Raw genomic sequence first — 71,469 nt, forward strand, 5'->3', positions numbered from 1 at the left:
TGCTCAGGTTGTATTTGCTGTGACTCTGGGAACTCAGAGGAGGTCCTCTGCCCAGCCTGGGGGTAAGAGGGGCCCTACCTGCTGTTTTTACAGGATTGCAATTACATGAACGTCTCGATGGTTGAATTTAGGATTTCCTGCTAATAAAAGGGTGGTGGTGCTGAGGGTCTGTGATTGGGAGATGGGGTCTGATTTGCTGTATAATTCCCAGTTCTTTTTGCAACTTCTGGGAAGACAGCCCCAGGCTGGTGGTGCCGTGGGACAGTCACTGCCAGTGCTGGCAGTGCTGCAGGGGCATCATGTTTTGTCCTGTGTCACACAGGCAGGGAAGGGCTCATCCTTCATGAGCATCCCTTCATCCTCTGGCCACACCAGCCAGGAGGGAGATTTCCTTTGCAATGGGATGGGGCTGAGAAGCAAGTGAGACTTTCAAGAACATAATCATTTTAGACTTACCTTTGGCTTTGGGTTACAGTGAGGTGTGTGCTGGAGGCAGGGCAGCTGGGCTGGGCTGGCTCCTTACATGGCTGCTTTTATCCTGGGGTCAGGAGAACCTTGGATCCACTTTGATTCAATCCACTGAACCCTGTTGCAGGATCAATGTCAAAGAGCAGGGCTGAGGTTGCCACGCTAACAGCCACTGCCATCTGCTCAGGGAAAAGTGCTTGACCACAGAATACATGGGTTTTATGTGTGTGCATGGAATTACTGAAAACAAAACCATCAGTTTTTGCTTTTTTTAACGTTTCCAAGCATTTTTGCTGTCTAATCTGCTGCAAAGTGCTGGTGCTGCAGGTTTGGTCTCTCCTGGGTTAGAAGGAATGAGTGCCTCGCACGGGCTTTCCGAGGCTCCTTCGCTCAGTTTGTGGTTGTTGAGTTCAGCATTTTTGGTTGTGAGTGTTTTAAGGGGTGATTCACTTATTTTTGCTCAGGGCTAGCTCAGTTTGAGCCAGGAGCAGGCCAAGGAGGATATGGGTTTGGTTTTGCAAAACCTCATCTGTGACTTTCAATTTGCTAATCCAAAGCCAGAACTAAAGGGTGGCTGGGGTCCAGCTTCCAATTTATCTAAAATGATTGAAAACCAAAGCTGAGGTTTGGGAACGTGGATCTCCTTTTAACCCTCTCTTGCTCCATCTTTTTATCTTCTCTTTGAAGAAAGAATGAGCAAGAGACTTTCTAAATGAGCATCAAATGCCAGAAAGCTTTTGACAGCATCTTTTTTGATGACATGCCCTTTTCCTGGTTGTGACTTATTTCCAGCTGGTTTTGCTCTTTGCACATCTTAGGGACACTCTGCTCTGGAGATGTAGCTGCCTGGGGGTCTCAGTGTGGAGCAGATTTGCATCCAGAGCAACACAGGGGTGGTGGGTCTGTGGAGGTGGTACCTGTTTGTTCCCACCCCAGGAACAGCCTGGGCTGTCCCAGGGGACAGGAGGGAGCCCTCAAAGGCCCAGCCCAGCCCAGCCCTGCCCCTGAAAAACCCAGGATGTAACTGGGCAAAGGGACATTGTCCTGTTTTATGGCTGGGGAACAAGGCGGAGAGGCAGGAACATCGTGCCCGAGGGGATGTGGCAGGGCCAAATCCTGAATTCAGGGTTCTTGGCTTTTTTTCTGGTCTCAGGGTCACATTTTGAGGGAGGGGATGAGAGGCTGAGCTGTACTTTCAGCCCTGTTGAGTGGCAGGGGAGCAGCACTGTATCCTTTACACTCCCAGGCAGGCAGGCAATGCACAATATAACCCTTCTGGCCCTTTTTCCCCTCTCTCCTGGGTACAATCCCACATAAGCTGAGCAGAGTCGTCCACACAGCCCATCCCCATGGAGGGGAGCAGCTCAAACAAAAGAGTTTGTGTCAGAGGGTTTTCTTTCCACTTCAGCATTTCAGATTTCCAAAAGAGAGCCTCCAAAACACAGCAGTGCAGTGTCTGTGAGGGAGCATGAATTGAACATCTGGTAAAGGTTAGGGTCAAACCTATAAATGGGGGAAGCACAGCACATTTCATTAAAATACTCACTCTGTGACGTCAGTTGAACTGATCAAGCCCTTCTGCGTTGCAGTTTAGGGAACCATTAACTTTATCCAGTGGAGAGTGTTTATATGGAAAATATGAGGCCAGGAAGTCTCTCCTGATTGTGATGTCGAGGCTATCAAAGGAGCTCGCTCTCGCTCTCCCCTTTTTTTTGTCAATCTCTACGTGTTGCTTTTCCACCCTGTTATGGCAACACCTCTTCCCTGGCCCCCCTGGGGTGACACTTGCCATCTCCTTGCCAGCCAAGCTGCTGTACCTGCCTTCCCCTTCTCCTGGATTGGATGCCACGGGAGCCTGTGGAGCTGCTCTCAGCTGTCCTGTCCTGCTCAGAGTTGTGTGAGGAGGCTTCCTACCACACGTGCACGGATTGGCCACAGCCCAAAGTACACTCGGAAGTATTAAGATGAAGTTTAGGAGTATTAAAAAAAAAAAAAAAATTAGCTTCCATGGGAACAAAATTTCTGCTCTTGCAGTTTGTTTAAAATGCAAGACAGTGTGTCTGCATGGACATAAAATATCAGGGATTGGTGGATGATACTCCAGTGTGCTCAAAGGGCACTTGGACTTGTGGGTCTTCTGCATGAAACATTGAAGACTTGATATTTATCTCCAGTGGTTCTGGTTCATTCAAAGCCTGTTCAGTTCCTGCCAGGCAGGTAGAGGTCTTGATTTCTGCACTCCAGGGTAACAAAAAAACAAAAAAAAAAAAGAAACTGTCATGGAATTACTTGGTTACAGTGTCTGGTTCTTGGAAATCTGACCAGTGGTAAAAGTGGAATCGTTCATTATGTGCCCAGGGAAACTTCCCCCCTCAGCAGCTCCTCCCTGTTGCTCTGCAGCCCCACTGTGCTATGGACATGGCTGTCCCTGCTATGGAATTGGCTGTCCTGGGACCCTTCTATGGAATTGCTATCCTGGGACCCTGCAGCCAGGCTGGGGTTTTATCCTCACCAGAAATTAGTGTTCGATCACACATGAAGGTCATGGCTGTGGTAGGAACTGAGCTTCTATGTTCTGGATCCATCCATTTGAGTTTTGATCTTCTTTTAGCCAGGCCCTTATGTCCTCCTTAGTTCTTCTCATGTCTGTCTACTGGGGGGAGTTTTTATTTCTTGTCTTAAATCCTGGGTATTTATTTCTGTTGCCAAAGTATTTTCGTGAAATACTCTTACCTTACAGAGATAGTCAAATCTCACCCAACTCACACCTTGGCAATGTTAGTTATGGGCCAAGTCAGCCTTGGATTTCTTGCAGAAAACCTCCAAATCAAACTCTTCCAATATTGGAGAAGGGGTCTCCCTGGAAGTGGCCTTTTTTTTGTTGTTCTTTTTAAACTTGAAAGAGCTTTTGTTTAACTTCTGAGCAAGCCCTTTGCTGTCTGTGACCTGATCTCAGGCACACAAACCAGCTGGGAAAACAAAAGAGCTGTAAAAGCAGCAGAACAGCAAAGGCATGGACAAAACCATGAGAAACATGGGGTTTTGGCCATGCAGCTGGGTGGTCCACATGGAGCATGGGTGTTGTGCTTGTGGAACATAACACACCTCTGAGCACAAAGATCTTCTCTGCAGGATCAGGCACTGAAGGACGAATACTGGGGGTGGATAGTGATGTCAACCTGAGCTGTGAGGAGGGGTGGCTTTTTAGGAGGTTCTCTTAGGATCTGAGAAACACACTTTGGTGTGAATCCAGCCCAAAAGGATTGTTCTGTCAATCCCCAAGGGCAGCCACAGAAGACTCAGGGATGTAACACCCCCAGGGGTCACTGAGCCCAAGCCCTTCTGGTGCCCTGAGCTTGCCATGGCCTCAGCACAGCTGATCTGTCTCTCTGCCCTTACAGCCTGGGTCAAGTCACCCAGAGAAACCCTCCACCTGGAGCAGCACACCCGTCCCTTGCTGTCCTGTGGTCACCTTTTCTCCAAGAGTTCCCACTGCAGACCCATCCCAGCCCATGGTGGCTCCGCTGTCCTTCCCTGCTTCTCCAGCACCAGGGGTAAGGCAGCTTTGTGCCCTTGGAACAACCATCTCAAATGTGCATGTGACAGAAAGAAAGGAGGATCTCTTGGAAGTGGTGGGGTGTATGGAAAGCTCTGAGGTAAAATTGCTGCATCTGTGAAAAAGACAAATCTTCCACAATTTTTCCACATGAATCCAAGCTTTAAATCCTCGCACTTACAGACACACACTCTCACACAAGTGAGCCATTCACTTCCTCACTGAAGAACTCTGTATCTCCCTTGAAACAGCACCAAGGGGCAGACGGGCAGCTCCTCTCCCCTTCCTGCAGCTCTGAAGCTTGAGCATCCATTTGATGAGGCAAGGAACAAGCCTTAGTTTTGAAAACATGTATGTGAAGCTCTTGAGGTCGTAATCCAGGATGGGTCAGTCAATGTGCTGTTTAAAAAGAATTACAGTATTCAGAATGAAATGATTTTTCTCCTTTGAATCACGGCAGTCAACTGAAGTGCTTCCAGACCAGAGCCAACTGTTTGTAATTGGATATTTAATTTGTTTTGTGTAGTTTAGCACCGAGTCTCCATGTCGTCTGAGCAAAAAAAACAAAATAAATTAAAAAATCTTTCAAAGTCAAAAGGATTTACCAAGCTTGAGGATATTATTTTGTACTCTAATTAGCTCATTTGTCAGAATAAGAATGAAAACAACACTTGGCTGCACTTGGTTTATTGAGGTGCTGCCCAAACCAGGACAATGCTCATGGTGGGGTTCACACTTTTCGCTGTCAGGAGGTTCAGCCATCACTGCCCAGGCAGTGAAGGGACACCAGAGAGGAGGTTGGCATGTGCCAGTCTCATATGGCACAAAGTTTTCCTTTGCTTTGGTTTTGTCTCTGCTCTGACTGGGTCTGTGTGGGCTGCAGCTGCTGCCTGTCATTGACTCATGGGCAAAGGTGGCACATCGCTGACAGTTGGACTGGAACACCTCTGTCCCCAGGGATTATTGATTGTCTGAGCATAACTGTGACCAAGAACTGCTGAACGTTAGACAAAAGACAGGTTTGTTACATTAAACTGAAAATAGATGTCTCTATACAGCGTGGCACTCAGCCCAAGAGCAGAAATTGTTGTGTCACCCTCCCTTTTCACAGGGTGACCTCCCTCTGACACAAATGGTGGATTTAATGCTTAAGCTCTCAAAATTTCCTTTTTGGCCACCTTTGCTGCATGAAAGGTTGCATGCTGCTAATCAAAAGAAGTTGCTGAGCAACTTCTGAAAGTGTTGGAACCATTCTCAGAATATCATGTATTTGTGTCAATTTTCCTTGTGATTTGCCCCCACTGAATGACCCAATATACAGAGAAGTGCTACCAGGTAGTTAATTACTTACCTGAAAGCATTAAGTAATTTTATTCCCATGTGCATGGAGTTGGCCATCTGCTTGGAGATCTGGCAAAGCAGAACTTCTGCAGTCACTTGGAGACAGAAAACTCATGATTTTTCAGCAAATCATGTAAAACTCCAAGCAGTGCCTGATTTCAGAACAGAACCGTATTTTGGCAGGAGTTCACACAGATGGGTCTGTGGAGCATCACAGGGGTTTTGACCAACTGGGCTCATTTCACACTGTGCTTGTGAACACTTTCATGGTCACCTTCACACCACCTGGCCTTCTCCCCCGGCTCAGGGCCTTTTTCGGTCAGTTGGAGGATACATTTGATTTGAGTTCCACTGAGATTTCACTACATCGAATGCATTGACAAGAACAGAGAGAAACCAGGATGCTGTGACAAATGGTAATAAGATGTCCAATGAATGACATCAAAACCTGACTGAAGATAAGCCCACAGTGATACACACAGAGCCAGAAGACAGATAGGAACTGCAGAGGAAGCCAAGAGGGAACAATGCAGTGATGATAAGACAGCAGCCGGGAGAGAACAATGTAGAAACAATTTGGGCTAAATTTGCAGCAGAAAACAGTGTCTGGTGCCAAGAAAGAAACCTGGGGAACATGACAGGACTGACTGCAGCAAAACTGATGGGGCTAGACAAGAGGGAGAGCCCAGGTGTCAGAAGGAGGAGATCAGAGGCCATGGTTTCTTCCTCGTCAGAGAGGAAAAACTCCCAGGAAAAGTCCCTTACTACAGACTGGAGTCCCACCTTTGTCTGGGGAATACAAAATTCAAAGGTGGGTGTGGAAGAAGCAGAGACAGAACAAAAACTCCTGATGCTAAACAGGGTGGAAGTGGGTGAGGCAGGGGAACAGGATTCAGCTGGGACTGACGCATCAGCTCTTTATCACTGTTTGTATCCCCATATCTTCTATCTCAAAAGGAAGGCAAAGGCTTTGTCCTCAGGGCTGGTTTATCTGTGCCCGAGGGCAGCTGGCACCAGTGGGGCTCCCATGATGAGGGACCATGTTCCTGTGACAGAGGTGGCTCCAGACTGACCTTGTGAGAGGTGTAGAGACAGGCATGGGAGCTCTGGGTGCTGGGATGGTGACAGGCTGCTGTCACATTCAACCTTCCCCTGTGGGCACATGAACCAGCTCACAGAAGCGTGTGTGGCTGTGAAGGAGGGAAAAGAGAGGTGACATCGTGGATTAGGTTTGAGCACAGTGGGGATGGAACAGTTCAAGGAGTCCGTCTCAGCAAAACACTGGGATGTGCCCAGCTGTAAACATCAAACAAGTCCTGCAGCCTTGACTGAGGATTAGGAATAAGCCTTTTCTGTTTTTCTGAATTAAACCAAAGCTTTAAAAACTTCATGAACTTGAAACCAGGGACAGCAAAGCCAGTCTTGCTCTATTTTTCATATTTGTTCCCAGAGGCTTCTTGGCAAAATTGTACTCTGTGTGCTTTTTCAAAAGAAATCTGGGACAGAATTACTTGAATAGGGAGCTATAAGTGATAAAAATCTGTTTATACCACAACATCTCCAGCCAAATGATTGACGTATACATTTCTGTCCTTTCATTGATGTAACTTTTCAATTTCCTGTTGATGTCTAAGCTTGATTTATTTTTCCATTTATTTGGGTTTTACAAAGAGCAACTACAGAGCTTGGCACTTGGGGCTCCTTTTTTTGTCAGTTCAGTCCTCTTAGTCCTCGATCACTTCATTGTTTCTGCAAACAATGAAAAAGAGAGATGGAAAGAACAGCTGTGAACAGCTGGTTTGCTCACCAGGTGTCTGACTGGTATTCAAGTATCCTCTTTTGAGGGAGGCCTGAATTCCCTGAAAAAAAACCCAAAACATCTAAATTCAGAGTTCACTTTATTTGCTTCCTTCGCACATGATATCACACAGATTTGCAGATCTGAAAGAAGCCTGAAAAAGCAAAGCAAAACAAACAAGAAAAGCTGCTCCAAGAAACCTCAGGGTTTTTTCCCCTCAAGTTGCAGCCCACCCCAGCTGAATCGAGCGGAGAGCTCTGCAGAACCTTCTTAGGCAGATTGTGTATTTTTACTTTTTTTTCCTTTTTCTTCTTATCATACAGCTGCCCTCTGCCTCCTTCACCAACATCATACTCAACAAAGCAGTGGTCAGGAACCAGACCTGGAGACCTCTGGTTTTGGAGACGCTTCAGCAGTGGCTGCTCATGACCACAGTGACTGCTGTGATTTATTCTGCCTGCAAACCTGCACACTTGGGCAAAGAGTTTCCACCAGCTCACAGGACTCCCCTGGTTCCTTGAAAAGTAGCTCTGTGTGGCCAGTTATCCCAAGGTAGCAGAGTCTTGAATGCAAATCAAGAAAAAGCAGATTGAATTAAGAAGCAAAACTGATTTATTGTAGTGACATGATCACACCAGTTCTCGAATATGCCCCGGGAATAGGGATGTATTCTTTACATCCTGCCCCACAGAGCTTTATTCAAGGCAAATAGAAAGAGGCAAACACACATATGTCAGCCTGAGGGAGGACACACAGATTTAGTGAGAAACGGAACCAGGAACTGAAAAGGATTCTGTGTGACTGTCACACCTTGTGATCCCCTTGGTGTGGGTCAAGCTCTCTAACCCTTCCTCCCTCTGTCATGCAGCATCCTGGACTTGTACACACTCTCTTACAAAAATTGATTTTTTTTTTTTTTGCTTGCAAAATCCCTATCCAAAGCAAAAATGTCACAGCACAGAATCAGATCCTTCTGGGTTTTTCTCCTTGCAGCATCAAACAGAGCCAGTTCTGATGCCAGCAGAGCCCTCCAGCAGAGAGCTGGGATAGGAGGAAACACCAGCACCCCATTTCTGCTTGATACATCTCAGCTGGGCCAGAGGTTTGAGGGACACATCTCACCTCGAGCTTGAGACAAAGGAGAAGCAATCAGGAGAAAAGCTGATCAGCATCTGCCACCTCATGGTAACTGCTTTAATTTTCCTGAGGACCAGACCCTCTCCAGCTGAGTCTTTTCTAGTAAGTTGATTTGCAGATAAGGGAAATTGGATTTAAGTCAGTATGTTTGTCTGCTGGGTATAGAGGGCTGTAAGTGGAAAGTGTTTTCGTGGTTGTGGTAGCAATAGTGTCTGAGCTTTTGGGGAGAGGAGCTGAGACATGCAGGCAACGCTCATGAGCTTAATCTGGTAAGGCTTCAGTCTTTGTTTTGAGCTCCTGACTTTTTTTCAAATCAGGATATGTTTAACCTCAGTTGCCAGCTGTCTCCCTCACCTCTGTAGGACTGTTCATAGCCTCAAAGTCTGTTGTTTCAGTGACTGGTGTGTGTGTGTTTAGGGTCCCAGGAGAGCACTGCAGTACAAATAACTGAGCAAACCGGTTCTGTATCCTAATGGCTATTTTCTATTTTACCTTTTCATCTTCCTGCTTGAATTTCTACTCCTTTCTCAAAAGCAGCATTTTCATAGCTGTTTTCTGATGTTGTAGAGATAAATAGCAACTTCACCTGTAAAGTAGGAAAGGGTTTAGCCACTGTGCCAATGCTTCCTGAGAGTGAGCATCTCAGTGTGAGCCCTGAGCAGCGACAGCGGGAGCTCCTCTCCCGCTTCAGATGCTGAAGAAGGATTGATGCCGTTGACCAAAAGAGCTTTAAAAGTAGAGGTGTCCATCCTGATAAGCGGTGCTGCGTCTGGCAGAGAGGAGTTTGCTGTCAGCGGGGTCCGCCCGCGGTCCCCCGGTGCCACCTGCCGGGCCCCGCGAGCGCCGGGATGCTCCATATGGAAAGCAACAGCACCTACGTGTGGCCAGCCGGGATCAGGCACGGGGAACGCTGGGGTGATCTTAGAAAACCCGAGCTGAAAGAGGCCAACAGGGGGTGAAAAAAACCACAACAAAACCAACAAAAAATCCCCACAAAACACCAGACATAAAATCACGCTGTTACCTTGTACAATTTGCTTGGATTCTGGGAATTGAAACCTCTGGTGCCATGGAGATGCTTCAGCTCCTGTTATTTTTAGTGGCACTGGTCAATTCCAGCCTCTTTTCACCAGAGTTCTCCAATATATTACATTACTTCTTGCATTAGGGGAATATGTAGGCAATATGAGACCTGGGTGAGTGGCTCCTTGCAGCACAGCAGGAATACGGGAGGGGGTCAGGCCCAGAGTCTGTGCTAGAGGAGAGCGTGACCCCCAAACCACAGGCTAGGGACACATCTATGTGTGGCCCCTTACCCAAATGCCTGTTTAAACAGTGCATGGTGTTTGTATCCCAGAGACACCCCCAGGGAGCTCAGTGGTTCTGCCATTGGTGTTTGTACCCGAGTGTGTAACACATCTGCTTTTGCTGGATTTGCTCTGGGCATTCCAGATTTGGTCTGTAGGTATTGGAGTAACTGTGGTTTGGCTCCTGATAACATCGAGTTTCTCCCTGCTGCCCCAAAATCTCTGCAGTTTCTCAGTCTTAAGTTATGACTTGTTTGAGGAAGATGATGGCCTTGGGTAGCCCAGCAAAGCTCCTGCCGCTCTCAGTTGCTCAGGGGAAATGTGTTCCTGCTCAGTGCAGAGCTGGGGCACTGTCAGTGCTCCATCAGTGTGGGTGCAAAGAGGAATTTGAATGAATTTTCTATAGAAAAGGGTGCAGGCATAAACAGCAGGAGGAGGGTGAGATGCCAGAGGCTGGTGAGGGATGATCAGCTGCAGAGCTGAGGCCGCAGGATGGGCAGGAGGGAGCAGTGTTGGGCAGGGGAGGACCCTGGGACACTGATCCTGGGAGCAGTGCCAGCTTGTTGGAGTGAGGCTCCATTATAAAAAGCCCCAGTGTGTGTGTGCAGATGACATTCCCAAGGTGGTTTGATGCTCCTTCTCCTGGGACAAGGCTGCTGGCAGATGGTATTAGATCCTGGCAATCCTTGGGCACAGGAATATCAAATGGTGAACATCTATAGTTTGCCCTGGATTTGGGCTGGGATGAGGGAATAACTCCTGGTATTCAATCCAAATCCCCTCCTAGACTTCAGTTTTTGTCACACTGACTTGGACAAAGGCTGCTGGGAGCAGCTCCAGCTTAAGGACAGAAATCCTGGGAATACAACAAAGGCATAAATGTGAGATGTCCTTGCTGCAAGCCAGGCCCTCGGTACAACCTGCAGGAGGTGTCTTGAAAGTACCATCTATTTTCACTCTAAGAGAATGTTTTAAGAAGCTGCAGAAATGGAGAAACCAGAAAGCTTTTCTCTCTTCAAGAGATCGTGTCTGCAGTAATGTAGTACCAGATTTTACATTTTGAAAAGGCCCCTAAAAGCTGGCCTGATGCCTATCTAAATCAAACACTTCATGACATGTATCTCCCTGCTGCAGTGTTAGACAGAAATCTGAAACCAAGCTGTTAGCGTGGAGGACCTTAGAGGAGACAATTCAGGTTTGGCAAACTTGCTGGTACTGAATACATGCAAGGCAGAAAAGTCCCATAAACTTTGTATTGTGAGCACAGTGCTGAGGTTTCAGAACCCAGGCTGCCATTTGAGGACCGGTTTAAAAGACTTAATGTAAAATCCCACCTCTCAGCATGAGAACTACATATTTCCTACTCTAGTACTGATCTTCTGTAGTGCGACATGATTGAAATTTAAAGTCATGAACCCTTTTGCCCTTCAAAGGCCCAGGTGTTCCTGAACACTTTGGAGGGATTTTCAAATTACTTTGAGTTTTCCAGTGAGCACTGAAACCAAATCCCAGTTCTGGTTGCCATCACTTTGGAAGGGAAGTGCATCATTAAGAACCTGTCTTGAAAAAAAAATCTCAGCCTCATCTAACCCATGTCTGAGAGCCAAGTGCCTGCCCTCCTTCAGACACAGCTCGTGACGTGTGACAGACACACAACAGCGGGGTCACATGAATGTGCATCCTGGGTGCTGTTGGGTTCCCTCTGCCCGCCAAGTGTGCCCTGGCAGTGCCAGCCTTGGGATTACTCCTCGATACCAACTTCTTCTCAGCTAAAGAGCCGTGAGGGCAGATGGTGGGGGACGTAGCTGATGTTGACCTTAAAACGAGCGGCATGTGCTGAGGTCCATGGCAGCAGGGTGGCCCCGTGACATATTTCTTACAGCTTAGACGCGCCAGATTGGATTCCCGCTGACACATAAAGCCCTTTTCCACAGCTCTGGCAGTGCTAAGACCTGGGACGGCCTAATCCCTTCCTAAAACCCTGCTGTGCTGTAACCAAAACCTCGGAGTTTTGGGTGGAGCGGCGAGCATGCTGATGTAGGGTCTGTGGTGCTCCTTGACACCACCTCCAGTCTACCTTCCTGGTGTCCTACACTGGGACATCTCTATTTTGGAGGAAGAGGGGTGGTCTCCCTAAGCACTCACTGTGTGGGTGATGTGTGGCAGCTGAGTGTGTCCCTCCTTACTCAGCAGCTTCAGAGATGCAAACCTGGAAGGTGCAATAGGTCCTTGGAGGTTTTGTTGGGTTGGGAGCCTGGCCCTGCTGCCAGGCAGGGAACAGCCACATTGCAAACTTCCCCTTCTTTTCAGAAAGCAGAGAGTCTGTGTAGGAATAATAAATTAGCAGTGCCCAGGCTAAAGAAACTCTGCAGTCGTGTTGTACCTTCTCACATGTGGGAGACTCCAAGGGGATGGAGCAGCCTGTGGGAAGCAGGATCCTGCAGTGGAGATTGTGCAAGGACTGGCTGGGCCATGTGTGACACAGCAGTGTGACGTGTCCCTGTAATCCTGATAGGGACTTGGGTAATAAACATCTTTAATTCACTTTAAAACCCTTCTGTAGCACTAGCCTAGAAAGGTCTTAGTCGAAAGCAGAAGCAGGCTCATGGGATTTTGAGAAAAGTTACTTTGCAATGACTTCCTAATTATTTCTGAATTCATTTACTAATTGCACAGGTCAGTTTTTTACAGCCCAAAAGCCCAAACCCACCTGAGGAAGGAAGGCTCTGCAAAATGCCTGTAGGAGAAACACATTTTGGTACCTGCCTGTCAAGGATAGAGATGGTCCCTGAGCAAGGGGGCTGTTTTCCTGTCAATACAGCAATCAAATTTAGCTTCTGCCACTGTAGGCAACGTGGCATTAAAAGAAGGAGCTTAAGTTATTAAACTGAGCTGCTTTAATCGTCCGGTTCAGGGAAATCCATTGCTACAGGAGACCTGAGGATTAGTGTATTTTTACCACAAAGCCAATACATCTATTCTGATCGGTCACCGGCCGCTCACTCGTGCATATGAAACTTCATTCTCCGGGTTTGCACTCGAGAGTATGGGACCAAATGGAGTTTTATCTGGAGATTGACCCCGTTACCTTGAATCTCATCATTCTGGTGTCTAGTTATGTTATTTTGCTCCTGGTCTTCCTGATCTCCTGCGTGCTCTATGACTGCAGGGGGAAGGATCCCAGCAAGGAATACGCTCCTGAGGTCCCCGCAGACACCCAGCCCCCGATCCGGCTGGTGGTGATGCAGCAGGGCTCCCCCGGCACCCGCTGGGCGAAGGGGCTCATCTCCGCCTACGAGAACCCCGCCGACCTGCAGGGGAAAAGGACTACTGCTGTGTAAGGGGACCGAAAACCCCGCCGACCTGCAGGAGGAAAGGACTACTGCTGTGTAAAGGGACCTGCCCCGGAGCGCCGGTCCCGCCGCTCCGCCTGCCTCGCCTGCTATGTTTACTGCCCGATTGCAAAAGGATAACGCGCTCACAAGGTAAGTTGAGACGCCGCTTTATTTGATACGGTGCCGTTGCCGAGGGGGTCATTTTATGTCGAGCTGTGCTCTGCATCGATATGAGCTTGCAGTTCTGCCTGCCAGCCATAAAGAGACTAATTTCCATCAGCGCTGCCGCTGCCTCGCAGCCCACTGGCAGTGGGAAGCAGTGACGCTGTTCATCCACTCCGGCACTGATGAGGGGCCTTGGTTCAATCTCGAGTTGTGCCTGGCACAATTATTTTTGCAGGAACGCGGTGCTGTTCAAGGCATCCCACCCGGACGGGCTGAGCTGTGCTGCAGCCTCGGCACATCTTCCTCGGCCAGCAGAGTGCAGATGACCTTGGTAGGCTGTTCCCATCTTCCCAGGGAGAAAAGAAACACTAAGGATTTTAAAAGGATACAGATGGTGTCTTTCTGATAGGAGCCAGCTGCTGCTCCCATCAGAATTTAATACTTTCCATGTTGTCTGTGAGCTCCCCTAAGGGCACTACCTATACCTACCTACCAAATACCTGCCTATTTTTCGTAGGTAGAACATGAGCTCTGCTCTTACGGGGCACTCTTACCCCTTACCCACACAAATCCCCTGATGGGATACAATATGCTTCCTGGAAAAGCTGGGTATGGTGTCTCCTGCCCAAGAGAAAGCGTGAACTGGGGTAAATTTACCAGTGATGTGATATGTGAGTCATGGCTGCCATGCGTCCCACTGGAACAGGAATTTCTGACCCTCCATCCTGGCTTCCAGTGAGCATCTCCACATGTCTGACCCTGCCTCTCCCCCTGAACCTTCCTTCAGCTGTACCATGTTCCAGCTGAGCCACATGAAGGCTGTCATTGCATCTCCAGTAAGTCTAATGTTATCTGCATCAGCTCCTGTTATTCTTCCCACAATTTGGGAGCTACAGGCTCAAGGCCTTTTTGGTTCACAAGGTTCTTCTTCATCCTGCTGGGTTTCTCCCTCTCAGTGCTTAATGGGATGTTTAACACCAGGTTACTGTGTCCCTCTAGATAGTGCTCAAGTTCCTGTATGTGGTGCTCCTTAACTGGTGGATTTTAACTGGTTACTAAGGGAAAATTAGCCCTGGACCCCAGACTGTTGTAGGTGTCTGTCCGTTGGGCTGTTTTACATCATCTTAATGTGAAGCACCCACAGAGTCCTACAGAAAGCTTTAGTAAACACAGTGAGACATTACCTGTCTGTGTCAGGTGGATGACTCGCTGGGTTGCAGTGGTCCTAATGCCTTCAGGACAGGCATTTTAAATACTTCCAGAAATAAACTGCAGGGAATTTGAACCACAACTGAACAAAGCTGTTGGCTGGATTGCATGTTTTGTACTCCAGCTGGGTAGGAGCTGTCAGCCTGTGCTGCATCCCCAGACTGCTGGTTTATGAATCAGCCGCAGAACATCCTGGCAGTGGCAAAGAAATCTAGAGAGTGCCTTTTCATTTAACTGTATTTTAAGAAAAGGAGCCGGAATCATCAGTGGTTTTTCTTTTGGTTTCTTAATTCTTGTGTGTGAACCCAGGTTTTGTTTTCAAGCTGTCCTTTGCACCCCAGTGAGTTATGGACATGCCTGGTTTTGGAAGGAAGGGTCCTGAGAGCTGGGTGCTGGAGTTAAACCCTTGATGTGACAAAATGGTAATAAATCTGAAGTTGGTGGCATGGTCCTCTTCCACGTATCAAACTGAAATAATTATGTTGAGTGTTGTTTTTGTTATTTAGCAATGAAAAAGTGCAATTATTCAACTGCGAGTTGTAGCTGCTTTGGCAAAACTTGGCAGTGACTAAGCTGCTCATATGGCATGGCCACTGTCACCCAGGCAGGCCAGTGTTCTCTTTTCTTGGGCTCTCCCATCTGCCTTCTATTTAGCCTGTAAGCTCTTAAAAGCTTTTTGTGTGTTCATGTATCATCTCACATGCTAGGAGCCTTCTCTGTGATAAGGGATCCCTGGCATTAGGGAACAGAAATAATAATCTTTGCTAAGAAAACCTTGGGGGGACTAAAAAGAGCTCAAAAATATCCCAAAGAGCTGTTTTCTTTGATGGTGAGGTGTCATAATGCCAACAGAAAAGCTCTGTGGTTCTTTGATGAAGGTCATGCAGATAATGTAGTGATTCCATGCCACGTGTGCCATATCATTGCCACATGTTTGGTTCTGTAACACTGACTGGCAAGGCTGGGTTGATAAATACTTTCAGATAGCTGAAATCCTCCTGATAGTTTCCTCTAATGGCAAACCTTTTGTGTACACCACCACAGACCCCTGGCTCCTTGAAACTCAGTGGGAAGTTGCTGATTTTGGAAGCTGGGCTGTGGACTGCCAGTGGTGCCCAGGGAGGTTGTGGGCAGGGAAGCAGTTTCCTGGAGCACAGTGTTCACTCATAAGGAAATGTATCAGTTGTGATAGAGTTGATGGACTCTGCCCTGAAACGTGGAGGCAAAAGCAGCAAATGGCACTTTTCTCCTGATAGCAGGAAGGCAAACAGAGGATAAATCCCCTTCTGGAAAATGAGAAACTGAAGTGCATCAGGACTTTGCCTTCCCAATGGGGATAAAATGGCTTTCTTAGTTTTGTCTGTACTAGAACAATACTGGAGTATTAAAGCAAGTGAGAGAGCCCTGGAGTATGTACCAAGAATTCCAAGTAATCAAGTCAATGCCAGTGAAATTACTGCTTTGGGGAGGTCTCGGCTACCACGGTTTTTTAATGACTGTGGCAGGATTAATGCATGCAAATGGGCTTTTATCAGGCCAAGCTTACCAGAAATCACCCTTGAAGCTGCATTCCCTCGAGTGCTTTCAGTCCTCTGCCACGTCCTTTGCACCACTGTGAGAAAATGGGGGTAAATATTCTCTGAGCAGTGTTGCTGTTTTCCCTAAATCGTGCTGTGTAAAATGTGTGTTCCTTGCTGGAATTCACATGGTTTGAAAAGCATCCTGTGCAGCTCTTTGCACATACTCCGTGCCTGGCTCTTCCAACCCTGTTCAGTCGATCCTGGGTTTGTGCCTTGCTTAATCCTGCCCGTGCCTATCTGTGTGTGCTTTGCCCAGAGGATTAGGCAGTGCTTAGGGCCGGGATATCCAGCACAGAAATGCTGTTCTGGAGCAGGTGCTATCTGCAAAGGAGCAAGGTGTTGGCAAAATTGTGTTAGCATTTATTCAGGAGCAATATGAGTTGGAGAACATTGGATGGACAGGCAAGGATTTAGAAAATACTCTCTATTTCCAGTTTTGCCCTTGGCTTATGGGGCTCCTGTTCCCGCTGCTCTTTGCTCCATGTGTCTGCTCTGCATTTATTTTCTCTTGCTCTTTCGCCCTCTGCACTGAGATTTCTCTCTTCTTAGTCATTTATGCAGTTCATAAGGGGGTTACTATACAGCTTGGCATGCAGGGGATGCACCTGAGTTCCACTCTATGAACTAACCCTGGTAGGTTCAAAGAGAATGAAATAAAATATACTCCCACAAAAAATGCCTGGAGCAGGAGGAACAGAGGAGTTGATGAACAAGCCACATTAAATCTGGGCAAACCCTGGACACAGAGCCTTACAACACCTGCTTTGAGTGACCTGTGGTCACCATGGCACTGATCTCTAGCTCTGTGATATGGAGGGAACTGAGGGGTGCTGGGAGGATTTCTTGCTGTTCTGCAGGAAGCAGGAATTCAGTCTGCACTGGCTTACTTTCAGTTGGCTTTAGTGCCCTTCTAAAGTCACATATTACTGCTTCTGTAAAGCCTCCATTAAAGGGTTTCACAGAAACAACACAGGGGAAAAAAAAGGATTTCTAGATTTCTCCAACATTAGTTCAAGTCAAACATGTCATTAAATTCCCTGAAAATACATCTTTCATGTGAGCCTGTTCCACTGTAAACATACTATCTGAGCCTTCAGATTTCTTTTTAAAATCCTTAATAAGCCACTACATATGAGTAGAGGATTAGTCCAGACAGACTAACCCATATTCACAAGAGAGAATTACTTCCCATGCTGTGATTGTTTTGAATTTGAAAAGGGATAAGTCTTGTCTCATTTTGCACATTGTTTCATGGTGCAAACGCTCATCCTCTGATAGTGCTGAGTACAGAAGCACAGTAACATGTCCAAGTCAAACCCCTGGGCTGTAAGAAGGACTTTAGAATAGTTTTTACTGCCTAGAACTGCATCACCTTGAGTTATCAGTGATTCAGCTTGTGTGATGTTGGTGCTTTGGTGGGGATGCCAAGAGGCAGGAATTGATGTTGGGAGTTTAATTGGAAATACTGTTCTTCCAGCCATGGGCCAATACTGCTTCATGCTTAGGGGAGCCCTACAGCCCACTTGCCATCTTTTAGATGGATTAAAACCCAAGTATCTTGAGCTACCTGTGTCCTTTTTATAAGGCAAAGCATCAGGCTGGGTCTCCTGGTCCTGCTCCAGCCCAAATGACTCCGTGACTCCCCCAAGCACTGCAGAATCTGTCCCATCAGGTGGGATCTGGGGCTTGAAAGCAAATCCACGTGTCCTGCTGGTGTCCCTGAGGGGCTCCTGCAGCCTGACCTGGAATAGCTGCTCTCAGTGGTGGATGGAATGGCAGCTGGAGCTGCTCTCAGTGGTGGATGGAATGGCAGCTGGAGCTGCTCTCAGTGGTGGATGGAAAGGCAGCTGGAGCTGCTCTCAGTGGTGGATGGAAAGGCAGCTGGAGCTGCAGCGAGGATGTCACGTGGAGAAGGTGTGAGGGAAGGGGGGACGTGTGCTGGACTCTGCTGGTGGCTGCTGCTGCCCAGGAGGGAAGCAGGAGGGCTCCCGGGGCAGCTGTCAGGGCTCTGAGGTAGAGCTCTGGTTCTTCACGCTTGGATGATGGAAAGCTAAATTAATTGTTTATAAATAAGCTGCCCTGACATTCACAGCAGAAAGGTATCTGACTTATCAAGAGAAAATCATAGCAGAAATGTAAAAAATGGGAAAAGCAGAACAGCTGCCAACTCTAGCTCCTGTTCTGCTCCTGCTTTAGTCTCCTCACTCCCTCCTCCTCACGTGTGCTGGTTTCCTTGGAGACGCTGCTCCTTAGTTTCCCTCTCTAATACTGACGCTGTTTGACATTAACATTTCAAAAAGGCATTTCCACCCTAACGTGACAAACTGGGAGCAGCTTTTGGAGGCAGATCCTTGTCACAAGGCATCCGAATCCAGCATCTGATGGTTCAGCCCAGGCTGTGGATGGGTCAGTCTCATCCCAGATCTGCAGCAGATGCTCTGTGTGGGCAATGAAGCTGTGCCCTAGTTTCTCCATCTGTTAATGGCAGCAATAATTGTTACACAAGTGGAGTGTTGGGTTGATTTAATTAATATTTATGAAGGAAGAAGAGATCCTTTCATGGGTGGTGCTATAGAGAAATTGTTAATTATGAATGATTATATATTTGTGTCTCTTCCTGAATGCATAGAAGACCTGGACATATTGTTTAAGCACCCACATTTCACACTCCTTCAGTATTGAAGCTGATTGGGCACATGATATAGCTCTTCATTATCTAAAAATACACTGAATTTAATTGCTATTGACTTCAGATGAGCAAAGAATACAGGCTTAGCATCCAGCTCTATTTTTAGTAATTGTATTTCCTAAATCATCAATATTTTTTGTAACTTCATTAGGCAGTATTTTTCACGTTCTATTTTTAGCTCAGCCACTTCTTACATATAAAATAAATGTGCCAGTTCTAGGGCTAAACCTTTCAAGAAAGGGGAGAGGAGGCAAGGATTGGGCACATCCACCCTTGCCTTTTTCAAAGGACAAAACAGAGCCCCAGAGTACTGAGGGATTAATGGGAGGTGCCTCAAGTTTCCTGCTGGAAACTGGGCATGCATGAAACAAATGTAATAAGCATAAAAGGTGTATTGAAAAAATTCATGAGTGGCAGCAGTTGATTTAATGTCTGCACATGCCCTGTGCATTCCCTATGACCACTGTACCTCTTACCCTCCCCAACAACCAAAAATGCAGTTCTTGATGGACTGAATAAGTACTTTTAACAGGTGATTTCTTTCCCATTCTCTCAGGAGCATATTAAGCATAAACTTGACATAAGTCACAAAGTTGTTTCCTCAAAAAGAAGAAACCCACTTGTTTTCCTTCCAAGAGCAGAGGGAGCAGCCTTGGCTTGCTGGAGGACACACCTTTCACCTGTCCTGAGCCTGAAGGACACGTCCCTGGGCAGAGAGAAAGGTTCTGTCCAAATTTCAGCTGCACCCCACGGGGAGCAGTGCAGGGCTGTGCTTTGCTCTCTGCAGGGCTCAGGGCAACACCTCCTTTGAATCATTTCTCATCAGCCACCAGCAGCTCTGCAATTTCCAGCCCTCCAGGCAAAGCACACAGGTCACCAGGGCAGAGAAGGTGTGAACTCAGAGACGCTGGAGGGGAAGAAAAGCTTTTTACCGAGATGGGAATAGTATTTTATCACTTTTCAGGGCATTAGTTTTAGACCAGGTTTACACTGGAACCAGGGTGGTTTAATAATGGGTGGGTGGTTTTATTACTAGCAAAATCTCTGCTGCTGCCATGATTGCACCAGCAAAAAGCAATTTGACAATAAGCCTTATTTTCCTTGCTGAAACAATGTGTACTAACTTGGCAGGTAATCTCATTAATTAATTGAAGCTCTATTTACAGTTGATGGAGAGAGACAGCTTGTAGGGACACGCCATCAAGTCTTTTCTAGAGCAGACAAGGCTCTGTAAAGCTGCATTTTTATTTATATACATAGGCCGAAATGAAAATCGGGGCATTGCTTGTAAAGCCAAGAGTTCTATCCCCGGGGAACTGAATAGAAGGCAAATCTTTGGCATCAGGAGGCTCCGTGTTTGTTTTGGGAAGGAGAGCTGGCAGGGATCCCAATGCTAACTCTGAACATCTGAGGAAAAGGCTGGCTGGAAAGAATTATGTCCTGACGCAGACAGGGGAAAGCCAGGAAATTTGAAGCCAGGACAGAGACTCCAGTGTTAACTCATTCTGGCAGGGAAAAAAATAATTGTGAAGTATTAACACCACGTCCTTGGGACATGTATTTACAAAACATGGTGGTGTGTGAGTTCCCTGGGAGGATGGAGGTTTTCACCAATCCACGGTGGCAGAGGATGGAGAACTGCTTGGACACGTGGGAGGGCTAAGCCATGACTGGAGGAGAAGATATGGCTCATCATTGTCAAATCTGTGTGCTTTTGCAACTGTGTTGGCAGGGTTATTTGGCTTGGGAAGGGACATGCTGCTCCCCTGTTGTTGCCTCAAGAGAGCTGAAGGGACAGAGGACCCTTTTTCTTTCCCTCCAACCAATTCTGTCCTGCCAGCAGACCCCGGGGCTTCCCTCCTCTTGTGATTTTGTGTTCTCGGTGTTACAAAAGTCCATCTGCTTCTTGGGGTGACAGTTAAACTGCCATTAGGGCCATGTAAGATATTATCATGGGCTGGTTAATGGGAAACTGTTTTGCAGATGGACTGGCTGCTCTTCCCCTTTTGCAGACAGAAAATGCTTTCCCTACTTCAGCTGCTGAGGGTGAACGTGTGGATTTATTTCTTTGCCTGTTTTCTCCTGGTGTGCAGTGAAAGACAGGATGCCCCAGCCTGGGGTAGAGCTCCTCAGAGGAGAAGGCAGTTGTGTTTGAGGCAAGAAGGAAAAGCAAGGTTCCAGCTCTGGCAGGGGGAGGAGGGTGAATGGTGCCTGCTAAAGCTTTCCCACAGGTGACCCAAGCCTGGCCCTCAGGGCAGAGCTTCAAAGCACGGTCATGCTGTAGGGCTGCCTTTTCCTGTTTTGTTTGACAGCTGCTTGGGAGGACATGGGTTGTGGTTTTTTTGTGCCCTGTCTGCTGGAAAGTGCTCAGGGTAACCTGCAGTCACAGATGTTACAGGAGCCCATTTCCATTTTTTTTTTAGAGCAGAAGTCAAGGCATACTTACTGGATGAAAGGGATGAAGGCAAATGGCTTAAGCCCAGGCTGTGCTCTCATCACACAAGGGTAAAGCACCTCTCTTTGTTTCTACATGTAGCAAAGGCTTACCTGGACTGGACCAGGGCCAGCCTTTTCCTATTCCTGATTTCCAGGCAGGTGTACAGCAGCACTCTCACCTGTCTGTACCCTTGGATCCCTGGGCACTTCCCATCCTGTGCAGACAGAGAGAGTGAAAGCTGGATCTTAGCTGCCTACCTTCAGAGGCCAGTTCCCACAGGATGAGCACCAGGACCTTGTGAATGGCACCATGGCACATCCTGAGCAGGGCCAGGCGAGACACATGCTCTGAGCTGGAGCAGTGTGTACAGTGCTGGGAGCGTGGGCAGCTTCCTCTCACTGCACCCTGTTAGCACAGGGCTCCAGAGCATCCTCCTGGGTCAGCAGCATTTTGCTGCTCTCATTTGATTTAAGTGCTACCCCAGATTAGCTCTGCTCCTACAGGGCACTCCAGATTAGCTCTGCTGCTACAGGCATCTGTCTTAGCAGATAAACCTCTGTTGGCCAGATCCGTCGTCTCAAACTCGCGGCATAACCTGCCAGAAGGCAACAAGGGCTCAGATAAGCCCTGAGTTCAAAGGGACACTTTGGGCTTAGAACTTACAGTGTGTCTGATCATGACTTTAACCTGGGATGGGGACAGCAAGTGCCTGAGATGACCGGAGCAGGACAAGGCTTCAGAGAGAGAACTGGGTTTGTAGGTGCAGCCCTGGCACGGCACAGGCTCCTGCACGTGGTGAAGGCAGAAAGTGCTTTAATATTTTGCCATGGATTTAAAAACCTGAAACCATCATAGTGCATATCTCCTAATAAAAGGATAATATGCAATGAGAAGCAACTATATCAGCTTCTTTGGTTGTTATACCCAAATTAATGTATAATGCATACACCCACACAGGCAGAGACATGTCTTTGTGCACATAATTACAGTCTGTTGCATAAAGATTGCAAATGCTTCCATTTTAACCCTGTATTACAGTATCTTGAATTTGCAGAAGTCACCCCAGCTTGATTCTCATTCTTCACCTCACCTTGGATCACCCTGTTCTCTTCTCCAGAAGCTCAGGGGACAGGGCAGATGATTTGACAGTCAACTGCATAAAGCAACTACTGGCCCAAGCATCAGCTTTCTAAAAATCATGTTCTGGGATGCAGGTACAGCACATCATGTGCAGTTGGTGTCTCCCCACAAATCATTGGTCGTTCCATGCTGCACTTTTGGGATTTCCAGGGGCCAGATTCTGTTGCTCTGGACTCAGGCGTGACCCTGGACCAGGTCTGTGCTCTGCTCTCCCTTTCCCTGCTGCAGGCAGGAGTTTACTCGAGGTAATTCAACAGGACTTCGGTGGAAATACCCAGGGGTGACCTAAGTGCAAGTGCAATGCAGCAGAGGGGCCCAAATTTGCATGGATACAACCACAATTACCATTTGGCTGCCACACTCCAGAGCCTGTGTCCGGCCCTGGATGTGCTGCCCCAGTTTTCTGCCATCCCTCCCTGCTTTCAGGTCCAGCTGCTCTCTTGACTGTTGGTTTTCACACTCCCTTTGTTGCTCTTTGTACAACAACATGACCACTAATTGCTCCAGCTAATTAACTGTTAAAAGACAGTGGCTTGGTCCTCAGATCCAACCCATGGATTTGAGGAAAGCTTTCCTTGGAGACAAAGGCAGTTACAGCTGTGAACACCCTAAACCCCTGGCATCAGAGCTGCACCCGGGACAGGCAGCACCTCACTTTGTTTCCCCTTTGAGGCCTCGAGCAGTGTTTTTTCTTAGTTGGAAGTCAGGATACCTTGTAGTGGACAGATGGCGTTTTTCAAGTGGAGATGGGATGAATGAAATCAAAGATCTGTTTCAATTCGAACTAAAATAATTTGTCTAATCAGACTGTCTTCCCCTGGCATCTATCCATGGAAACACAAAACACAAAGTGGCAAGCAGCAGCTCTGGATTTCACACTCGAGTCCCTCCCTAAAGACTGAGTGTCCTGTCCAGCACGGATCTCACTGGGTTCCCAGGGCTGTCTTGCTCTGGTTGATGTTTGGTGCAACAGCAAAAATTGCTTCTTTGTTTCTTTTTCATTTTAGTATCTGCCTAAAGCATCTCTTCTCTGAGTAACTTTGCACCTTCAGAACTGGAGTCCTGATGTAGCCCCACAGAACCTCCATCCAGAGGGAGCTGATACAGCAGCTCTGGCTGCTCCATACCCAGCCAGGAGCAGCTGCTGGTAACCAGACCCTTGTTTTTGTCAACCCAAGATCCCGTTTCAGGTAGACCTGTACACAAGCTATAAATCATCAAGTCTTTTCTTTCACTACCGTTTGCATATAAGGTAATAGCAGTCCTACTTTCCTTTGACAGTGCAGTAATTTATCATTTGACAGTGTTTTAATGAAAACCCTGCTGTTCTTCTCCCTGGAATTGGAGAATCAACATTACAAAGAAGTCCTTCCTTGACCTTTCCCTGTTGGCCACTCCTGGAAATTAGAGTGTCTTCATTTTAATGAGCTCAGAGGATTGGGGAGTTGCAAGAAAAGGAAAATCGGCTTCAAAAATACCTAACCTTCTGTGAATGTGTCAGGACACGTTTTTAGATACAGAGCTCTTAACCTGAACAGGCTTGTTCTCTCCTTATTCATTCTATGGCTCCTCGAGCCGAGCTGTTTCTTGGCTCCTATGGTTTATGATGCAAGGACATGTTTACTTTGCATGAGGTTTGTTGCAAAATATAGCCCAGATCTTCAGCTGGTGTAAATCACCCTTTGCTCCCCTGTCCATCGCTCCTGCAGTCAAGCCTGGCTGGCAAACCATGGATATACAGACACAGAGATCTGTTTGTGATATGTGAACACCTTTGCAAGGCTTCCAGGAGCTGTGTCTAACCTGGCAGTGCTGTTGTACAAGTGAAATGAAAGAGTTTGTAAACAAAACCAAAATATTTGCCAGTGGTTGATAAAACTCAGATTAATTTTTGTTGTTTTTTTTTTTTTTCCCAAAAAGTTTCAAAACTGGCCAGGCATCTTGCTGCCTTTCAGGTGTTGAAAAATTTCCTTATTTTACACTTTTTGTTGGGTGATTTCTTCCAGAAGTAGTGTTATGGGGTCAATCAGATCTCAAGCCCAAGCTCCTGGCTGTGGAAACACTCCTTATCTGTTTTGCCAACCTGAGTGCCTGATTAGAAATCCAGTCTGCTCTCACAGCCAAGGGAGAGGGATGGGTACCTCCAGAGGGAATTCAGATCTGAGGTGGATTTAGTTTCCTCTGAGGTGACAAGGCACTTCATTTGGGTTCAGTTGAGGATAACACAGGTTTGGTCTCTGCTGTACGTTTGGGGTTTCTGGTCCTTGATGTGGTGTCAGCACAGGTGTGTGGAAAATCCGCTGCAGCTCCGTGTCTTAGAACATGCTTTGTGTGTGAACTATACATTAGAATTTGTACAGGTTTGGAAGTTGTGTAAATAATAGTCTTCTGTAGTACTACACACGTGCTATCTTGCACACATATTTATTTAGTAGTAAGACGGAAAGCTTGGAAGAGAACCATGTTTGCACAGGGCTGTAATGGCAGAGGTTTCCTTCTCATGTCAGTGTTCAGCACATAATGGAAGTTGATATATAGTGGAAAACCTTGAGGAAAGGTAATTTATTCTATCAGTATAATGGAAAATCTGTAGGAAAGGTAATTTTTTCTATCAATTTCAAATACCCATACAAACCAGTATGGCTCTATATTCATATTTGCAGAGTTTATTTGCACAAATAACGGTGAAGTGAAAAAAAAAAATAAATAAACCATGGTGAACATGAAATAAACCACACTGGAATATGGGAGGAATGTCAGCAAAGCTGTCCTTGCTGCTGCTTCAGTGCATTTATCCAGTGCTGAGTATTCCCAAACTGGGACTGAATGGTTTGGTTAAAGGAGAGCCAAGGAGGAATAGACAGTGCTTACTGGTTGTGAAACCAGGGCAAACTCTGGAGCAGCCATATGTGAATGTGGACATTGCCATATGAAGGGATGAATGTGCATCTACATAATTCCCTCAGGCCTTAAATCACAAAAGTCTGGCTGCACCAGACAGGGATTGCTCTGCAGAGCAGAACCTTCCAGCAGCCAAGGGCTTCTTTGATTAAGGATGGCTTTAAGTTTGCTGGTTTTAGCCCATTTTTAATAACTCCTTCTGCAGGGCAGCAGAAGACAGGGCTCGCTCCTCCAGGGCTGCCTCAAGTCCCACCGTATATTCCAAGTGATTGCAATTTCCTTGATCACGTCAAAAAAAGTTTGCCATGGCTGATGGTTTCTCACTGTGTCCTGTCCAGGCAGCTGGGTGGTGTTTTTCCAAGTGGAATGGTTAGTGGAGACCAGCTTTGCCGTTATAAAATGAGGAAAAGAGCTGTAGTTTTTGCAGCCAGGTAGCTGAGCGTGGTCACCCCCCAGCAGGGAGGCTGTGTTACGCTCACCTGGCTGTGGCACGGTACCAATCAGACATGCCTGGTCTCCCCAGGGATTTTACAGCCCTGGAGCTGAGGCACAGTAATTATCCTGCCGTCAAAACAAACCTTCCTCCTGCGCTGAGGACAAAGCTGCTGCTCCGAGCTGGACTCGGGAGCTGGAATAACAGGGCTACATGAGGTCAGGGTGGAGGTGAGCTGGCAGAGCTCCCCGGGGCAGGCACAGAGTGGCTGCTGCATTCCCATGTGCTTAGCTCAGGCTGCATCCCCTGCTATCATGTCCATTTTTGACAACAAAAAAGAGCAGCTTTGCTACCTCCTGTTTGACAGAAGGATGGGCATCGTCCCAGTCACCTCTGAGCTGGGAACTCTCAAAAATTACCAGCGGGCACAGACACACCACGGCCCATGCTGTGACTAGCAGCATGGTATGGGGGGGTTAGGGTGGGAACCCCTGCAGAGGCTCATCCTCACAGAGCTCCAAACCCAGTGCAAGATGACTGGGACGCAGTCCCTCATCCCTCATGGGATGATTTGTCCTTCATGGGTGCTGGGACTGAAATGGGGATGAGCAGAACTCATGTCTTCAAGCTGCTGTTCTCCATCCTTCCTCCATCAAACCCTCTTTGCAGAGAGTAAATTGTGACCAAAACAGATACTCTGAACTGCTTGAGTTGTGTTTTTACATTTCAGTATTAAAAACAGGACTCGGGACATAAAGCTGTGCAGCCAAACAGCTGGAATAAAGGTCCAGAGAGCAGACCTGGCTCCCACCATCTGCACTGGAGTCACAGCTCCCAAGACAGGCTCAGGATGTGCCCTCCAAGCCAAGTAGAATGGCTGGTTCATTCCTGCCTTGCCATGTTTAGTGTAGGACTGCAAAGTTTAATGGAAAGCCAACCTTTTTGGCAGCTTTTTATTGCAGGGACAGGAGAGGGTTTATGTGAACTGGATTTGTGAAGGCAGTTGTGCAAATATTTGTTCTCTGCTCCTTAGCAGCAAAGGGATGAGTACAAACAACATCTCCATTTAAGGTCCCACTCACTTGTTGCAAAAGACTTGATCCAGTTTTGGTCTTGTTCTAGACCTCCAGCTCGGTTTGCAGGTTGTGTAACGTGCAGCTCAGCCCCCACTCCACAGCCCTGAGCAGAGGCAGGAGTTGTGACAGAGTTGTGACAGATGAAAACCCTCCTGCACAGAGAAGAGCCTTGATCAAGGCAGTGGCTGTGAAAAGGGCATGTTTAGGATCCCCAGTCACCAGTACAATTCCATCTACAGCTCAGGTTATCACAAGCATCCATCTGCTCCCCACGAACACGGGATCTAGCCGGGAACAGCCAAGCAATGGGCAGGGGTTTATTCACTCAGTGAGGCCTGGCTGCTCCAGGCAGTTCTCCCCTGTGGGCACTGCATCAGGAGATACTGTTCTTACTGTAGGGGATGAAAATTCTAAAGACAAAAGAATTCCCAGCAAAACTTTAGCAAGTGGATTGGGCGCCCAAGTTAGATTAGGGCTGCTCTGTAAATGACCCAGGATCAGATCAGATTATCGAGACTGCAGTTTATAAGACCTCTCCCTCCCAGCTGGGATTAAGCCCTAGGCCACATATTGAAAAACAAAATATTGAATAGCTGCTCCCAAAGTGGACATAGACTATCCAGTGCGGGATTTTTCCCACAGGAAAAATGCTGTTTGATTATGGTATTAAATACTGTGCAATATTAGACATATACAGAAAGGCTCCCTAATGTTAAAGCCTTTGATTTTGCAACTTCAGTACTAGCCTTTTATGCTGTAGGTGGAGAGATTTTGTGCTTAAAAGTGTTTATTTTTAAACCACCCCTTGTGCGGCGGAGAACAGGTCTCTGCTGTGCCTATAGGGAAACTGTAAGAAAAATATCAGTTTGAACAAACTATCTTGGATGATTCCAAAACGATTTAGCCTTAAATTTCCTTTCGTGATTTCATAATGGACTTTTATCATCACTGTAATTCAATATTAATATTTTTAAATTGAAGTGCAGGAAAATTTCTGGCAGTTGTTTTTGGTAGGTTCCCTATTAATGTCTACTTAACTGGAAACAGAAAGAGCCAAGCACACATTTAATTATGGAGATGTCTGCATGACAGCATAAAATCTCAAATGAAAAAGAAACACTCTTTTAATATGAATAATCGGGAGACTTAAAAGTACCAGTCTTCTTTAAATAGCAATATATTGATGACTAAAAGCAGCACTTATGTCTAGTGCACTAGACAGCCTGGGGTTTAATGACCACTTATTTTAACCTTCTATGCTGCAGGAATGCAAGGGGAACATCCCTCAGTTTGTGTGGGATTGATGTCACCATCCAAAGTTTGGGCTCCTGCCCCCCAAAACTCCAGAACAAAAGGAGAGAGAGATGAGCTCCTCCAGAGTATCACCTCTCCTCTGCTGAGGGACATCTTTCCTCGAAGGAGATGCCCTCCTTTTTGTCTGGAAGGGCAGGCACTAAAGAGCTTTTAAATGGTTAATGTTAGTGAAAATTTACCCAATATTGCTGTACTGCCAAAATATGAGAATTTGGATTTCCACTGAAAAGCTGAAAGTGCCTTTATAAATTTCTGATCAAAAGTTTGTGATTTTGACTGAAACCCCCACAGAGATTTCCCCAGTGCCAGGCTGCTGACAGCTTTGGGGTTCTTTTTTTCAATTTAAGCAGACTGCTATTACAAGCCTCCAGTAAAGTTCTGAGGAGCTGGAAGCGGTTTAGAAACCACCATTCCTATTTACATCAGATGTGAGGCTGCTTGAAATGAGCCGTGGGCAGCCGATAAGAGCAGTGCAGGGCACAGCTGCCAGCGGGGTGAGCCCAGGGCAGGGCAGATGCCACCGCGGTGCTTTGCTGTGGCACACGCCGGGTGAGCACCACTGTGCCTTACCCACCCTCACCCTCACCCCGGGGCCGCACCCGCCCTGTAATTTATAAAATGGGTCCCTCTAAAACCAAGCAGAAAGGGGCAGAGTGCTGTGACCTCAGCCAGGAGGAATGGTCCGAGAGCAGTGCAGGAATTCCTGGGCTTTGATCCGCTGCCAGCGCCGCGTCCCCGCCACGGGGGAAGCTACTGAGGAAACAGATTTTGAAAGCGTGGCCTCTCTCCAAGGCTCTGCGTTCCGTTCCCAAAAATGTGGCCTTGCAATTTTGCACATGAGCTACAGATAAGAAGGTTATAATGTCCAGGGCTGCAGAACAAGGTTAAGCCCCGGTGAGGGTTCCAGCTCCCCTCTGGATAACCAGAAGCAGCTCAGAAGTAACAGGGAAGGAGCAGTTTCTGGAAAGCCACGCTCTGTACACACAAACACCTCTATTTCAGCTCTTCCTCAGGGGCGCTGCTTGTTTATTGATTTTGTTCCACCTACTTCTACCTTTAAATATTGCTGCTGAGCCTCAAAACCCAGGAATGGGGAGGATGGGAATTTGCTGTCTGAGGTTCCAACCTTGAAAAACAGGTTGAGGGACTCCTGTGCCCCTCTGGATTGTTGTTTGTCCACTCGGTGTGCAACTGGTTCCCAAAAACCTACTAGGGAATTTTGTTCCCTTTAGGCCTTCCATCAATTATGTGACGAGTCAGACTCATTTATGTGAGTCCAATCACACACATCACTGGAATGCTGTACACTTTTATCCACCACAGCAGGAAGAGATCTGGGTCGGGGTCTGTCTGAAAACTTATCCCTTCCATCAAAGATAACACAGTTTATAACTCTAACTCAAGGACAGACTGAGAATTCAGTGGATGGTGGATGCAAGGCCTCCACCTTTGGATACAAAGGTAGCCAATAGCAGTAACATTGGTTTTGCAATCACTCTGTTTGGAGCAGAGTAGACAAATTTGCACTGGAATCAAACCTCTTGATGCCCCTGTCTCTCTGACCTCTCAGCAACTTGGCCTGGCCACCAGTGATTAAATGTTACATCCCAAGAATTTCCTGTCAGCCAGAAGGGACGTGGTGAAATAGAGCTCCCTGCACTCTTTGTAACATACCCTAACCAAGAGAAAAAATGTTTGGAGTTTTGTCCTTGAAGTTATTTCTGCAGAAACAGTGAAAAAAAACAGTCTCTAAACATATCAGGGGACTTGCAAGTTAGATGATCGCTTGGATCTTCCTGTCCCTGCCAGTCCCTCCACTCCCTCTTCTCAAGGCTAACAAGCATCATTCAGATTGGGAAACATGGTAGGGACAGTGTATCTAGTGTTTGTCAGGCTCTAGTAAAGAACATGTTTATTTTGCTTCCGAATTATATTTGTAAATATTTATGAACCAGAGAAAAAAATGGATTCATATTTTATTAAGTCTGTTTACAAAACCTAGAAGAGCTGAGACAATGCCGTGCATTACAGATGCTTTCTCCCTTTCCAAATGTATTTAAGGAACCTATAAAAAATAAAACTAGCAGGCTGTCAGCAAGCTGCTTTGGGAGGAGGCTGGCAGGAAGGGCAAAGGGAGTTCAAAAGGCTGCTGGGCTCCTCACAGCCCCTGCCAGCGAGGCCGAGCTCCCGTGCAGCCGGTGCTTCGTGACCCTCACGGGGCATTCAGGCACCTCTTCAGTGTCACTGCCTTACATTCATCTTGATCTTCCTCTCCTGTATTTGGTTTTTTTTTTTTCCCAAACTATTGAGAAAATTTTTTTTTTTTTTTATTTGGTTTTTTTTTTTTCCCAAACTATTGAGAAAACTAAGTACCATTTTAAGCTAGACACAATCACAAAAAATAATACAATTCGAGCAAACTTACCTCAAAAATCTCAGAATGAGACACCGTCCCATGAGAGTAAAATTTCAACTATTTAACCTCTGACAAGAAATCGGTTTGTTTTCTTTTGCTAAATATGTTTAAAATCTCTAAGCAGTTCCAAGTGGGATGTAGAAATCATTTCCTCTCAGATGACAAATGACAGGCTAAATTCCACCCACTGTTCACTTTGGCCTGACCTGGAGCTGATAGGAAACAATGAGCGTCTTTCCGTTAACTTAAATGGATTTTGTGTCAGCCCCATTAAGTAACAGCTTATTTCCCTTCATTGATTGTGATGTCAAAGATGAGGTATTAAGAGTGATTATGGATGGCAGACACGTTCACAGAGAAAAAAAAAACCCAATGGTGGGAAGAAGAAAGGAGAGTAAAGGTTTGTGCATGTCAACGTTATAAACATTGATTAAAGATGGTCCACCGTGGAAAGGGATTTAAACATGGAACTGCTTCACTCTGGCTTTGTAAGTGTGAACATTTTTCATTTACTGTTTAAAAGGCAAAAACTTGGGAGTTTATAAAATATTGGGGTCAAAGAGAAATAATTCAGTTCTGCATGGGTAACAGGTTGCTAAAAAGATCTTCAAAAGCCTCAACTTCTGGATGCCAAAATCCAACATCTGGTCTTTTTTTACCCCAAGAGTGGGGTAAAAAGCTGGTGATGGTTTTCTTTGCAGGCCACAGTGATGAGACCCCATCAGTGCAACTGGAGGATGGGGTGGAAGACTTGGTCCCTTAGGATCTACTGACACTGAGAGTATCTACTGTTATAGTACAGTCAGAATAGTTCTTTATTCTCTGTTGTAGACTCCCTAAAGGCAGCAACAACCCAGAGTCTCATGACTCTCATCCTTTTGGTTTAAGAATCTAAACTGTGATTTTTTAGGTGCTCTTCACGGTACGGTCCAAACTGGACCTGAAGGCAATGACAGCTGCTTAGTTCCTGAGTCAGGTTGTCCTGATTTGGCCTTCTGTATAAAATTCTCTTTATGAGCGACTTTTACCTTTGCATTGCCCTTTGATAACCCCCTCTTTGCCTCTTAGCCAGAATTACATACTCATTTCTGCTGGAGGAACTGATTCATGTTCCAGGGGCTATAGGCCTCCATCTTTTTATGGTGTAATTACTAAAAGCCAAACTCCCCTGACATTTTTTATTTCTAAAGAAGCCTTGAAATTTGGCACCTCTATGACTAAGGCTTCCCAAAGGAAAAGCTACATAATCAATATCTGAAAGCAAGATACTTCTGTATTTTTTTTGAAGTAAAAGTTCTCTTCAGTCATCAACAGACTTGATTCATCTGATGACTCAGAGTTTGTGCAGCTGGTCCAAGGCCATTTCAGAGACTGAAAAGTGCTGCTTTTCTCTCCCTCTCTGAAGACATGATCTTTTCTCAGCTACATGAAGCACCTCCTGCCCTTGTGTCAGCTTCTTCATCAAGGAGAAGGTTATATTCAGAACATGCCACCAGGAGGAATTTGATTGAAAAGATGGATTAATATCAAATTTGATCTTCTTTGGGTTTCCCAATATTCATTTTGAAATCTGTGGCCTTTTTTTTTGCTACTGGAAATGCAATACATGGCAGGACTATTGTTTGATTCACAGACCAAATGACTACAAAATAACATTTCTCCATTACTTTCCTGCAATTAAACTTCAATAGTCACATAGATAATCATAGTATAATTTCATGTCTGTCTTTTGTTTAGGAGCTTAAAGCTCATTGACTTGAAGTCCCTAAGTCAGATACATTCTCTCTACACTTTGCTTTAAGTTTTCTAAAAATCAGAGCTTACATTTTCTGCACACATTTAGGTTTTATTTTTATTATAAAATTCCAGCCTCCCACCAAATTTTAAAATTCAGCCATTGCTCTCAAAGCAGTTCAATGGCTCAGTTCACAGGTAATTTAAATAGTCAATTTTAAAACATCACTCTTTTCTGAGTTTAGAGCTTTCCCATTAATTGCTGTCATATGAATGATTCCTATTGACTTGAAGTACTTTGGTGTTATTCCCCAAGGTAAATGTTTATTATCCCCACAAAATCTTGTGGGTTTGTGGCCATGAAAAATACACTTTCCTCAGAAATACTGACAAAAGAGAAACCTTCAGCTGAATTTGACATTTCATTATCTAGCCTAATGTAATCTAATACAAGGCCCATTCCTCTAAAACCCCTTGTTTTACTTGCAGGAGGTCTTTCTATTATATTAGTAGCAATGCTATAATCCCATTTCAGGTCAGTGCTGGCACAAGAGCTGGGACACCAGGTAAATATTTATGTTTCAACATTTCTACTGTGAGTGGCTGTCTATGCCAAGGAGCCAGCCCTTCTTAGATACCTGTGTCACCCTGGAAAAGTTGTCCAGGCCAGAACTAATTCCATTAGTGTTTGGAAAGCTATTTATAAGCCTGCCTTCAGTGGGATGACCTTATTAATTAGACTGGGAGAAGGCTGAGGGAGGGAGAGGCGCTCGTTTCACAAGACCATTGACATGCATTTCAGTAAGTGATGCTTCTCCTTCACACTCCGCTCAAAATGACTGTCAAATAAAGCAGAAATCTGGGTCAGTCTGCAGAAAGGAAAAAAAAAAAAGCCAACAGGTTCCTCATCCTGGTTCAGACCCAGAGTGCAACTTTTCTCAGGGTAGCTCTGCTGCCACGTGTCCTCAGATGTGCTAACAAAGCCCAAACCCTTTGTTCTCTTTACCACTAAAGCTTCTAAATCAAACCTTAACCAAACCATCCCCTTCCTCCTTTATCATGTACACTGCTAAGACAGGAAGGCTGGATCCTCATATTCTGTTTGTTATGAAGTCAAAAGAAGGCAGAAGGGTATTTCTCTCCGCCCTTATTTACCAGAAATGCTTGATTTACTCCCCGGTGTAGAGTGGGAGTAGAGAGGAGTTTCACCTGTCAGACTCGTTTCCTTTGCCTCATTAAGGCTCTGTGCTGCTCAGCTTCCTTCACCTCCCCACTGCATTACGTTGGCCAAGAGCTCCCCGTGTGCTGCCCTGCTGCCTCCAGAGCCAGCCTGTCACCACTGGCAACTCCAAAAAGTAAGTACCTGGGAATGTTAGCAATGTCTTGTCACTAATACATCCGTTTTGGCAGCTGGGGAGCTGCTTCTCTGTTATCTGTTTAACAAATCAGGGGACTTGTTATTGTGCAGGCTCGTAATAAGAACTCGTCTGTGCCAAAGGGCCAGAAGAAACTCAGCTTTTGTGTGAGGTGTTTACTTTTATTAAGATAACCTCCTGAGAGGATTTCATTCACCACTTGACATCTCATGTGGCAATTAAATGTTCATCTTGGGTGGGGAAAAGGAAGCTTTTGGCAAGTCCTTGATATTCGTTTGATAGATTTGTGCAACTCGAGACAATTTTGCAATGCGGTGAAAACTACAGACCCCACTTCTGTGCCTCTCTTTGCATAATGTTCTAAAGGCATTTGATGTCTGACTCAGAAGTTATGGCTATGTGTGACAATTTAATGCTCATAAATAGGCAAGGAGAACAAATTTCTCCATCCCTAGACAAGCAGACAGCGCTTGTGAAGGGCCAGCAGGAGATTCTGCATGGGTAAAATTTGACCTAGAAATAATAAGGGCAAACCACACAGCTCCTGTGCTCCTGACTGTCAAGAATTGCAATTAGTAACAGATTTGCTATGTGAACACCTCTTATTAGGTGCCAAATGGGAGTCCGTTGGGTATCAAACTGAGATTGCCTGGTTCACTTTGAACAACCCATTTTACAAATACCTCACAGCCCTGATCAGAACTAAATTCTCTTTCCCAGTGTAAAAATAATAGGTTAAATGTCTTATTAACGAGCCCTTGGCTGTTCATTTTCAATACATTGCTCCTTCCAAGCACACTACCTGATTGTGCCCCACAGCAGGGATGCACTCGAGTAAGAAAAGTTCTTCCATCTTCTTGTAACTCTGACTCATCTATTAAAATTCTGGCTGAGTGCACCAGGACATATTTCTAGTCTTATGAACATTTTTAATCAAATGGACTTTGGGTATTCAAAGGCTCTTTTCTTTTATACTTTGTGAGTAATCAAACTAATAAGGTTTTTCTTCCTTAATTTTGTATGCTTAATGCCAATTTTTAGGATTTAGATTTAATGGTTCCATGGTCTATAATAAGGGGTTTCTTTTGTTGTGATTTTTTTTTTAAGGCATTCTGATTAAATAGATCATCAAAAGCAATTACAGAGATGAGTTCAACAAGAGTCACTGGTACTAAAAATATGTTCTTGGTCAGGACTGCTCTAACAATATGTGTGCTGAGTAATTTAGTTCTCTCCTTAAGAAACACAGACATCCAGTTAAAAATCTTCCAGTTTCATCACCACTTTCAAGATGGTTGGGGATCTTAAGCTGGTTCCACTCAGTCAGGCTTCATGATAAGAGTGTTCTTATTTTCATTCAAAGTAAACAAGTTTGAAACAGTGATTATTTTTATTAACTGTATCTTGAATCTGTACATCTTTGATGGAACAGGAAGTTACAGCTGTTTGAGATCTGTGACCACAGAACAAAGGTGGAAAAACAGGCTTTGAAAACTGTGAGGAGAAAAACTCTCTGTGATGTGTTTGCTGGTAGAGTCCAGATCAAATGTCCAAGGCAGCATGGAAGGAAATGAAAATGGGAGTGGCTTGGGAAGAGACAGAAGAAAGAGTCAAAGAGGAGCAGGGGGAATGAGAGAAGATGGAGACAAGATCTAATGACTCCGTGTGCCCCTTTGAAGGTGTCGGCACATTCATTTTACAGGAGTCAGTCCAGGCTTTTATCAGAATCTCAAAGCAGTGGCTTTCCAGTCACGGTGTCCACAATGTCACATGATCCCGAATGTTTTTACAGCCTGAGAGTGCAAATTACTGGGGCAGTGGCCGAGGAATGCAAGGATGAGCGTGTGGTACTGAGCAGGAAGGGAGCTGCGCCACCACAGGTTCTACCTCAAAATAAAGCCAGGATATTGGGATACTGCTGACGCTTCAGCTGTTCAAATGTAGCTGCGTGTGCAGGTCTGGGCTCTTCAGTCGCATCCTCAAACTTGGCTCCTTTTGGATTAACAGGTAACATAAGCAATATGAAACCTTATTACCGGTGACACTGTTAAATCAGATGACAGATTGTACCAATTTATTAGCAGCGATACCTCAGAGATTAATAGATGTGTTTCTCGGGGAGCCAGCTCAGCTCTGCATTTCAAGGGCTCTCCTTTCCAGCAACAAGCTCTACCTTCCCCTTTGAGCAAAGATGAGCCAAGTGCCTGCCTTCTGGCCCAGCCCCAGCTGTTCTTGCAGCAAGCCCCTGTTGGAGACAACCAAAATCTGCAATTTGTACTAGAAGAGCTTATTCCATCCTGAAACTACAGAATCTGAGGGGCAATTCTTGCCATGGCAGTTTACAAAACTGTTACCACTGAATCCTTTGCTCGCTTCTGGCACAGAGGAAGAGTTGGTAAATGGGACTGAGGGCCGTGAAGGCCATGAAAAGTCAGATTTAGCCTGACATCCAGCCAAGTCATGATGTTCACACTTCCCTCTGCTGCCTGTGATGGAGGTGGTTACCTGGCAGAGGTGACATGCTTGGCTGGGGAGATGACTTACAAACCGTGGCAGCAGCGGCCAGCAGATCCCATCTGTCTCAGTCCTGCCATAAAAGATGTTAACATCAGGTATGGTTTATTTGTCTAAACCTGTGGTTTGCTTCGGTGTTCCTCTACTAATCACTTTTGTTGAGGCCTGGAACCATTCAAAATCCCATTGTAAACAAGATCTTAGATTCCACAACAGGAGCATGAATAGAACGTAATATTCTCCTAATTCATGCCCTGATTTGTACAGTACGAGGCAACACCACATTCATCTTACGGAAACACGCTTGACGTGGTCCCTTCACGTAGTGGAATAACCCTTGCTTGGAAGTTTGTTTGGAGTAGATAAGATTACGGTGTACAGGCAGGGGAACTAAGGCAGCTAGTCAGGTTATCACAGGCAGTCTCAACACTGTAACCTCGATTCGGAGTAAATTACCCCACATGCAGCTTGATGTGACAACAAAGCAGGAGTGTTTTGCTGGGCATCTCCACAGCGGGAGGGACCCCACGGGCAGGGGGGTGAGGACACCCGGCGCCGCATCCCTTGTGGAAGGGCTCCTTCAGCTTCCAGGCTTTGAGGACGAGGCGCGTTGCCACCGCCAAGCCCTCATCTCGTGTGGGTGAACGAGCCAAGACAATGCAATTCCACCGCCATCCCCCGGTGCCGTTCCACCCCCCTGCGAGGCTGCGGGACGAGCTGCCGCCTGGAACCCTCAGCGCCGACACGGCGGCCGTTGTTCCCCGGAGCCCTCAGCCCCACAGCCAGGCCGCGGCCCCCGGCGCTCCCCCAGCCCGGTCCCCGCGGCGGCGGTGCCGGGGGGCGGTGCCGCCCGCCATGGCCGGGGCGGGCCGTGGCGCGGTGGGCGGGCCGGGGCCGGGGCCGGGGCGGGGGCGGCGCGGGCTGAGGGAGCCCTGGGGCCGGTTAAAGCGGCCGCCGCCCGCCCGGCTCCGCGCTCAGCTCGCCCGGCGCCCGCCGTCCTGCGCGCCGCGGCCGCTCGCTCGCCAATGCGGGCCCGGAGCCCGGCCCGAGCCGCCCCCGGAGCCGCCCGCAGCCCCCCGGCCCGACCCCCCGACCCGGACCCATGCGGCGGCTCCGGGAGCGGTTCCGGAGGTGAGCTCGTCCCGCCGTCCCCCGGCGGGGCTCCCCCTTCCTCCCCGTGCTCTTCCCGAGGGATGGGTGGGGGAGCCGAGATTGCCGCGGCATCGCTGGTGGCGGGCGGGGAGGGCAGGGCAGGGCAGGGCCGTCCCGAACGGTGCGAGGGGATGGTGTGTGTGTGTATGGGGGGTCTGGATGGGGTTTGTTTCTTTATTTGTTTATTTGCTGCCCCGTTAAGCGGGTGAAGGGTCGCGCATCCGGCCGTGGGTCGGATCGCGCGGGGCCCGACCTGTGGCTCCCGGGCCGGGCTGGGTCCGGCACCCGCAGAGCGCTGGAGATCCCCGTCCAGCTGCCCCTCCGGGCGGATTGGTTACAGAATCATAGAATCCGGAATGGTTTGGGTTGGAAAGACCTTAAAGCTCAGCCTTAAAGCTCATCTCCTTCCACCTTCCATCCCCCCGCCATGGACAGGGACACCTTCCCCTATCCCAGGTTGCTCCAAGCCCCATCCAACCTGGCCTTGGGATGGGGCAGCCACAGCTTCTCTGGGCAACCTGTGCCTCCCCACCCTCACAGGGCATCTTCCTGATGCCCAATCTAAATCTACGCTTTTTCAGCTTAAAAATCAGCCCTTTTTCAGCTTAAAAAGCTGCTGCTTGTGTTCATGGCAGGGTTGATTGGGTAACTGCGGTCAGGGTTTCTAAATAAACATGTACATCTGTGGGCTTTAGGTTCTTCTTTGCCCAAAGTTGGGATGCAAGGCTGATAACTATTGATGGACAGTCCATCTCTAGGATAAGGGCAGTTTCTGTGGTGCCTTTCCTCAGCAGGTACCCACCATAGGGCTGCCCTGCCCTCCTTTCACCAACTTGCTCAAGAAACTAAAACCTAAGTACTAAAAGGGAAATAAAATTGAAAGAGAACCGAGAGAGAAAAATGCAAATGCAGTCGGATGTGGTTTTTCTGTGCTAGCCCACACCTCAGCTGTTAGGCTGGCTGGTGCCTTGCCCCTGAGCTCAGATGTGCTGCAGCACCCAGGGCTGACTTTTTGCTGCCCCTTCTTCACTTGAAATGTTGCCTTTCGTACTTGCTGGAAGGCTGAGGACCTTTGGGGAGGTCAGTGGGATGCACAGGCACTTTTTTCCGTGACCTAAACTATGCATGGTACCAGAGTTGTTTATGGATTCTCTGAGTATTGCAGATTTCCTTTCATCTTTAGTATCGTGCTGTAAGTACATGAACCTTTGCACAGCGTGTGATTTCGCTGATATTTCCAAATAAGGGAACTGCTTCTGTACTGATCTGAATTATTTCTGTGCCTCAGATGTTCAGTGATAGTAAAGATTGTGTGAGCAGTTACAAACCACAACTAGATACTGTCAAATCCAGGAAGGAAGGCGCCTAGTGAAGAGGAATATGGCTCTATTTTTAACTGAATGAATTTGTAAAGAGGAAATATCAGCCAATTTGGCAAGCTTTTTATGAATCTTTTAGATTCTCTTCAAAATCTTACCTGAACCTTCATCATGAAAATGTAGTGCTGATCTGTTTTGACCTGCTGGTGATTTTTTTCTTTTTGTCTTTCCTCTTGAAAACAAAGAGCCTAGATAACATATTAGATAGTGAAGCATATATTTAGCTACTGAAGCAATTTTGAACCCCATTTAATGTGTGCTAATGCTGGTTTTGTGGAGTTACGCCCACCTTGTTGGAGTTTCTCATATGCTGTTATTTGTGGTTTATTGGGTCTAAATGGCTTCTGCTGCTGGAAAGCACAAAGAAAGACAGATACAGAAAGGGATAATGTGCTTTTATGTTGATAAAAGGAAGTATGAGGTCTTCTGAGCTGAATAAAGGAAATATACTTCCTGAAAGGACTAAAAAAAAAATCCAGATCTTCAAGGCCGTTATCAGTGCTTGCTGTTTTTCCTGACATTTTGCTTCATGCTTAAAAGAATAATTCATTCAGCAGATGGGAATCATGAATAAGGCGAGATTTGATTTCCCTTCTGCAGTCTTGGGTCTAATCTTGCTGTGCTGCCAGACAAGTGCCACACAGAGATGTGCAGTAGATTTTGGGATTTTGTAATTTGTTTTTCTAAGCTGGATTTGCGTGCAAAGATAAAGCATTAAGAACGCTCAGATTTTCCTCCTGCTTTGTCTCCCAAATACTATGCTCTCCTAATTCTGGAATCACTGTGAAACAGGCAGCATCTGCTCCTTGGGAATCAATGGGAGCTTGAGATCGGGGTCTCTCACAAAGGATGGATCAGTCCCTGTGTTTAGCATTTAAAATATTCAAAGTATTTCAAGATCAGAGCTCAAGCAGCGCAAAGGGAGGGATCTGAGTTTCTTCCCTCTTGTTTTAAATTGTCGTATGTCTTTCTCAGTACCCCTTTTCCACTTATATTGGGAGTGTGCTCATCAAAGAAGGTTGTTTGCGTGCTGTGGAATTCTGGAGCTTGGACTTCCTTGGCCTCAAGCAGATGTTGAGCATTGAGAATGCATTTAAATTGTGAAAAGGAACTCATTGCTCAGCTCAGTGTGAAAGCATCCTGCTCTCCTGGCTGGCTGCAAGCAGTTCTTAGTCTCTTAATTTCAGTAATTTCATATTCTGGTGTTGAAGGCATTAATATTTTATATTGGAGATCTTGGATTGTCAGTATCTGAAATGGAGAAGTATTTCTGTTTTCTTCTGAGATGTGCTGCAATATCCCCTGATTAAATGACTCCAGTTTCACTGGAGCCCTGCAATTAAAGAATACATCAGAGATTTGCTAGAAAATCAAAAGGCTTCACTTAGAAGCTTTATAATTCTGTAAATTATAGTCCAGTTCAGTGGGACTTTATCAGACTGTCCTGCATTTGATAATAACCTTAATGGTTGTGTTATAGAGAGCCTTTGTTTGGGAGTAAACAGCATCTGAATGCTGTAAATTGAGCTTCCACTTTTAGGAAGGTGAGATTATAATTCCCACAATTATCTTTTCCAGAAGAGGCAAACGTGACCTGTAGACAGGAGGAAGAACAATGTCCCTGTGTTTCAGTATTCATGTGGCAGAAAACAAGAAGCATCTGTTGTTGGTGGAGTGGGGTTTATTTATTTATTTATCTCTAAGAAAGAACAGAGCGGTTTCTGCCTCTAGAATGTGGATAAGTCTGTAACCACATTGTTCTGCCTTCATGTTGCAGTGTCATACGTCCCTGTAACTACAGGAGTACATGGCTGACTTCAACTGTATGTGTCAAAATAATTTCTCCTGGTTTCGATGTGTACTTCAGTAATATCACAGAGCAGCTATTTTCAAACTTCAGGTCTGTTTCTTAAGACATTAAGCCTGAACTGTCAAACTGGAAATGATACAAATGTAAGGGAAGCTGCAATTATTGCCCTGTGCAACCACCTCTTTGGTGATCCTCCCTCTGAAGTTGTTCCTGATAACATTTATAAATAATTAATTATCAAAAGGAAGGGGGAAAGAACTGAACCTTTGCTCTACTAAGAGCACTGCCTGTGAGAAGTGGCCTGAGCAAATGTGCTCGTGTTTGATGCCTGGGTCTTGCAGCCTGTTGCAGTCGGTGCCTTTCAGAAGGGAGAGGGTCACATGTGCAGCAGAGGTGCTACTGGGGTGTTGTGAGACCCGGTTTTTAAGGCAGAGGTAAAGCTGAACTCTGCCCCTCCTGCCAAAACACACCAGTAGTGGTGTGTTATTGGTGTAAACCTGGGGGTGAAGGGGATGGGTGAAGTGTCACTGGTTCCAGCAGAACCCTCTCTGGTGGAGAAAGACCGAGTTTGGGATGTCAAGGACGTCCAGTAAATCTTTCAACAGCCGTGTTCCTGACCATTTTTGTTGTTACTGTATGTAAAATAAGAAGAAATGTTTGAAATGTTTTCTAAGTGCAGAGTTCTCTGAAATCTGGTGCTTGTCTGTTTTGCCAGCCTGAAGTTACCACATGTGAATGGATATTTGCATTGTTCCTGTGATGCCACAAAGGGGAAAAACCCCCAACTCCTTGTGTAGATAACAGAGCAAGGATGGCTTTGTTACTGTTTTTGTGTTCTATTCTGCTGCTAATAACTGTCTTCAAATTACTGAGAGCAAGGGGTTCTAATTTCTGAAGTGTTCTTTCAGAATTCTGTCTAAAATCTTACATTACCCCGAGCTCTGTTGTGGCTGCTTTAGAAAGATGGAGTATACTTTCTACTAAATAAAAGGAAAAAGAATTACAAGTAGTCCTCTGCTGGATAATAGAACATCCCATTAGCAGGCTATCTTCAATTATTTATAGATTTTTATATGATAATAATATCTTACATGGAAATTAGGAACAGTGGGAGTTATAAAGCTACTACTGAGTATAAGCTTATTCCCGTTGGTTCTTCAGCTTTGGGTTTCTTTTTCTTTTTTTTTTATTTTTTACCTCTTGTGGAACTTCTAAGTACCATCACAGAGAAATGCAATAATATTCTAGATGTGATCAGTGAAAAGTTTCCCATGACTTTGAATTTATGGAGTCGGGCAAGGGCAGTCTGAGCCTGGTCACTCGCTGAGCCAACAGATGCTTTTATTTTTAAATGTTTTCCTAATTTGGAAGCAGAACTGAGCGAACTGAATGTTCCAGCTTTAGAGGATGCAGAGATGGTCTTCAGCAGCTGTTGAAGACCTGTAAGCACTGGACAACAAATGTTTTGTGAGTGTGTATATGATGGTGGTGTCATTGTCCTCTTGGAGAGGAGAGCACTTGTCACTGACAAAGGAATTGCCATTTTTTAACCATATATTAACTCCTGCAGTTATTAATTTGCTACCAACCATTTATTCTCAGTGTCTGTGAATTAAATTCACATTTGTCTTATCCTTTGTATTAGTAACAACTGAAACTGTTTCTTGAAGTTGCCACAATTTGGGGAGAGATCACGATGCTTTTGTTTTATCATTGCTGCTACATTTTCATAGAGGAGCTTAGAAAAAAATGGTTCACAAATCACTTAGTAAATCAGCCAAGAAAACCAAATGAAATATCCCACAGATTTGGAACTGCTTACTCAAGATTTGGGTTGGATTTTTTTGGTTGGTTGGTTGTTTTTCCCTGGGTTGAGGTCAGCCAATATTTTATGGATGTCATAAGAACAGGATTCGTTTTGACTTAAACCAGGAGGACATGGGGAAGGACCAACGTTTGTCTAACAAGCTTTTTATATAAATCTTGCTAAAAAAGCTGCTCTCAGTTGTGAACATAAAGACATATTCTCTGTTTGTTGTGAAGCTGTTCCTGGTTTGTTGGATATGTGACTAATTGTCAGTGCATAGTTTTATAATAAACCATTCCTGCAGTAAACAGGAATTATTAGTGAAGGAGAATCCCTTTCATGGGAAGTCAGCTGTGCTGGGATAACACACAGTACTGGAGCTGGAGCAGTTTATAGCTCTGATTCAACTGCTTGCATATAGATTTGTGCTGTCTTTTACAGGTGTTTCTACACAGATCTAAACTGTGTAGTTTCACAGAAACAACTCAAGTGTTTGGGTATTTTACTACAGTCAAATGAAACATTTGCATTGGCAAGTTCTTCCAAAGCTTTCTCAAGTTTCATCATATTCTGTTTGGCTTGCACAGACTGTGTTTGGTGTGATTGATTGTTTGTTAGGTAATGTTTGAAAATTCCTAGAGAAAAAGGTGGAATGTCTATGGTAAACCTCTTGAAATTTTTCCTCTTCAGAGTTGACCGTGAGAGTCTCCTTTCATCCCTGTGTATCTCGAATCTTAGTTACAGACACAAGATGGGATTGGCCTTAAAGAAAAAATGAGCCATCCAATACTCCAAACACAAATATTGCTTGCTATAGGAATCAAAAAGTCAGTGTTCAGGTTGGTTTATTCCAGGGTGTTGGAGAACTGGATTATTGCTGTAGTTTCAAGAACTTCTTAAAAGAAGAGTAACCCTTGGCAGCTGTGAAGTCCAGATTTCAAGAGCAATTCAAGTCCATATTATCTAATTTAAATAGGAAGTAGTTCATTCTTCATCTGACCAAGCTGTCAGAAAAGAGGGAGTCTTGATGTGTGGGAAGCCTTGATGGAAGATAACCAAGCCCTGCGACAGGCAGGCACAGAAATTGCTTTAACGTGTGCTGCTGGTGGGGAGGACCTGGGACAACTCAGGTTAAATGACAGTAACTCTGAACGTGTCTGTACTTATATTTCTTAACGCTGCTAGGCTGGAGATATTCCTTCAGGACACTCCAAGAGATGGTTTATTAACTTGCCTAAAAGTGCCTCTTAATTATTCAACAGGTTCATGAACCACCCAGCTCCAGCCAACAGCCGCTACAAACCCACTTGCTATGAGCATGCTGCTAACTGTTACACACATGCAGTAAGTACACTTCTTTTTTTTTTCTCTTTTTCTCTTTCTTTTTTTTTTTTTTTTAAACCAGACGTTTCAGTGAATTTTTGTGGGTTTGGATTGCTAAATGCTCACCTTTGCCCAAGTGTATTCATATTTACGACCTCACTGGTTTTGTGTGTATAAGCTTTAGCTCTGGCAGTCCAGAAAATCAGATGTTTGGTGATGGCTGGCGCCTGTTCTGAATCTCCAGGAGCTCCAGATGCTTCATAAGGTGCCTTTTTAGCAAAGTTATAAGTCTTTAACTAGACATTTTTCCTCTCTCCCAGTCAAAGGATGCCTATGAGAAAGGGAATATAAGCCAATAATAGTTAACCCTGCAAGGTGGATTTTCCAGTTCTGTGCTGACATAACATTGTGTACTGCAAGTACAAGAAAGCTTTATCCATGTTCAGGTATAGGCTTCATCAGACTCATGTGGGTATGAGCTAGAAAAGCTGGACTGGCTCAGTTCTGATACTTGATATCTGGGAATCGATTCTTCAAGAAATCTGCTGTTTTGCAAAGAGGCACCAATAGTGCTGACAGCCTTGTGAAAACTCCCACTCTGTCCTTATTTTCATAACTTAAAGACTCATTCTACATTTGAATATACAATATAGACATACAGAATAAGGAAAGCAGTCCCCTTTGCTGGGTTTTTTTTGTGTTTTTTTTTTTTTCTTTTAGTAATTAGGAAGTTTAATTTGCTGTCTGGCACTTTGAAAAGGACTTAAAAATGTGTTTGTTTGTTTTTTGAGATAGCATTTGCCCTTTTATAAAAGCAGCTTGTGCTTCTCCTCAATCCCTTGTTTAACTCCAAACATTTGAAGTATGTTTGACTTTGTCCTCAGTCCCTTATCTCTAGAGAGTCTGAGTGAGCTGTAGAGCTCAAGGTAGTGCCCAGGACTCTTCAGCTCTAGAAGGGGCTCTGTTCTTAAGGATCCTTTGTGAATATTTTATAAATAACCAACATACAGCTCCATGGTGCTGGTAAAAACAGAATCACTTGGTTTTTACACATAGAAAAGTTAACTGAAGCTTCTGTGTTCCTAAGCCAAGGGTCTCATGTACAGCATTATGTAAATATATGCTTACTTGCCTAGGGAATGAAGCAACATTCTGTTAGTTAGCACAAATATGTAGTTTATCTCATAATCCTTGTGCAAATCTTGTTTGCTCTGGCCAAAAAGTTAGATTTCAAAATATCTGGCAGAGGTTGCTGTGCTCCTTAGCAATTTTAGCTTTCACCTAGTTGAAAAACAGGCATGTCTTATTTCTGCCTGTTAGCAGGAGGTTACAGCCAAGATGCATCAGTATTTTTTGGAATGCTGCAGTCTGTGCTGTCTGATTACCTCCTGAACAGTCAAACTATGTGCTAAAACCTACCATGAACTGTTAAAATAAAGAGGGATGCAATAACTAACTTTTGATCAATAATTAAAGGCTTGAAATGGAATCTAAGCTGGGAAAACAGTGGATTATACAGAAAAAGCTTCTCTGTGTCACAGACTGTTATTAAATGTTAGATGGTCAAAGGGGTGAGTCTTTGCCATAGTGTGAGTTTTCAATTAGACATTGCTAATTCTAAACAGAATTTAGCAATGGCTCTCCATAAAGGTTTGGAATAAAGAGATATATTCATAATTCAGGAAGCAGTCCACTTGTAATTTATGAGTGGGGCTGTACTCCTCAGCAGGTATCCCGCCTGGTTTTTGACTTAAAATTACACAGGAATCAGTTTAGGCAGTTGCTTAATAAAAAAAAACCCCAATGATAAATGAGGGTACAGAATCCCAGGCATAGCTTTTTTTGCTACAATGCTTAAAAGGTAACTTTTTGTGGCAGAGTAAGGCATCTTCAAATTTCCAGCTAGTAAGGCTATTTAAAATGCCTTGATCTTTTTTTTTTTTAGCTTTAAATGAAGCACTGCCTTGCCTTCAGACAGTAGGAGACAGGAAGGGCAGCTCAGTAGTTGAAAACAGAGACAGAAAAGACTGTTCTCTGTGTTTAGAAGAACAGGAAGGAAGCAGTGCATGAGAGAAGCAGGGGTTGTAAGAATTGGAGTTGTAAGGTAAGCTAAGTCTGAGGGGAGGGATGGCTCTTTCATCATGAAACTTTCTAGTGTACATAAGGTTTATCAGACAAAAGATGTGCCCTGTTGTGTTAAAACCTCAGAATTTAGGCATGGCTTGCTTTAAAACTGCTCAAAAAGTTTCTTTCAGCTGCCTTAAAAGGAGGAACTATTCTTTAAATTAAGCCATGGCCTCTATTCCAGGCTGGGTTTGTGCAGTGCTTGGAAAAATAGAAGTAAAGTAAATATTTAAAAAATGACACTTGGAGCATTTAGCAGGACATGTGAGCACAGGAGAAGGGGTCACCAAAATCTGAGAAGGGCTCCTGTGATGAAAGTGCCTCCATTGCACCTGACTGTAGGAAGAGTTTCTCTGCACTGTGTGTGGCACAGCACAAGTTGCCCGTGGGCTTCCCACTCCATGGCACTGGTCTCCTTATTTGAGGGGACAATTGATGAGTAGGGAGAGATGGTACCTGGCTTCAGGAGGGCACTGCTGGACCAGGCAGCTGGACATGGACACAGCCCTTCATGGCTCCCTCTACGTGTCACACGTGAGTTTTGGCAGCTTTGTGGATCTTTCTGTTGTCTTCCTTTCCCAAGAGGAAAAGTATGGACCATCTTTATGCCCTTAGTGCACAGAAAATAACTTAATTTGCCATGATTGTTATGTGCAAAAGCAAAATTTCCAACAGATTTTTAAACCTTACTGTGGAAGAAATTGTGTACAGAAACGAAGAACACAGATAAAACACTGGCCAATGGAGCAGAATCCTGAGCAGAATCCCAGACAGAGGGAAGATACTTTGCTATAAGTTGGTAACCAGAGAGTGTAATTTCCCTGAAGTGGGTCTGCTCAGGTTCACAGGTTACTGTTTCAGCCTCTTTCTTTGTGCCTTAAGGCTTTTTGCTCATCCCGACAGTTTGTGGTAGTTGGTTTCCCAAAATACGTAACATGGGGGGGGTGTTAAAGATTCCTGCCTATAGCTGTAAATAAAAATATTTTATTCCTTTGTCTTCCTCCTTATTTCAAAGGGGTTTTTACTTTCATGCTCTCAGTTTGTTCTGGCATTTGTCTAGAAAACTTAGGAAACTGTTGCCTTCTCTTTTGTTCTGCACCTCTCTCTTCCAGCCCCACTTGTGATGCAGCCAGGATTAATCAAGGTGCTAAAATTAGTAAATTGGAGTATCACAGTTCTGGGTTTCTCCTCAGTACATTAAGTTACTGGGTTTGATGATAATCATTTGGAAGAGTTGCACTCCTTGATGAAAATAAGCAAAGGTTTTGTGACTTGTAGCTGTTCTTTTCCTGAGAATATTGGCAACTTAGAAATGCTGTGTCATCACCCTGAAATGACACAGCACAATCACACTCATTCTCTTAGATCTGATTCTCTGGCTACTTTTTTTGGTAAGTATCCCTCCTTTTAAAGGACTGATAATTGCTTCTCCCTTCTGAAGGCTGGAGATTGAAATGTAGTTCTTGTACTGGAGACTTTTCAAATGAACATGGGAAAATCTGCCTTGTTTTGTCAATTGAAGTGTTGTGTTTCTTTTGTAAGATGGATGAAGCCCATTGTACCATATGTTGTCTGTCATGGCATTGCTATCTAAAGGACTTTTATCCAGTTGGCTGGAGCAGCAGGGTATCATTTCTGGATTTTGTATTTAATCCAGCTATTTTTGGTCCAAAAAACAGAGTAATAAAACATCTCTTGTTTAGTCTGACTGTTCCCATGGTGCCTATCAGGCACAGAGGGGAAAGTGTTTCCAGATAGAATACTTAAAATAAAACAGTCAGTCCTTCTCCTGGGGTATAGAGCTGTATCCTGGGAGAAGGGGAATTGTTCTGCAGAGCCAGGACAAGGCAGAAAAGGGACTAAATCAGGTCTTCATTCATGTGCTCATTTGTACTCTTCATTCTGAAGGTGCAGAGAAGGAAGTGATAAGAAAATTGCTTATTTGTTTTAACCCTATTACTTTAGATAAAATAATTACTGGGAAAAGCTGATTGACACTGAACTTTGTTATGGCCTATTTGAGCATCACACATCAAAGCTTCACTTGTGAAATATTTATTTGAGCATATCAGTAAAAAGCTGGGGTATCTGTGTAAGAAAGGCAAGTTATTCTGTGCAGTATCTAAATCTTGTTTCCCAAGAGGGCTTCCTTCCTCTGAAGTGGTCTCGAGCAGAGCCTCTGAGCAGCTCATGCCTCGGCTGTTAGTAGGGAATTAGGAGGGATTTCCTATTTTGCCTTGTACCTGTGGGTACATGATGTCCCTGAAACCTTTTAGTTGTCTCTGAAGTTTAGTCAAAACTGAAATTTGCACTAGAAATTGGGAAGAAAACTGATAAATGTGGATACAGTGGGACTGCACAGCCTAAAGAAACACGGCTCAACACTGTTCTGGGGTCGAGTATCCTCCTGTGTCCTGCAGAACCCAACTGAAGCAACTGTCACATCTCATCCCTTCCTGGCTGCCTCAAGGGCTTCAGCCACACTTCAAACTGTGTGTCATATGTGGAAAACAGGAGTGACTGATCTCCTTCAACCTTCCCTGAATTTGGGGGCTGTCTGGGATATGTGTATGGAAACTTAGGGCTGGTGATAAACGAGGAGCCACACTGGCAGACTATATTTGGCCTGAAAGTGCACAAAGTCAACTTCCAGAGTCTCATTCCAGAGCTCAGGAAGTGTTTTCACCTCAGGTCCCAGTGCTGTGGATAAAGCAATGCCATACTTTTCATTTCCATGGCTCTGCAGCTTTGGTGTAAATGTACTAAATTTTGCAAAACATAGGACAATACAATAGTAACGAAGCTACAGCTGATGTGCTTGAAAGCCAGAAGGAAAAGCTGCTTCTTTTGTGTTGTTAGCTCTCTGGATCAACCAGTTGCTTATTAGATCCATTTGCTTTGCTCTGCATCCTCTGCACTGATCAGAGCCTCGATGTCTCCTGGTCTGTCAGTAGAAAAAGGACAGACAGTGCAGGCCAGGCCAGAACTTTGATCTCTGAGCTATCCAACCTGTAATGCAAAGTGGATTTGTTTAAACATTGCTTGTTCCTGGCTTTATTGTTTAGCATACAGACTTGGGTTAAATTATGGAGAATTTAACCTAAGAAGCTTATTTGCAATTCAAGTGAACCAATTAGCATCTGAAGACACACTGTAGGGCCTGGAAGGGAACTGGTGCAGCCTTTTTAACTAGAAGGCTGACAAGGATATGCCTTGATAGTGGAAGCAGAGGGGTAGAAATATCTGAGCCAGTTGCTTCTCTTCTTTAGATACTTGTTGGACATGTTTGTTTTTTTTTTTTATTTTGTTTGGGTTATTTCCTTCTCCCCTCCCTTTTTTCCTTTTTTTTTCTGATGGATACTAAGGTGCATCATGTATTTTATTCTGAAAAGGAGGGTAGTTTTAAATGTATATGAAGCCTGCAGCCCATTTCTTGGATGCTTCATGCAAACATGCTAATTCTAGTTCCATCATGGTGTTCAAACAGTGCTTGTTTGGGAAGATGTGAATTAAAAATGCTTGAGAGGGAGGTGGGAAGGAAAACAGACTTGGATACACTGCATTAATAGAACATCTTTGTGCATTAAGAATCTGCTCATGAGAGAAGTTTGCAGCTGATTTATTTATGATATCTAAAACCCAAGTTCTGCAAAACTGTTGCTTAATTCTCTCAACTGCACACTGCTAAATGCTTTGTTCTTTTCATGTGGGATTCAAGTTTATTTTGGTTTGTCCTGTGCTCTGCCTCTGTGCACTAGAGGTGGCTTGAATCCAATCTGGAGTAATGTCAACATGGTTTTAAAGAAACGAGGCAGAATGTGAAAATAAAACCACTGCTAAGACTTGGCAATTTTTTTGTCTGATTTTATGTCGTGGCTGGAGGAGCTGGTAACCTTCCCTGCTACCATGGGAGGAGAGATTTAGCACAAACAGCTGTAACTGTTGCCTGAGCCATTGTCCAAGATGCTGCTGTGTCTTAAAACTCAATGACAAACTTTCTGTGGGTGGGGACAGGCCGGATGGCCTCGCTGCAGCTCTCCCTGCCTGCTGGTGCTGCTCTGTGGGTGGTACTGCGGGGAAGGCTGACCAGTGTCCCTTTGTTTTCCCAGTTCCTCATTGTCCCCGCGATTGTGGGCAGTGCCCTCCTGCACCGGCTGTCTGACGATCGCTGGGAGAAGATCACGGCGTGGATGTACGGGGTGGGGCTCTGCGCCCTCTTCATCGTCTCCACGGTGTTTCACATCGTGTCTTGGAAAAAGAGTCACTTAAGGTATCGGGAGAGGACGTTTCACTTTGTTCTGTGATGTTTTTCCGTTGTGTCTCTCAGTCAGGGCCGGTTTTACTGCAGGCTGGAGTGGTGCTTTTTACTGGATCATGACAAAAACCACCCTCGATTCTGTCGGAAGAAATAGTGAGCCAAGCTCGTGTACAGATGAGCTTCAGTGTCTGCTGCTTTTTCACAAAGAAAACATGTGTTTTTGTGGGCCCTAGTGGCTCTTAATCCAGAAGCAGAATGGGAAAAACATAGTCTAAGTGGATGATGGATAATGCCCCACTGCAGAAATGAGAACACTGTGTGGGACTATGGCATGCTCAAGTGCTTTGAGGAACACAGAGTTTGCCAAGAGAATTATAACACAATAGCCAGCTAACCAGCAGAAAGCCTCTCTGGGAGCAAGGCAGCAAAACTGACACGTGATTTATTATTTTTTTTTATTTTATTTTGGTTTTTTGGTCCCACTATGACCCCTGTGTAATTCTGGGCTGTAAATTGGACCTAGCCAGTAGCCACTAAATAGTTTCTGGATGAGGCAGAGTTGATGTGACAGCTCTGCCTCCCTGCCAGGGAGCAGGATGCACGGTGGGCTGGAGCAGGGAAGAGGAATGGAGGAGTGCTCAGCTCTTACGTATCTCTCTCCTTCCACGTGGCTCTAAGAGGTCGTGGAGCTGATGGGGTTTTCCCCAAAGTAATTCCAAAGTGCATCAGGAGAATGAGATGATACAAAAGTCTTTGCCAAATCTGCCCTGGTGACTCGCTCTCTCTTGCCAGGACAATGGAGCATTGCTTCCACATGTGTGACAGGATGATGATCTACGTCTTCATCGCAGCCTCATACGCACCGTGGTAAGGAACCAAATCCAAAATCTGTAGGTACCTTCTTAGGTGCAGCTGCCCACATTCTGTGCTGTGAGAGGCAACGTAATGTAACCTCCTGGGACTTGCTGAACAGAAAGTAATGTTAGAAAACCTCAGCAAGTGGTTTATTTATATTCCAGGTACCCCATCAATGCAAACCCCTTCTGCCTCTCTGTGGGTGGAATGTCCCAGTGCCTGCTCCCCCATCATGCTGAAGTTAAAGCCCTGAATCTTTATTTACTTTTGTCAAGCCCCACTGCCAGTGTGTCAGTGTGTTCATTCATCACTTCTGTCTCTTGAAACCTTTGTGCCTCCAGGTTAAACCTCCGTGAGCTGGGACCTCTGGCATCTCACATGAGATGGTTTATCTGGCTGATGGCTGCTGGGGGAACCCTCTATGTATTTCTCTACCATGAAAAGTAAGAATTATTCTTTGCATTTGACTTCAAACTGAAAATCATCCTCAGAGAACAAGACCAGACTTTTTTTTTTTTTTTTTTGGTTTGGGAGATGAGCTACTGAGGCTCTCATCCAGTAAGAAAATTTAAGTTGTCTCAATCTTTTATTCTCACTAGTACCTCATGCAAGGGAAGGCATCTAGGCAGTATTTAGAGAAGGTATTGCCTGCAACTGTACAATGCAGATAAATACTAGAGTAATTTTGTCAAAAAACATTGGTAATGTCTCTACATGGAAAGCTTTGTGAATAATTTAATGGACCCATGCTAACATAAAACTTTTTTTTACTGTTGAAGGAAATGTCCATCCTCTTGTACCTCCTTAAATGACTCAAATCCTTCCTTTTTAGGTATAAGATCGTTGAACTCTTTTTCTATTTAGCGATGGGATTTTCTCCTGCTCTGGTAGTGACATCCATGGTAAGGAATGTGACTAATACAAACAAACAAACTTGCCTTTTATAACTAGATTAGGTTCAGTGCAGCTCTGTTTTTTCTGAAAAAATGTTTATTTTAGTCCACCATAATTGTAAATATTCTCTGCAGAAGAACCAAATACAGCTGGTTATATTTTGGATCTACCTTTCAGTGAAGTGCTGCCTTGTTTTGTTGAACCTTGGCTGCACCGGGGAGATAAACAGAGCTTGGGTTTCTTGATGCATCTGAAAAGTATCCTACTGGGTCTTGTCCACTTCAAAACTTTGACTATCATTTTTTTGTACTTGCACATTTTAAATAATGTTGATTAACCCTCTCTGCTGCTGAATACAAAATAAATATAAATAATATAAATCTGACATCTTCTCAAGCTAATGCCTTAACTGCTCCACTGAATGCTGTACCAAAACCTTGTTGAATGTTTCATCCAACCAGTAGGAGTTGCTTTAAACTCAAGTTTGCACACAGTAACGTGGTTTTCTTTGTCTCTGCTAATGAGCATGAAGCCAACCATCAGACTTGTGTTGGTTCTTGAGTTATGCTGTCATAACTTCCACAGTGCTGTTGGGACACAGTATATAAATATATCACTGTGTATTTCACAAAGTGTGATATAAATACACTGCGTTTCCCCTTGTCCAAGATGTTCTGAGCTGTGACACCCACCTTCCTTTGCTGGGGGGGGGGAAGAAATCACTTTGCATTTTACACATGAAGAACTCTTTGCCCCCTTCCCAGCCCACACTGACCTGTCCCTGTTTGTTGACAGACCAACACGGAGGGGCTGCAGGAGGTTGCCTGGGGAGGTTTGATCTACTGCCTGGGCGTGGTGTTCTTCAAGAGTGATGGAGTGATCCCCTTTGCCCACGCCATCTGGCACGTCTTCGTGGCCACAGCAGCTGCTGTCCATTACTATGCCATCTGGAAGTACCTTTACAGAAGTCCTGCAGACAAAATTCGCCACTTATGAGAGATAGATATCTATAGGTATAAAAATAATCTGCACTCGGCCTCTGTAACAGTATTATTTGACTTAAGGAATTCGGGGAAATTGGAAAAAAATTGCACAGCAAAACTGCACTGACTTTGGTAGTTCTGTGAACACAATTACTGTGAACTGATGTTTGTGTCCTGCCATTGCCCATCACATGGCAAGTGCTGTAAATAACCAGGATACTGTACTGCAGTACCAAGAGTCCATTCCACGTTAGCAGAACTGGCTACCTGATGTTTACAAACAAATTTTGTATCCTAGTTTAATTTTACAATTTTTAACTACGTGAATTTTTCTAAATTAGCGATTGAAATGGGGAAGTCAGTGCAATAGTGCAAACGTTAACGCTCTTGATTTGAAATTGGTTTCTATCACCTTCCCACTAGTCATTTCTTAAACATGAATCACAGACAACTAATCTACTTTTACCACTCATTATCTTGGTATAATGTGAAACTTTTATAGAAACTTTTTTGTGTTTTTTGTAAACTTTAAAAGTACATTTACTGAACTGAAGACACACAACTGTCATCTATGCAGCTACTCATGTTGCAAACTCTTGCAAGAAATGGTTACATTCCACACCCTGTCCTGACAAGCAAACCTTGTACCTCTTCCAAAGGTTGTGTTAAAGGTGTAAGTGTAGTAACCACTTTTACAAACAAAAAATCTAAATGTGATTCTGCTGAGTTCTAACATGACAGCACTCTGCTGGTCTGTAGTACCACTGAAACGGACCTTAGCTTGGGTTTATTCGTGATGAAGTGCTTTAAAGGGAATAGTTGAGGTGATTGTCTCCTCGAGGTTCCCAGTCCTGCCCAGCCTGGCAGTGGTTGGGGTGAAGGCTGGGAGATGTGAAGGGAGGGGGGCAGCTGATGCTCCCTGTCCAAACCAGTGATTTCTCCAGGGCTGTAACATTAAGGCTTGGATTTCCAGAGGGATTTAAACCCACCAACAGAACCTGGTCCCACCAGCTTCTGTTGGGGTGGTTCTGCTGGGAAATCCTGGTCAGAGCAGGTTCAGGGCATCACTGACCACCTGGAGCTCGTGGTTCTCCACAAGCACAGCCTTCCAGGGAGCAGAGCTTGGGGAACTCGATGTGGTGTCATGCTGGGGCTTCACACAGTAAAACTGGTCCTTGTTGCTGTCTGTCTGTACAGGAAATCCAGCTGTGGTAGCGAGTCATGACTGTAGAACACGTGCTGTAATGACCAGTGTAGAAGAGTCATTGTAATACTGTTTGCCCAATAATTGTATCCTGTCCCACTATGTAATGAATGTCTTATATTAAGATTGACTTTATCCTTTTTCTAATTTACTCGGTTTTTCATGTCAGTATTTAAAAACAAAACCAAAATGCGTTGCCTTTCTCAGATTTTGTTCTGGATATTGCCTGTCTGCAAACAATGAGTAGCAAGATAGGGATGTTTTAAAGGTCCCAGTTCCACTTAGATTTGCCAGAGGGCAGCAGATTTTAGAATATTTACATTTGTACAGGGAATTTACAAGAGGGACAAATTTTAAGTTCAAAGTATTGAAGAATCTCGCTGTGTGGTGTTTAGCAGGTGATCAGAGAAGTGGCACCACCACAGAAGAATAATGAACTGCCCCAAAAGAGAGCAAAGAGAAGAGCTGGGCAGGTAATTCCTGCTGCAACAGTCTCACACATCTGGATGCCTCCGTTTTTTAACATTGTGTCTATTTTAATATTTTCCACTTTTTGTGAGTTCATATATTTTGTTGAAATGCAGTACTGTTAAAACCACTAAAATACGTGTAAAGGTTTTCTGTAGTCGAAAGTGAAACTATTTGCTTGAGTATGTTTTAATTTTAAGTTAATTTTTCATGGCATTGCTTTTTGGAGTGTTTGAAATGGTTTTTAAAAAATTTCAATTTGCCAAAAATATTTTGAATTACTGTATTCTAGTCAATATGATACTGAATGTACTAGACTAACAATAAACATTTGGTGCAATTTGGAAACACTTGTATTCTTGGTGGTTATTCTTTTCCCCCTCCAGCACTTACCCAGGGAAGTCAGGGATGGACACTGCTGCCACTCCTGGCACAAGGGATCCCAAGTTGAAGCTGATGACCCTCATGCTTGCTCAGTCAATGCTTTAAAGGTAGTAGGAAAGACTGCAATCCAAGTTATTTAATTTGTGGTATGGAAAAAAGTATATTTCTGTCTCCATTTGGTCAATATTTGGAACTTGCTGCTTTGCCTTTTGCTGTTCTGGATCAATTTTCTTATACCATTATATATTGGGATTCTTTTTTTCAACTTAGAACACTGAAATACATAACTTTGCTTCCATCCCTAGAGGAGGATCGTTGCATAAAATAGAGACAAGCTGAACTAAAAAATATGTTTCTTTCTGGAAAACAAGCATATCAATTAGTCTTTTCTTTTTTTCCCCTCCATCTAACTACAGCTCTCCAGGCTCTTTCCTCCCAGGAGTAGAGGCAGTGCCTTTCCCAGTAATGTTTGCTGCTGTACAGAGATGTGATTTCTTTGTCTTCCTGAGGCAAATGTTTTTAAAAGCACTTGCTTCTGTATTTTCTGTGCCTTTAGGTTTTAGAAGTGCAACAAGTAGGCCGAGTCTAAATGAAACAGTGATAACACACGTTTCAGCTTTGCAGATGGACCTTTCCAGAAGATGTCTGGGATGCTGCAGGTACTTAGGTCATGCTTTTATAACAAAGTATCATGTGAATAGAAAAATAATTCTATGAAGTGAAGGATTTATTTTTGAATTGCATTGGGGATTTTAAGCCAACAGGAAAAAAAAGAGCAAAAAGGCATTTTTCCTTCTATACCAGGAGCAGGTGTAAAAGCAGGGCTGCTTTGCCAGTTCTGTCTTCCCCACATCCCTTTGATTATTTGTGATTGTGATGAGAAATTGTGTTACTGTTTCCCAGTTCTAGGTAAGTAAGTGAGGCTTGAGTGGCTGAACGTGGTTTTTGCAGCCTTTGCTGTTATCAGTTGAATTCTGGTGTAAAAATGGGATACTCGGAGGCTCCCTGGAACAGCAGGTTTGGACAGTGCTCTCAGGCACATGGGGTCACCCTTGGGGTGTCCTGTGCAGGGCCAGGAGTTGGACTCAGTGATCCTTATGGGTCCCTTCCAACTCAGCATATTCTGTGATTCTATAAAATCTTGCAGGGGCCGGAATGAGCAAGTTACAGGCAAGATGCTAAAGTTTTTCATAGTTTGTTTTTTGCTTAAATTCTCCTCCTGGTCAGGACCTCTGCACAGTTCTTTACTTGGGTCTGGTGTGTGTAGCCACGAGATGTCCCTGGAGGCCAAGGCTGTCATGTTCACATCATGTGCTTGACTAAATCTTTTCTCCATGCTTTGCTATTTTTAAAAGAAGACAGAATGCTGGGCTCTGCTGCTGATTGCTTTCACCATCAATAGAGGTGTCATGAGGTTAAAGCTAAAAATAGTCAACAAAAGAGTGGCCAGGATGGCAGGCAGAGCTGCCTCCAGGGTGTGGGTGCTTTCTGCCTTCCCTGGATTTCTCAGCTTGTGCCACCATTGTGCTCTGACAGACAGAGGCTGCTTGTTGCCATTCTACTGCTTGAAAGTGTTTCACTCATCATTTTTTGGGATACATTCACCAAGCACTGTCATAGGCTGGGAACAGAATGGTCATAAGACACTTGAGATGTTCCCTAGTGGCTATTTGAAAGCATTGGGATGCTCTTAATTTGATGTCCCAGCAGTGCTGGGAGAACCAGCACTGCCCAAGTGGCACAAGCAGCAGTTTGGATGAGCTTTGCAGCCTGTCTGGAGAATTCAGCAGAGAGAGGCCTGAGGTGCAGCACCCTCAGAGCACCCTCAGAGCACCTGTACCATGTGTGGACACATGGAGCACTTCAGCCTCACTGATCCAGCCCCCAGGGAAAGCACTGCTCTCTTGGAAAAAGAGTTTTTTAATTCCTGTCTGGGTAGCATTTTGTGGGTGATGTTTTGTTACAGAGCTGGGGGTCTGTCTGCTGGATTGTTTCCACCCCAGGCATCCTCCTCCTGTCTGTGGTGAGCAGAGAGCAGCAAGACTTGTTCTCTTCATAGAACCAGGGGGCTGGTTCCTAAGGATAAGCTGGGCAACCAAAATCCTCTTGCCAAAGGCTGGCAGAGAGGCCAGCACGGGTTTTATAACAGAAGTTACATCACTGACTAATGAGGCTCCTGTGCTCTCACAGGCTCCTGTTGCTTAGCAGCACGAGCCCTGCTGGCGTGGATTTGGGTGCCCAAATCCTTTGGGTGCCTTTGCAAATCTCCCTTAGATTTTCTCACAGGTGAAAAGCTGTTGAGTGAGTGGGTGTAGCTCCAGCAGACATCTGACGTGTGGTAGGTGGGATTGGCTTCCAGGGGTGACACAGAGGTGTGACCAGACGTGGCTTCTGTGACAGGGTCAGCCAGAGACCGAGCCTTGTCCCTGACAGGAAATCCAGAGCAAACCACAGAATGTTTGGATGGAGAGCTGTAGTTATTTTGGATGTTGAAACTCTGAAACTCAACCCACAACACCTACTGAAGTTGGGGAACCTGTGGCACCTTTGGCTTCAAACAGCAGTGGTTTAGGAGCATCATAAATGCTCCTAAATTGATTCAACATTGTTGCTGTGGGAACTCAACCAGCTCCTCAAATCAGAACCCATGCACTTAGGAAGCTGAGGATTTGGTTAGGAGGGGAACATGGATTATTTATTTTTTTTTTTAATATATGTCTTCATATATGTACATGTTTGAATGGGAATGGCCTTTGTCTTGAAGCTGATGGTGGTGGTGGGCACGTTAATCAGCCTTCTGCTAAATGAGTGCAAATAAAGCTTGAAGGGACTCTGAGGTATTTTTAGCCCCTCCTCTGCCTGCAGGGAAGAGGGACTCTGCCTGTTATTCCTGACGAGCTCCTTCTGAAAAGCCTCTGACAATGGGGATTTCACAATCCTCCCAGGCAGTTTATTTCAGTGTTTCACCCTCTGCCCTCCTGACTTTTTTCTGCTGCCCAAGCAGTATTTTCTTTGCTGTACTTGAAGCCTGTTACTCCTTGTCCTGTCTGCAGCTGCTCAGAGAAGAGGCCTTACAGGCAGCTTTTCTGTAGCTGGAGGCTGTCACCTCTTTCCCTTGCTTTTTTTTCCCCCTAGATTTAAACAAACTCAAGCCCTTCAATGTTGCTTCATGGCCACCTCATTTGACAGAGTCAGCAGGGTGTTCCAGAGTGACTTCAGACACTTTTCCCAGCTGCTGATGTGACACAGGGACATAAATTAGTGACAGTCCAGAGGGAGAGAGGTGGAAGCAGGAGCTGTAATCCCGTGTTTCAGGAGAGGGACATCGACCAGGAAAAGGAATTCTACCCCAGCCAAAGCCAGCACACACAGCATCCCAGGGGAGTGACTTCTTAGCATTCTTTGTTCTAGTTATTGGTTTGTTTTATTGTTGTTGTGAGTGGGGGGGTTTTGTTGGATGGTGGTGGGTTTTCTGGTGTTGGGGTTTTTTTATTTTATTTTTTTGGTGGTTGGGTTTTGTTGGTGGTGGTGGTGTTTTGTGTGGGGGTTTTTGTCTCTTTTTTTTTTTAGTTCTGTTTTTTAATTACTTTTTGGGCTTTTAAAAAATTATTATTATTTTTTAGTATTTTAATGGAATCTCTCACCCATCTCCAGTGCTGCATTTGCTTCCCACAGAGCTCCCGGCAGCATCTCCAGGACAATCCCCTGCACCCCAGCCAGGGTGTGCTGGGCATCCCACTGGACACATTTGCTTCCATCCAGCCCCAAAGTTCTCTGTTCATCATTTCTGCTCTGGGGGAGCAGATCTGACCCTTCACCACGGAACTGTGCTGGGAACAAGGAGGAGCCTGGACTGACCCATGGGGGACTTTTCCTCCCTAACCTTCCAGTCCGCAGCAGCATCCCCTGGCTCTGCCCCTGGTGACGCCGCTGTTTGTTTGCAGCTGAGGTGGCTGCAGCTCCCGGGGGGCTTTGCCTTTGGAATCCCATTTTGCAAACCCATTTTGCAACCCTGGCTGCTGACTCCTCCAGCCACAGCCCGATGGGCAGGGCAGGGGGGCAAACGGCAGGGGAGGAGTCCCGAGGGGCCGCAAAGCCTGGGCAGGGCAATAATTCCCTTCCCTGCAAGGGCATTGCTGTCCCTCCCGCCCGTGCCATGCTGGGACATCCCATCCCACCTCCTCCCGGGCCACTGGGGTGTCACAGCCTCACTACTGCCATCCAGCTCATCTGCGATGTGGGCACAGGGGCCAGGGCTGGGCAGGGGGATGTGTCCTTTCCCAGAGGTGGTTTCTGGCTGAAGGCTGCAGAGGTGGAGAGGGAAAACAGGGAATGAAACACAGGTGAGAGGAATGAGGCTGCTGGGCCAAAGTCGTGGTTAGAAGGAATTAGCCCTGGCTGGTTTCATCAACCCCAGGTGGAACCTGGCTGCTGGTTGCTGTGTGAAGGTGGGGTTAGTGCTCACATTTCAATTAAAATCGGGTCTACCACTATGCAAAACGATTGAGCGTCACCCTTTTAAGCCTAAGTGTGTTTGACACTCCCAGACAGCGGCTGAAGCGTCCCGGGCACCCCCGGCACTCACAGCCCCCGATGTCTCTCACTGGGGGCTCCGGCAGAGCTTTGCTGCGCTCGGGGTGAGCACCAGGCCAAGCCGTGGTGCCGATGGGGTGACACGCTGTTTGTCCCCCTCCCACGGAGGGAGGATCTACCAGATATTGAGGAGGAAAAGCTGATAGTTCGGAGCAGATCCCAGCGCTCGGGAGCCGCTCGCAGCTCTTGTGTGACCCCTTGTGTCGGCACTGCCTGAGGCTGGACCTGCTTCCCAGCTTTCCCACCCATGGATATCTCCCACTGCCCTCGCATTTGAGGGATGATTACATGTAAAAATGAAACACGAATACGTGGTGGAAATGCACCGGTCATAGGCACAGTGACAAATCCTACTTATTACTCTCAAGTACAACGTTAAGGATTCTTTTCCCACCAGCCAGACTTGCTGTCTCTTGCTGCCTCTTTATTTTGCTCCTGAATTATTTTTTGAGCAGCTGGGCAAGCTTAATGGAGGGTTTAAAGCATCTCACAGATTCTTAAATTCTCACAGGTTTCGTGAAAATTTGGGCTTGAGAAAAAGAAACTAAAAAGAGAAACACCAAACCCGACCATAAGGTGAGCTCGGGTGCCCCAGAGCTGCCGGAGCCCGGGCTGTGCCTGGCGAAGGGAATGCCTCGGAATGGGACTTTTCCAGTCTTTTTTATTATTTTTATCGGGGATTTTCTGGGGTCATTTCATCCATGAAATGTTAAATCCACCAAATTTATCTTAAAACCAAAACAGGTGGGTTATTAAGGGAGCGCCAGGACTCCGGAGCAGCAAAAGCTCCGGAAAACTGATCCTAAATGTGCTCTTGGCACCTCGTGAAGATGAGTTTGGGGGGTGTCTCCTGGGCTTGGGGAGGGGATGACCAGGAGGGGCTGGTTTATTTTATATACTTACATATTAAAGTATATTTATGCTACTATATTAATACTTCCCGAATTTTCTCTCTATGTGTACATGTGCTGTATGTGATGAAAATCTCATGTAAAAACCTTTTGTCACATATATTAGTGTATATAAAAAATACAAACATCTCCAAAAGCATGTTTTATGTATTATCTGTTCCATATATAAAAATATCATAAAAAAAACCACTGCTAAATGCACATATAGAAGCAGTCAAATGGTGTGTGTTTCTGCATTGTAATGAATAGATTTATAATATATAATATATATAATATATATAATATAATATATTATATACTTATATGCTATACATTTATAAATATAAATATTTATAATATATAATATATTTCATATATTATATAAGTATATAATATATAAATATATTATATAAAATATATAAATATATTATATTATATAAATATATTTTATATATTATATAAAATAAATAGCAAAGCCAGATCTTTATAGCAATAAAATATGTGTGTATATAAAAAGCTCTAAAGCCATATAAATGAAGTAAATGCTGTAAAATAGGCCATATGAAAATGTAATTATTGAATGTTATATCTAGCTCTGTGTGTGTACAATGCACATTCACAGATGGAGGTGAGTGTGTGCATTAGAACAAACTTTGTGCCTTGAACAACATTTTATTAAATGTTAACTCCAAATCATCATCATGATAGATTCTACTTTATATATTTTTGAATAAATACCAAAAATATATATATATAAATCTAGCCTTTAAAAATAAATGCAGCTAAACGTGGTATGTGAAAATACGATTTTTTAACCTTTATTGCGCATTATTTTATATGTGTGTCTGCGTAAATAAAAACAGATCCTTTTTTTTCAGCCTCTCTTTCTGTTCTGAGTGTGAAGATGGAAACGTGTGACACAGACACATGTGTGTCCAGGGAAGGGGAGGGTTTCTGGGTCATTAAAACAGATATTTGGTGTGCAATAGGTGCTATATATTTAAACTGAGACCTTTATACGTCAGCAATGACTATTTTTAGATGCATCTTCATATAAAATCTGAATGAAAACCTTATTAATTCTGTTCCATATGCTCTAGGGAAATAAAATTATTAAATTTCTCTCTGACTAGACAGACACAGGCAGCGAGAGCAAGGGGAGTGTACGTGTGTGTGTGTGCTCATACATGTCTGTGTTACAGCAAATACACTTTGTGCATCATAATGTGCAGTAAAAACAGACCTCTACAGCAGTAGGTAATTATAGATACATAAATATTAACCTAGATTATCAAATTCTGCTAAATATGTCGTATGAAAATTTAATTGAATTTATATCAGTGTATACAACAGTACTGGGACACAATATATACATATCTATATTTATATTTATATATATATATATACTATATGTATCTCTATATATGTGCCTGAATATAATGTAGTATATATAGTGTATATTTGTGTATATATATCTCAAATACATAGTGTATATAATACATAGTATCTATATAAAATACATATTAAATAGTGTATATATACTATGTATAATACAGATTATACAGAGTATATATAATACATATTATAGTATAATACACATACATAGCATATATTTTTATTATATATATACACCATGTACATGTATTACTTTATATTACTGTATATAGGTATATATACACACATAAATATACAGTAATATTATAAAGTAATACATATACATAGTATACATAGATAATACATATCATTGTGTATATATATTAGATATAAATTTATATATATTAAAGATATAAATTATGCTATGTATATGTATTATATATATGTATTTGTATTACTTTATAATATTATTACTCTAATATATTGTGTGTACATATATATACATATATATGTGTGTATATATATATATATGTATATGTATATATATTTATGTATATATACAGTACATGGACACCCAGATCTGCAGCTATTTAGGTACAGGGATGAGTGTGGGAATATTGATTTATATGGGTGTACTAAATATTGATTTATATGGGTGTCCTAAGACAACTCCTGTGCATAATCAGAGCATTATGTCTTATCACAAAAAGGTCACAGCATTACCACAAAAAGACCTGGATAACAATATTTTTCATATGGATTATAAAGCTGCATCCAAGTAGTAAATTCTGAGAGACTTTAATAATTAAATTCTGAGAGAATTTAATAAATTCTGAATTTATTCTATATGAAATACAATTATTAAATTTGTAACTATATAAGCCATATCTGTATGGAGAGGGAGCTCCAAGGACTTGTGTGCCCACACTGACATCTGTGCTTTTTTATTACAGAAATTATATTTTGTGCATAGCATATATAGCAAACCCAGACCTTTATGGCAATAAAATGTATTTAAAAATGATAAAAATATGTATTATTAATAGAGTAAATGCTGCTAATATGCTGTATGAAAGTCTAATTGGCCCAAGTATAGCCAAATGGATGTAGAGATGTATGTGCTTGTGCAGATGCACAGTGTGTGTGAATTAGACAAATACACTTTCTGTCTCATTAAAACCTTTGTATTAATAAAGTCTAGTTTATATATTTATAAACACGTATAAAAATATAAAGCTAAAAGCAATTATGATAAATATATGAAAATGCAATTTTAACTTTTTTCTGTATACACACATACTTTTAACGTGCATTTAAATATATCCCTTTATTTCTATATATTATAGCCATATATAAAACTAATGAGTGCATGCACACGGACAAAGGGGAGATTAAGCAAGAGACTGAATTCATCTGTGTTATTAAAACATGGATTTTATGCCTAATATATACTATATATTAAAATGTAGACCTTTATAGATGTGTTTGTGTGTGATTTTGCACGTGCACACACATACATGTGTGTAACAAATGTACTTTGAGCATAATATATATATATAAAAAAATATATATACATATATATTTATTAAAACCAGACCTTTATATCAATGACCTCTATGCATACAGATAAATACACTCCCCTCATATACATACACATTTTAATAACTTGTAGAAAGAAGTGTTAGTGGTGAGTTACATTTTTCTCTCACTGAGAGAAAATATATATATAATATATATAAAAATATATATAATATATACTTTATTATATATAAACTAAAAGCCTGCAGTATGTATTATCTGCCATGTGGTCTATACAAAATATCAGATATAAAGGAGAATAAAATTAATGAGTTCTGTTATGCACTATAATAAAAAATACTCTTTAATGTGCAGCATTTTTGTGAATGTATTACAAAGGAATGATCACACCTCATGATATATGAAGTGTGTATATATATATATATATATATATATATAAATGATGAATATAGTTTACACTGTATCCCTTTAATACTTATTAAGCTAAACATTTTATTAAAATAAGAAGAAGCACTAACTGTACTACAACTAGAAATATTTTCTCTGGTGTAAATACCCATTTGCTGGGGTTGTACCCAACCCTGGTGCCAGCTGGGCAGGTTTGGGGACATTTGCACCCACCTGGGGTCCATCCCCTGATGTGACACAACCCAGGCTGGAGGCTCTGGGCACTCACAGACCAGAGGATGGGGGAGAAAAATTCCAACACCTCCCCTCCCAAAAGCCCCGTGCCCCGATACACCAAAACAAGCACACAGGTGAGAGAAGAAAAATTTAAAAGTTTATTAAACATTAAGAATAACAGACAAAAAAAAATATTTGGGCTGAACAGCATACAGGATGCAATCCACTTCTTGTCATACAGGTAATTTGTCATACAGGTAATTTGATCTGTTTGTTAAACTTGTATTTAATGCTGTCTTGTGGTGTTGCCAGAAATACGATGGTTGATCACTTGTAAGTTTTAATATATTTTTTTTTTTTATCTCTTCACATAAAAAAAAAGAAGTCGACAAAATAAAAATAAACTGCACATCTCTATCGTAAATTACATGCAAAAATAGTTTTAAAGCAATAACTGGGGGTATTACAAACCCACAGAGGCAAGAGATTCAAGTGTGAGGGGTGTGAGCCGATCCCACCCCTGTGGGCACAGGGAGCGAGTCCAGCTCGGAGCCTCACTCGGGCTCCTGCCCTGCTTTTTGAATTTCTTGCTTTTGTGGATTCAAGTCAGAACTTTATTTCCATGGTGCTTGGTTTTAGCACCATTCAAAATAGAAAAAGAAATACCCCCCCCTGCCTTCTCTGCCACGGGCTTTCCCACGGAGAGCCCCAAGGTGCTCGGATCACAAATCCATCTCCAGTCCCACTGATTTCTAGAGGGCATTCTTTTTTAAAAAGAAAAAATTTCACTTCTAAGTTTCAGCAAAAAAAACAAAAGAGAAGACAAGCATTTTACCAATGCTTATAAGTTTAATAGAGGTCAGTGAATTATTTAGATAAGCTATTAATTATTCTGCAAATATATATATTTCTATTTTTATAAAATTACAATCTCTTATACCTACAAGCTCCTTCATGAGCAACAAAGCCATCAGAGGTGTGATAAACCCAGCTGAGCTGTCCTTGGGAACTGAAAATGAGCTGAACTTCCATTTATTTATTATTTTGGGGAGACAACCTGGCTAGATAACCTGGGTTTTTTTCAGATATCAGCCCACATATTTTGCCTTTTTTTTTTAAGTGCTAATTTTTTTTTACAAATGAGCTTTTCTCAGCAGCCAAGGTACCTCACTCCCACAGCAAATGGGGTGTGCCTAAATCCCTCAGGCTCCTTGGAAAGTCCTCACCCCAAAGGAGAAGCTGCAGCCTGTGCACATTTCCAGTCCCTCCTGTTCTCCCAGGGGTGAGGAGGCACCGGAGCAGCTCTGGGACCGCTGGACCAGGCAGCTGCTGGAAACCTCTGTGCTCCTCTGTGGCCATAACAATAAATCTGTTCCACCCAGCCTACAAAAACCATCTCCCACCCCTTCCCTGCCCAAAGAAACAAAAGAATTCTCTGTCACTTTTTTTTTTTCCCCAAGCTGCCTTTTACGTGTCATAGAAAGGTCTGTGGTCACACCCCACCCCTCGCCTATGGCACTGCTGACCTCACTCCTGCTCCTGGGGCACCCCAAAAACCCCCCTCGGGGGGGGATTGGGGCTGCTGCAGTTTGTTGTGCTGCTGCCACGTGCCCACAGCAGCTCTGAGCCCTGTGCCACACACTCCTGGGTCTCCCCAGCATCCAGTGCCTCATAGTGACCTTTAGGGAATAACTCACTGCGCTTCAAAGTTTGCTGCAGCACACGGAAATTCAGCTTACCCAATAAATGGTCCACAGGCAAGTCCTGCATGTCAAGGGGCACTGACAAGCCAGGTGTGTTTGTGGAAAAATACTGCAAAAGTGCCATTCATGCGAGGGGATTTTTAATGCTGACCAAAATGCTGAGTTCTTTGTCGCCTTCTCCTGAAGCATGAAAAATGATTTAATGGAATGAACAACCTGTTTGTTGGAGAATAATGTCAGAACACTTAGAAAACTGCGAGCAAGACGTGTAGCACCGTATTTTCCTCACGTGTTACTAACTGTATGCAGTACACAAAGTGTGTACAGGGTCTGAGCTATTTATAAAAAAAAAGTATTCAGCTGGAAACAGATTGTAGCAGCAGCAGCAGATCAGAAGTGCCTGTGAGTGGTTTTGTGTTATATGTTATTTTCCTGCCATTACAAAATATTGTATTGTCCAATCAATAGTTGACTAAAATCCATGTTGTGCTTTGTCCCTGTTAAACAGTTTCTTGATGTGTTTCTGATGGAAAATACTAAAGTCTCTCCTTTTCAGTAATATGGAACATCCTGGAAATCCATATTACTTCCATAAAAATTTAATTTAAAGCACAGAACATGTCGGTGTGCCAGTGGTAGGCTTAAAATATTAAAAGATTTAAAAAAAAAAAAAAAAAGAAAAAACAACAACCAACAAACCCCTAAGCATTTCCTTTCTGTACAATAATGGAGAATATATATCTTTGCTATATATTTTAAACATGGAATAGCTTTTTCTTTTTGCTATATATATGTCTTTCAAAATACATTGTCAGTATTTGTACTTGAAAAATACTGTACAAAACGAACATACTATAATTATTCTGTATAAACTTTATACATTTTATAATATCTATCCTTTTGGTCTAGAGTAAACACTTAGATTGATTGGATTAACCACAGTATATGACAACACCATCCCCTCCTGAAATACACCAGTGTCTCTTACATTCATTTTTCAGAAGTCCACTTTATATTAGAACATACATGTTCAAAAGCAGAGAGTTTAAAACAATAAAGTTCAGAACCATCAGTTCATGTCACACTCAAAACAACAATCACTAGGAAAAAAATGGGCTTTGCAAACCAGTGACTTCTTCTAACTGAATAAAAGTGATTTTTAAAACAGCAAGATATAATCCACAGAAAATATATTACAAAACATGGGGGGGGGAAGGAAAAACCAACTGAATTTAGGTATTTATTTAACTTTTAATCACAAAATGGAATAACTAACTGAAAACAGAAAAGCCCCTCTGATTTCGACATCGGATCTGATTTGATTCTACGAATTTTGTTCTCACTTCAACTAATCATCCTGCTCCTTCCACATGCGCTCCCCCACAGGGACACAGGTACCGTGCCCACGGAAACGTCTCTCTGACTTTTGGAACTCGCTGGCAAAGACAGGAAAACTCCTGTTGGGTAGGGAACCATCCTACTCCCAGTGGGAACATCCGGGCAGCATGCACGCGAGCGCACGACAGGATTATTGCTTCAGGTACAGGCAGTGCAAGGTACAAACTCTGTGCTCTATCACACACTCCTACCTACCTACCTGGGGTCCGTGAAGAGAAAAAGGAACCTTAAGTAGCTACAGAGAAGCCATTATGGGATCTATAATGAGTACAGCTAACTCAGTCTAACAGCACTTTAAAATCTGAAGACAATTATCACCAAAAAACTTAAAATACAACGAAAGCGATCTATAAATTAATAGTTCTGCAGTGTAGTACTAAATTATTATTTGTGCACTTTATTAGCATGTTAACTTTTCTGATTAGACAGACGTAAAACGATAGCTTGTTACTCTTGAAAAAAAAAACTGAGATCTACTTTTTTTTCTTTTTTTCTTCTTTTTTTCCTTTTTTTTTTTTTTTAGTAATTTATACTGGGATCTTTCCAAGTAAAATCAGGAGGATGGAACTGATTACAAGAACGTAAATACCCTACTCTGAAGCAGCACTGAAAAAAAAAAAAAAAAAGATAATAAAAAGCTTACTATGGTGGTTTCTCAACAGTCCAGGTAAAAATGTGGCACCCTTTGAAGAGGGTTCATAAAAATGGGAAGTGCTGAGATGCGTGCACACCCACACCCACAGGCACACCCACGGACACAGACCTGGGAACACACATGTGCACACACACACACACACACACGCACGCGGGGACACGCACACGCAAACAAAACAAAACAAACCCAAAACAAAACAGAAAACCAACGTTAAGTCAGTTTTGTTTCTGCTTCTGGTAAAGTGCTGAAGACAGAAAGGTTGGTTTGGGCGTGGTGCTATCAAACAGGAAACACATTGTCCATCTAGTCAAATGCCAACCTGCGACAAAGAGAAAAAAAAAAAAAAAGGAAAAAAAAAAAAAAAAAAAAAACCCAAAACAAAAAACCAAACAACCAACCAAACTCCACTTGCCCCCCTCTCAGATTTACAGGGGGCCGTGTCGAGCTTCATACTTGGCCAGGACGTTCTTGCACTTGCCCAGCTCTTTCCGCAGGTCGGCCACCTCCTGGCGCAGCGCCGAGTTCTCCTTCTCCAGGAAGGAGGCGCGGATGGCGATCTGGTTCTCCTTCAGCCGCCGCGCGTCCCGCGAGCGCTTCGCTGCCATGTTGTTCTTTCTGCGCCTTGCCCAGTATTTGTCATCCTGCTCATTAAACACAGGCAGAGACAAACAAGGTATTAGATTTCGGGAAGAGGAGCTGCCACCCGGACGTGCTCCCCAGCCACCGCCTCCGGGACTTCGGTGCCATCCCATCCCGACAGCGCCGGGCACGGCGGGACAGGAGTGGCAGCTCTACGTGGCACAACCCACCCAGGGAGCACAGATGCCCTTGCATGTTTCTGTCAAAATGTTTACACTAACCCCCTCATCCTCTTGACAGTGAATTCCTCCAAGGAAAAACGAAGGAATATTCCAGTGGTACAACCCCTCTCACATCTCTGCTGCCCTAGTTAGCACATCCACCTTCGCGTGCCGTGACTCATCCTCTGCAGTGGCTGGAGCAGCACTAATTACCTCTGGCCTTGCTCAGCTCTGCCAGCCAACACCTGCTTCACTCTGTTTGTTGGTATCACCCATTTCATCTACTGTTCAGCTCATTTTTTTCTGTTCAAAGCTCTCTACAGAGCCCCAAAGTGTTCCTGTGTGCACCACCAAGTCATTGGAAGAGGATTCCCTGGCACAACAGCGATGGCTGCTCTGGTACCAACCACAGAGATTAGTACAATTAGCTTTTACTGGGGGGAAAAAAAGAAAGTATTCCCAGAAATACTTCCACTTCCCCCTGAAGTTTCATAAGCCAACACATTCCCAAAGTGTTATCCCTGAAGGACTACCTCTATCACCTCACTGCAATGGTGCATCAAAGGCTCGAAGGAACTACTGAATTTCACCTGATTTTTCCACTCTTCCAATGAAGTGGCCTTCAGTGAAATGGCAGCTTTGATGTTCTTTTAAACTGAATCAAGTTCTAGAAATTTGGAACAACTCAGTAAATACAAAGTGGGCTGAATCTCTCAGGAAAAGTGAAATTCAGCCCCCTGCAGAGTTAGAGTGATGCAGCCATTCACCCTCAAACTGCCTGGCCAGGTCATACAGGTCAAACTTCCCTTCCCAGGGTCACCCCTCCTTTTCAATATGCTTCCATTTCCCTGTGTAGCTCCCGAGCACGGGAGCACAGCACCATGCCCAGCACAGGGCACAGGACCCAGCTGCTCCTACGCTGCACTGAGCACACAAACACCCACCACTCCTGGGTCCTTCAGCCTGGAGCACTCCCAGCCTAATCCTGCTGCTCTGCACCTTCTGCTGCTGCTTCCTTAAGGCAAAGCAGGAGCAAAACAACTGCTGGCAGGAGGACTCTTGAACTGCTTTCTATCAGTCTGCCTCAACAAGGTGTGCAGCAATGCTGATTTGGAGCCAGTGCTATCTCTAAATTGCTCTTCACCTGTACTTAGATGGGACCCCCAAAAATCCTCTTAAAAACAAGCACGCAGCAAAAAGCTATGACCCAAATCTTGTTTATAATTTCCCATCTCATTCCACTCCATAAAAATCAGCTTTAAGCAATTTATTAGTGTGCCACCTAGGCTTCATCCCTCTTTATTTTAACAAATTGCTATGGCAAATCCCTTAATCCAGGCCTGAAAGAGGTAAGGCTGGCATTTCCAAATCACATGCAGCCCAGAGACGATTGACTGGTCTAATCTGCTTACCCTCCCCCAGGACCCAGGGCCGTTCCACATGCCAGGGCAGAGGCAGCGCGTGGGTCAAGCGCTCTGAAACGAGTCAAGGGCAACCCAGGGGATTATCCCCAGGGAATGAGAGACCCTGAACTTTTAGTTCACTCTCAGGTGGAAACTAAGTGCCCCACTGCTGCACCCTGGGCGCTGCTGGGTGCCACATCTGGAGCCAAAAGCACCTCTGCCAGAAGTTTGCTGCGATGAATAAGGATATCTGGGAGACATGACAGAGTGAGGAATGGCACTAGGGAGCAAACTCCAGCCATGCCTGGGACAAACAGCTCCCTCTAAGCAGAACTCCAAACACTGCAACCCAACAGGGATCACCCAGGTAAGCAACAAGGTGCAGATAAACCTCTGCAAAGGAAAGATGAGGATACTACAAAGCAACAGTAACACACCACCTGAACACTCCTTGAGTTGTGATTTCTGTGCTCTTAACTTGCACCACAGTATCCTTAGGGATAAAAATAGCCTCTTTCCCTAATGCTATCAACCTGGTGCAAACACATGGCATCCCAGTCTCTGTGCACGTGCAGCCAGGGATTCCCACACTCCAGCAGCCTCTCAGTGTGTGTCTTGGGGGCAGCAGCAACAACAGAATGAAATTCTGCACTGACTGCCTCTGATAAAAAAGATCTCCTGGGAAAGCACATACTGGGAAAACAATCTTGCAAATAATAATTTTCACAGTGTTTGATAACCTGGATCAGCTGATCGATTTTCCTGCTGTCTTCATGTTCTTTGCTCTTCACATCTCAGAGGCAGTGAGTGGCACAGACAGGGTGCTCGTTCTTTTTAAATATTGTGGCAGTATTGTATTTTAACTATTGTATTAAAAACACACCTCTCATCTGAACAATTCTGTTCTGTTTTCCTACAACTTGTCTATGATTCTTTCACCTGGATTAGTGAATATATATTAGTGAAATGCAGTGTTTACTGTAGTGTTCCCATTCATTATTAAACACAGAGCTAAAGCACCATCCAAACAATACACAATACACTTCATTCTGTTATCATCAGGGTGCTCCACGGACCCTGAAGGAGATGGATTCCTCCCTGAAGAATTCACAATCTATGCTGAATAGACAGAAGATGAAGAAAAAGGAAACATGATCAGGCTGTTTCATAAGTGGGAAATATGGGACAAAGGAAGCTCATCCAAGGTCACACAGGAAGTTTCTGGCATACAAAGGAAATGAATATTGAGCTCATGAATTTCAACTGTTGCATAACTAAGGGACATCCTCCTGCCAGTCTCATTCAGAACCGTTAACAGTTTCATCCTACAACAGAGCTGTGTTTAGGTTGGAAGATTTACCTCACATGAGAAAACAGACTGACCTCGCAAGAGGAAAGAGATTTACCTCACAAGAGAAAACAGATTTACCTCACAAGAGAAAACAGATTTACCTCATGTGAGAAAACAGATTCACACTCAAACCTGCACCTCAGACAGTGACTGTGAGAGGCCCTGCAGGAACAGCCTCATCACCAGTTCCAATTTACCTTCAGGTCATCTGGGATGAAGACTTTGCGAGCTTTCTTAATCATGGGCTGGGGCTTCAGCTCCTCTTCAGAGAACTTGCGCTTACGAGGATCAAACATCTCCTGGCCAGGAATACTGGAAAGAGCAAGATCTGCAGGGTCGGGTTCGTAGCCGACAGGGACTTGGATAGTCTCGGGATCAATGGGACTCGGTGTGTTTCGGTTTGCTGGCAAGATCTGACCTGCAGAAATACAGATAAATACAGCCATGTCAGAAAAGTATGTAAATATTATCACTGAACAGGGATTTTAGAAGATCTCCACACAGTTCAAAAGCAATGATTCTTTAAGCTTTCCCTGAGAATTCGGTATCTGTGTTGCTAAATATCACATTGT

At 44.2% G+C, this 71,469-nt stretch overlaps 2 protein-coding genes across 5 annotated transcripts in view; one reads left to right on the forward strand and one right to left on the reverse strand.

Moving 5' to 3' along the window:
- Positions 1–13,036: 13,036 nt before the first annotated feature.
- Positions 13,037–54,531, forward strand: MMD (monocyte to macrophage differentiation associated). 4 transcript variants are annotated; one of them, XM_017812102.1, is made up of 7 exons: positions 13,037–13,092; positions 43,337–43,418; positions 49,631–49,791; positions 50,572–50,646; positions 50,976–51,077; positions 51,467–51,536; positions 52,324–54,531. In XM_017812102.1, the coding sequence occupies exons 1-7, from the start codon at positions 13,052–13,054 to the stop codon at positions 52,522–52,524; spliced, it is 732 nt and encodes a 243-aa protein (XP_017667591.1). In that variant the 5' UTR covers positions 13,037–13,051; the 3' UTR covers positions 52,525–54,531. The 4 variants fall into 4 exon arrangements, with proteins under 4 accessions (XP_017667591.1, XP_017667592.1, XP_017667589.1 ...); XM_017812103.1 differs by lacking the exon at positions 13,037–13,092 and adding an exon at positions 36,925–37,057; XM_017812100.1 differs by lacking the exon at positions 13,037–13,092 and adding an exon at positions 38,185–38,270.
- A 9,194-nt stretch (positions 54,532–63,725) lies between these two features.
- Positions 63,726–71,469, reverse strand: part of HLF (HLF, PAR bZIP transcription factor) — a 35,548-nt gene continuing 27,804 nt past the window's right edge. The window contains exons 3-5 of the mRNA XM_017811820.1: positions 71,095–71,315; positions 67,773–67,984; positions 63,726–67,662 (exon numbers count right to left, since the gene is read on the reverse strand). Coding sequence (XP_017667309.1) covers positions 67,647–67,662; positions 67,773–67,984; positions 71,095–71,315 — 449 coding nt within the window. The 3' untranslated portion in view covers positions 63,726–67,646. The remainder of the gene's footprint in view (positions 67,663–67,772; positions 67,985–71,094; positions 71,316–71,469) is intronic.

Source organism: Lepidothrix coronata, unplaced genomic scaffold, assembly GCF_001604755.1.
Source record: "Lepidothrix coronata isolate B3197 unplaced genomic scaffold, Lepidothrix_coronata-1.0 Scaffold34, whole genome shotgun sequence".
Classification (NCBI taxonomy): domain Eukaryota; kingdom Metazoa; phylum Chordata; class Aves; order Passeriformes; family Pipridae; genus Lepidothrix; species Lepidothrix coronata.

Coding starts and splice junctions, on each gene's coding strand:
- MMD (XM_017812100.1), top strand. CDS start 38,200: ATGCATGGTACCAGAGTTGTTTATGGATTCTCTGAGTATTGCAGATTT. Junction 49,792..50,571: donor TGGAAAAAGAGTCACTTAAG/GTATCGGGAGAG, acceptor CTCTCTTGCCAG/GACAATGGAGCATTGCTTCC. Junction 50,647..50,975: donor GCAGCCTCATACGCACCGTG/GTAAGGAACCAA, acceptor TTGTGCCTCCAG/GTTAAACCTCCGTGAGCTGG.